Source organism: Aythya ferina, assembly GCF_964211825.1.
Source record: "Aythya ferina genome assembly, chromosome: 26".
Lineage (NCBI taxonomy): Eukaryota > Metazoa > Chordata > Aves > Anseriformes > Anatidae > Aythya > Aythya ferina.
The window spans coordinates 2,265,233-2,325,646 of NC_140324.1; the positions used below are offsets into that span (position 1 = coordinate 2,265,233).

At 42.9% G+C, this 60,414-nt stretch overlaps 1 protein-coding gene and 1 long non-coding RNA gene across 9 annotated transcripts; both read left to right on the top strand.

The window, feature by feature from the left end:
- Positions 1-481: 481 nt before the first annotated feature.
- ELAVL1 (ELAV like RNA binding protein 1) lies at positions 482-41,179 on the top strand. Of its 8 annotated transcripts, none has more exons than XM_084498646.1 (8): positions 495-586; positions 11,531-11,714; positions 27,468-27,571; positions 28,418-28,571; positions 31,997-32,222; positions 37,609-37,674; positions 38,190-38,303; positions 39,604-41,179. In XM_084498646.1, exons 2-8 carry the CDS (start codon positions 11,543-11,545, stop codon positions 39,926-39,928), a joined length of 1,161 nt encoding a protein of 386 aa, XP_084354772.1. In that variant the 5' UTR covers positions 495-586; positions 11,531-11,542; the 3' UTR covers positions 39,929-41,179. The 8 variants fall into 8 exon arrangements, with proteins under 8 accessions (XP_084354776.1, XP_084354772.1, XP_084354775.1 ...); XM_084498648.1 differs by lacking the exon at positions 495-586 and adding an exon at positions 1,058-1,111; XM_084498647.1 differs by lacking the exon at positions 495-586 and adding an exon at positions 1,412-10,833.
- LOC311423985 lies at positions 32,229-37,521 on the top strand. Its single transcript, XR_014685958.1, has 2 exons — positions 32,229-34,757; positions 35,087-37,521. It is a non-coding gene; the product is annotated as an uncharacterized lncRNA (long non-coding RNA).
- Positions 41,180-60,414: the final 19,235 nt, after the last annotated feature.

A 60,414-nucleotide genomic window follows, 5' to 3' on the forward strand; every position in this document is an offset into this window, starting at 1 on the left:
GCCCATTTCAGCTCCTAGGCCCATTTTCTGCCCCTGGCTCCCTGCTCTGCCTCCGAAGGCCCCAGCCCAGCAGGCCGCGGCCCAGCTCCGCTCCCGGCCCTTTCCGGAGCCATCCCCGCGGGGCCCCGCCGCCTTCCCGCGGCCCCACCGCCCGGCCGCTCCCCTCAGGCTCCAATCGGAGCGGGCCGAGCCCCCTGCCCACCGCCCAAGGAGGCTTCCTGGAACCCCGCAACCCCGGAACCGGTTCGAAGGGGAGCCCCCGGGTGCCCACCGGCCCGCACCCCCCGCCACAGCCGGCCGGGCCCCAGGCCCCGCTCCCCGCCGCAGGCCGCGGCCGCCTCACGCGTAGCGCCCCCCCCCCCCCCGCCATAGCCCGCCGCGAGCGGCCGCCCCCGGCCGAGCTCTTGACGGACGTCCCAACGAGCCAATGAGAGGCGGGGCACGTGCGCCAGGCAGCCAACGGGGCTCGGCGGGCGGGACTTGGCGGCTCGCAGGGGGGCGTGGCCGGCGGCGCTGCGAGCGGCTCTCGTTGTGCGCGCTGCGGAGCCGTTACCCCGCCGCTGCACGGCCCTGCCGAGCCCCGCAGGTGAGGCCGGGCTCGGCCGCGGGGCAGCGGCCGCGGGGTTCCCGGGGGGGGGTTCGGCGGAGAGAGCGGAGCGGGCCGGGCCCGGTCGGGAGAGGGCGCGGGGCGGCGGGGAGGAGAAGGCCGCGGCGGCGAGGCCTGGGCCTGCAGGGGGAGAGCTGAGGCCTGCGGGAGGCAGGGAGGGGCCCGGCCGCGGGGGGGCGCGGGGCTGCGGCCGGCGGGGGAGGAGCGGGAGGGCCGCGGGGCCGCCGCGGGGGGAGCCGGCCCCGGGGCTGCGGCTGGGCTGGGCTGAGCCCCCCCCCCCCCCAACCTCCCCTCAGGGGGTTCCGTCTCCCACCTCGGCCGCGAGCGGCGCGGCCCCGCCGAGCGGGGGGGAGAGGGGGGGGTTCCCGGGGGGCGGCTCTCGGCGCCGCGCCGCTGGGGGAGGCCGCGGGGAGCTCTCGGGGCCGGAAGAAGTCGGGGCCGGAGCAGCGGCCCGCTATTGTTAGCGCCGGGGGAGGCTGCCCCGCGCTGCGGCGCTGGGAAGAGGCAGGAGCGCGGCGGGGGAGGAACGGGCGGAGGGGAGGCCTCGGAGAAAGGGGGAAGGGGCGGCCCCGGGGGAGCGGTTCGTGGGGCAGGGGGTGCTGGGGGATGCGGTACGAAGCGCTGGGGAGCGGGGGGGCACTGCCGGGAGCCAGGCAGGGGCCTTGGGCCGAGGCGTGCTGAGGAAGGAAGCGGAGCTGGTGGCACAGAGCGCGGTTGCTTGGCTCCTGTGGCCCGCGCGATGGGGCAGCTGTGGAACAACAAAGGTGGGAAGAAGTGGGGAAGGTGGAGATTGGTCGCGATTACGAATTCTGGTTGGTTTTCTTGGCATAACTGGTTACTTCTCAGGGTCTCTGCGGTTCTGTTCCTTTTTCCTGGTATGCCATGAAAGTGGATATTGACTGCTCGTATTGCTCTGCTCTTACCTTTTCGAGTTCAAGGACCGTTCCTGCGTACTCATGTTTTTAAGCACTTGCCTTTCCAGGTCTTTGTGAACAGTTCACAGGCTCATGTATTTCTCTGTAAAACTGGGGCCCTGCATCTGTTCCAAAGACTTTATCAAGCTCATGTGATCGATGTGCTTCCTTAGATTCCCAGTATCTCCGGGGTACATCTGTTTTGCGTGATAAAGTCTGGGTTCCTGAGCTTGAGTCTGCAGCATGATCCATTGCTCTGTGACCGGCCTAGTTTCTGTTCTGAAGCAGTATAACTGTATTTATTTGTACGATAATGTGGATGAGTCTGTGGTTTGATGATCCGTAGTGTTCGATGCTCCTGACGTACAGAACTCTGACCTGCCCCAGCAGCAGGCTCAGCACTTGGTTCGGTTGGAATAAGAGCAGGAAGTCTTAAGCTGATACTGGGGTTAAATATATTGCGTAGTGAGTTTACGGCCTTAACTTATTCAGCCCTGGCGTGAGTGGTTCTGCAGCACCAGATAAAGGTGGTTATATGTGGCTTTCCTATGTGAGCTGTCTTAGGCAGTGCCAGGTTTGTGGGAGCAGTGCTAGTACTGAGCAGGCTAAAGGGAAGTGCAAATGTTGTGTGGGGCATCTTTCTGAGCTTTAATCACTTCTGTTGACTGCAGCCAGTGTTCGGTGCTGACATTAGCTTACCATGAAATGGGATCGGAGCCCTTAATTCAAGTACTTTTTCTCTTTGCTGGTTTGTGCATGTTCTGACACTTTTTCCCCCTGGAAAAACTCCTTGTCTTGACCCATCGGGGCGTATCATTATGTTTTCCGAATCCATTTTTTTTTAAGCTGTTACGCCTGCCTGTTTTCTTTCCTGAAGCACTGGTCTCTGCCACGCTTCTTATTTGTTACGAGCACTCTGTGAACAGTAAAATGTTAAATTGTAAAACAACAACGACAAAAAAAAAAAACAACAACAAAAGCTAACAGTAAAACATTATTAGATGTTGCACGGAGTATGTGTCTTGTGGATCAGCCACCTGTAAGGATGGCAGATTCAGTTGCAGAAAACTCAAGCATGCTGTATTTGCAGACTTGAGAAAGAGATGCTCAGAGGAGCTGCTCTTTTTGCGCTTCCAAGTACTTTCTCTAAAGCACGGAAGGCAGCTGTGGGAGATTCCCATCGATGTAAACGTTTAGGAAGAGTGATGTAGTCCCAGCATAGGAGAGGTGTTAAATTCTGCCTTCTGCTTAGAATGGGTAAGGGCACTTCTACTTCTTGATGTGCGGCTCTGTGATCTAGGCACCTGCAAGCTTCAAACTGCTGGCCTAAATGATCCATGTGATTATACAACATTGTTTTATGTAGGTGATGTGTGCAAAAATAGACTGTAAGCTTCTTTTGGTTGTTTTTTTGGGGCGTAGGGTGGAAATAAACTATGCTTAGAAGGCAGACATTCTTTGTGTATGTGATTTTTGCTTTTTTTGTTTGTTTTTCCGTGTTAGTAGCAGTGGCATAGTAAGTATAAATTACAATGTTCCTCTCGCCCACTGCTTCCATTGCTGCCTTGTAGGAGTGCAGCAGCGAGTTCTGGTGTCTCATCAAGCCTTCAGAGATGGATTTCCAGCTGCTTGTGTTGTGCTGGTGAGCCAGCAGGATGCCATCTCCTCCTCTTGGTACTTCATTTGCCATCCTATCCCATCAAAGTGAAAGTACCAGCTGCTAATCCAAGGATGGATCAGTGTGGGGGACAGCTGTTCTCAAAATGTGTCTGGAATCTGTAGTTTTTATGTCCTCCCCTCACCTACTGCAAATGTCCTGTGCATAGGGAAGGAGTTGTTCATGAATGTTTTCTCTCCAGCACAGTTCTTGTCTCTAGATGGTTTTTGGACAGTCAAACAACCTGGCAGCATCTGTAACAAGGAAGATGGCAGCATATTTTTATTTTTTCCTATGTTTGTAGTAAACAGGTAAGATCATCTCAGCAAGAAAAAGTTGTCCAGCTGAGTCTTCCCTGCTGAAGAATTCCGTTATGTTGACTGTCAGCATCTCTGTCCCAGTGACACAACAGCCGCGGAAGGTGTTGACATGAAGCCCTGAGCAGAGCTCTGAGCCTGCTCTCTCTGGCAAGGCGTACTGTTAACCTTGAAAGACGGGGAACTCTCAGATCGAGCTGCAGTTGTTTCATATCTGAGCTGCACAATTTCCAACTGGCCCTTGTTTGTACATATCAAGCAGAGATGATGTCGGGAGGCCCCAGTCCTCCCTTTCATGTTAAAGCAGCAGAGAGTGGTAATTATGGCCAGTCCTTATCTGATTTCTGACAGCATCCTAACTATGATTAATTTTACTCCTGTGAATTGAGTTAGTTCATCAGATTGGTGGCAAAATGAGGTCACTCCTCAGAAGAATGCAGCTTATTTTTTGTCCTCAAATGCGTATGTCTCTGGATGTCACTCAAAACACTGCCAAAAACATTTAACAGTCAGTGTATGGACATGAATAAAAAAACTTAAAAGTTTTTTTTTAGGCAAATCTGATTGTCAAAGAATATGCAGAACTATTTTTTTAATATTTAAATTACGATAGTTGGAATTTGTTACCTAGTAATACACTTGTAATAATATAAGTGTATGTCCAAACTTGCAAAAAAGAGCTTAAAATATGTTGTACTAGAAACCATTGATAGAGCAAATGGAAATGAAATCTGTTGAAATGCAGTAATAGATTTTGGTAATAGCCACTTCAGCTTGTGTAGAGAGAATATTTTGTCAGAACTGAGAAAAATGTTGGAATTTTAAAAACAGTCAAGCTAAGAGGGGGGAGGAAGTGTCTTCATTCCAAGATCGTGAAGGGGGTGAGAAATCAGTAAAAGAGATCTATTAACAGTGAGAAGTCTGCAGGACTGGCAAGCCGACGCAGTTCAATTGCCAGATTAACAAAAAGAGCTTACATGTTAGTGTGAAAGGAACAAAAGGAAGATACCCCGACAAGTTCAATTTATGTGGCTTAACACTCAGAGTTTCGGTGTAAAAGAACCTTCTTGGATAGGTTAAAAGGCAAACTTTCTTTTTTTTTTAAAAAAAAAAAAGTGAGCTGTGCTAGCATATCTCAGTAGGCTGTGTGGGTTTTCTTCTGGGGAGAAGAGAAATGAAGTACAAATGCCGAGTAATTCAAACTGAAAACAAAATTTAAATTTGTCCTGTTTGCCAGTTTGAAGCATTAGCCATGGGGGAGAGGAATTCAGAGACAGCTACGCAGTGGGGAGCACCGTGGACAAGAAAGAGAAATAGGGTACCAGTACGGTTTGTGGGAAGGACGGACACCTCGCTTTCTGCTTTTGAGTTCTCATGTGCTCTCAAACGCTGTGCCTTGAGGTTCAGGAAAATGGCAGTTCCAAGGAAGTGCAGGACTTGTGCTCAGGAAATGCGGTAGCTGCCAGTCGGCCGGAGCACTGCAGGCAAGATGTGAGGTCCACGTTCCTCCTTCCTGGCCGTGGGCTTGTTTGGGTAACGGCATTGGGCATCTCTCAAATGTGGGTGCTCTACTCCATATCTAAATGAATTTATTTGTAAGAAAATTCATCACCTGTCTTTGCAAGTATATTAAAATAATCTGATAAAAGACTTAAGAGAGATTTTGGAGCGTGACCTGTATTGTACACGCACGTACTGGGGTAATCTTTTGTGTTTAGTTACCAGGTTAAATTGAAGCTTTTTCCCCACGTTTTCTTCTTGAATTGAAGAGAGAAGCTTGGGCCTTGGCTTTTGGTGTTGAGTCAAGGCTGAAGTCCTCAGCTGTTTGGAGTAATAGTGTGTGAACACCAGGCAGGTGGAACGGCGCTGGCCTGGTGCTGTGCTGCCGCTGATGCGCTCAGGTGTCTGTGTGGGGTGCAGTGTGGAGAGCTGTTGGGGATAGGAGAGGAATTTGTGTAGAGAGTAGAAAAGGGTTTCTTGGAGATTGCGGGTAAAGAATCTTTGGTATTCATAAAACCAAAGGATCTAGATCAAGAAATGGGGAGAGGTATTCTGGCTGTGGAGCATTGAAAACTTTTTTTTTTTTTTTTTTCTGGAGGCATGTAGGCCTGGTGGAGTTTTTCTATTGGATTTGTTTGGCACTTTCACTGACATAGTAGTGTCCTTTTTGTTCTATTTCGGGTGCGATCTCCAAGGAAGACAGTTCAGTGGCTTCAAAATTGAGTGGTAGAGCAGTGTCTAGCCAGATAGCTGAGTTTGTTATCTGCATCTGAGTCACCCATGGCTTACAGGGGGGAGGTAAGGCAACGAATACCATCCATGAGCTGAAGAAACATGGGGAAGTCTCTTTGTATAGCCCTAAAGTTCTCCTTGAAGCACTCGTTCAAGATCCTTGAAGTCAATCAGTATATTTAAGAATAAACCCTTGAGACTGAAGTCTGAGCTCTCAAGACAGCCGACCATCAGACCTCTGCCAGCACCGTTCGTCTCGGTGCAGGTACCAGTGTTAACCCCAGCAAGGGGCTTGACTTCTCTGCTGCACTGTACCTGCTGGGCTGAGGTGTTGGGTCAGGGACCTGTGTCAGCACCCTTGGATCTGAGTGTCTTTCAGATGTGTTTTGGGAACTGCTGTGCCTAATGGGATCCGTTCCCAGTTACCTAGGGAAGGTGCCATGAACCCTGTGCCCCGGTACTGTACTGCGTTTGCCTGGCTCCCTTTAGCAGATCCTGGTGTAGCCTTCGTGCTTCTGATATCAGAGACGAGTATGTTCAAAGAGCTCTGACCTTGGGTTCAGCACCGCTGCTGTTAGCTCTCACCTGTGCACCTGCAGTGCTGCACAGCCTTCGCTTTCTGGAGAGCTACGTTGTGGGAGTGAGAATTGCTCGGTTGCTGGAGTGATAAGGCTTGCTGCCTGGATTTAATGAAAGTGCCAGCTGCTGGCGTGAAGGAGCACAGAACTCGTTGCTCAGGGGAGAATTTTAGGTCTTCCTATGTTCTGCAGTACCTAATAACATTCACGTTATCATCTGTAATCTGTAGAGGTGTCTGCATTCAGGTTTGTGAGCCCAGTGATCGTTGAACACCTTTGCAGACCCGTAGACAAGGGGAAGGTACAGCGAGCCTCTCAACTGTGCATCTTCAGGATCAGGCATCTTGAGAATATTCCTACGTAGGCCTTCCTTGTAGGACTGCCTTCTTAGCAAACATCTTGCAGTGAAAGACTTAATAGCTCTGAATCACAGGATTTTCGATGCAGACACCGAGTTCCATTTGGAAAAAGCTGCTCTTGGTCTGTTGCCAGAGCTATTTGTGTCACTTTTCTTTTAAACCTTCTGGGATCTTCTGCACCTTTGAGAAGGTGATCGTCAGGGTCATTGCAATGTTTCCAGGAAAAAAAAAAAAAAAAAAGAATATGCTGGAGAGCTTTTCAGTCTGGTCATGAGAAGGCAGACCTGGCTGTGGATGAATGAGCAGTCTTTGAAGCAGATAATAAAGTGCTGGGCTATGTGAATTTGAGCACATCCAAAATTAAAGGAAGATTAAGACATGGTGCATATGGCTCCTGTTGCAACCTTGACCTCCTAAATTTGAGGGAAAACAAGCATTTATAAGGCTGCGTTATTTTACACAGATTTTAATTAAATAAATAAATTTAGGAACTCCATTATGGTGGAACTTAGTCTTACAGTTTCCTTTTGGGGGGGGGCATGGAACTGAAGGTGTTTTTAGGGAAGGCTGCTGGGTGCCTTGGCAGTCTCATCACAGGTAGCCTTCCCAAGGGGAACTGGTAAGCCTGAAGATCCTTCCTGAGGTAAGCCTTCTTTCCTCCCTCGTCCCACAGCTGAGTGTGTAAGCGCGTTCACGCTTCTGGCTTGTGTCAACAAGGACTGACAACCATCAGGTAATGGTTACAGGCTGAGGTTGGGCTCTGGGCCTGGTTCTAATCTTACATCTCTGTTGACATTACTTGATTGTTCTTGCTTTGAATAAGGAACGTTGGGAGGTTGCCTGTGTTTCTTTTCTCAATGTGAGAAGAAACAAAGAAAAATTTCTTCTTCAGTGGGAGCGGAATTAAAAACTTGATTTCTGACGTAGCATTTCTCACTTCCTCCACACCGACCATTTTATATGGCTTTTTGGGAATTCTTTTCAGTATGCAAAGGTAAATAATTCTTCAGGGGCTGTTTGTATTCACACTGACATGAGATCTGTTCACCGCCAGCGCAGGGAGCAATTTCCAGCTGGCTTCCAGGATGGCCAGGAGGTATTTGGTGAGAGGTTAGGAAGGAAGGAGCATCTCATCAGCCCTCTGCTCCTTCTCCTCCTCTCTACTATGCCGTTATCACTTCTGCATGTTTTGTTCCTGGTATCCCACGAAAACATTTGCCAGGCCTTTATGCAAGGGCTTCCCGGAAGTTTTTTTTTCTGATGTCTGAGGAGCAGCAGATGGAAGGCTTCCTTCCCAGGCATTACTGTTTCTGAATCGACAATGCTCTGGGTACGCCGTGTTTATCACAGGGCACGTAGCTGCTAAGGATTGCAGGCAGTGAGGTTAGAGGCAGTGGTAAAATGATTTAAAGTTGATAGCCAGTTGCCAAACTCCTGTGAGTTTTGCTTAGTGCCAGAGCCTGGTAGCTTGCCACCGTGGTGTGCTGGGGAGTTCCCTCTGCTCGGTATCTGACTGGGGTGCCTCCTGCTGTAGGCAGCAGGTACCTGGGAGGAAAAGGAAGGTAGATTTAAGTTGCTGTGTATTTTAATGATTTCCAAATGCAGCAACTTCGTAAACTTGTTGGGAGGAGAATCTTGGCAGCAGGAAGGATTTGTTGTATCTCGGGCAGATTTGGTGGGGTGTGAAGGAAACCTGAACCTTCATACTCAAAGCTAGAAAAATCTCATCTCTGCTTCTTTACTTATTAAATACTCTTACCTGTAGTGTTTCGCTTTCATATTCAACCTGTTGGTGTGTTGTGTGCCTAGGGCTTGAATTTCGGGCAGGACGAAGGCGAACAAAGTTGCCTCCCATTACAACAATTTTGAAAGCACTGAAGTCATATGGTTTTATAGCTCCTGTGTTGGGCGAAGAAGGTTCAGGTGTTGGAGTGTCATTTAGCAGAATAGGAAACTGGTTTTGGGGCTTGTGCTCAGGCAGTTCTGGCAGAGCAGGAAGGGAACCTGTATGTAATGATATAATTTCACAGTACAGCTGAGACAACCGGACGGCTAGAAATCATCGGAAGGGGGGAGGCTCTTCCCCTGCCTTTAGCTTTACAGCTCTCCTCCTGCTCTCCTATCCTCTGGCATTAGCTCTGCTGTTTATCTTGTGAGGAAAGCAGATTAAAATTGCTGACACAGCAGAAATGCTTCCCTCCTGGTGCAGTTTTCCACAGCTTTAGTGATAGGACTGGGTTGTGCTGTGGGCAGAGGGGCTGCCCTTGCTCACACAGCCCTGGGGGCAGAAGGCTGATCAGCGGGGTGGGCGGCGAGTTTCCGAGCTGCCGGCTGTCAGGTTGCTTCAAACTGTACTGCGAAAAAGCAGGGACTCAATTTCAGTGTGAACTGTGCTAAATCTCAAATTAACATAACTTTAATAGCGGTTTATTCTAAAAACGGTGCACTCTGTTTTTTTCCCCCATTAAATAGCCTGACTTTGATAAGAAGAAAGCATGAAATAAATGCCAGACGTGACTTAACAGCTATTGGAGAAGGGACTGGGAATCCCTACCTAAAAGCAGTATTCCCGATCTGAATTTGGGATTTTTTTACCTCTTTCTGATTCTCCATGATTCTCCATCGATCTGACATCAGCAGTGTGGGTGCTGAACGTGGTTGAACTTCAGCAGGCCACGATGCGTGAAACAAAACAGCGCGTCGTGGCTGCTCAGGCCCTTAGTGAGCAGGGGCTGGAGCTTCACTGCAATCTGCGAGCCACTAATAAATCCATGGCTGTGTGGCAGCGTTAAGTCACCTTACCTGAGAAGCGTGTGCGTTCGTATGAGCGCTTCTAGCCCAGCTTAATACCTAACTAAGTTGGCAAACACGGCCGGCACTGGCACGTGGTGCTGCGAGGCTTGCTGACTCACTGCACCAGGACGGGCCAGGAGCTTTTGCATCCGCTGAGCCGGTGCTTCATGTCGTAAAATGTCCCTTTCAGGTGGGGTTGGCTGTTCCTTGGGTAATGTGAGCGCTATGGAGGGGATACTTGCCTCAGACGACCTTGTCAGCTGGGTTCTCAAGGAAGCAGTTGCTTTTGTACAGCATCTTGTGTGGTTCTTTTGGCCAACTGAGCACATTGCGGCTCTGTTAAGTCAATACAAAGCTCATCTTTGAGCCTGTGGTGATGAATTTCTCTGCAGTAGCGCTGTGAGTTTTGGTGAGCGGCAGATTTTGTGTTGAACTTGGAAGATTTGCGCTAATTCTTCAGGAGGGAGCTACAGTCGTGAGGCTGCTGCTGAGTTCCTGGTGCTTAGATTTGTCATCGGGCTGGCTGCTCACTGTTTCTTTTGGACATTAACGAACTGCTATGCTTAACGCTTGGATCTCTTGGTGTAGCATTCATTTACTTACATTCTGGAAACACTGTGGTATAAATCTGAATTTACAGAGGTGGAAAACAGAGTATAGCAAGCAGAGGCTATTAGCCAAGCAAGTGCTGCTAATTTGGCGTTGGTATTTTGCTAATGGTGCTCCTGTAGCGAGCACTTGGACTAAATGCCTTTATTGTAAAATCCATATCGCCCTTATTAGCGGAGTCTGGACTGGAAGCATGTTCATACTTCAGCATTATGGCAACTGTGTGGTGTGTGTTGACATCTGTATGCTGCTGCTGGGTCTGGGTGTTTGGATTCTGTGGCAGAATGCACAAATGGGGCTGCCCTGAAAGAGGAGCGCTGAGCCGAGCATCAGGAAGCCCTGAATTCACCACGGGTTTCGAGCAGTTTTAGAATTCCATGTGCTGTCTGTTCTGAAGAGCTGTTAACCAAAACTACATTGTTTTGAAGCAAGAATTGTGCAGCGCTCTCAGGCAGAGGGGATGAAAAAATGGCTGAGAACCCGAGTCTAGAACCGTCGGGCGACCAAGCTTCCTGGTGCCAGTGGCTTCCAGCATGAACGTGCCTGTCCGGGCTTCCCGAATCTGCCAGGCATCACCTTTTTTCTGCTCCAGGAATAGGGCTTAAGTATCCTGATTTTGAATTTTTCAAAGCAGCTGCAAAAGCACTTTTAAATGTCTAGTATTTTGGCAGGCCATGAAGAACGAGCAGCTGGGCTCTGTTGGGAGTTGGAGCTGTAGATGTTCTGTGGATCCGAAACTTCAGCCTCCAGCCCCTGCTGATGGCTGAGTAAGGCAGGGGCTGTCTTCATGGGATGGAACGTCAGGGTGTTTTTCAAGGCTTTCCTTAAAAAGGTGCAAAAATAGAAACTATGAAATACACAGCATGCACTGGAGTTAATGTTCCGGTACAGATGACTCTGTTTCATGTGTGCAATTAAGTGCTCACCAAAAGACAGCCATTTAATAATAAGTGTCTTAAAATGTGTGTAAAGGAGAAAACATCTAGAAGACAAACGGCCGCTGGCTGAAATGCTGAACTGCATCTAGTGGGTCTGGCTGCTGCTCGTTTCTGTGTAAGAGTTTTGGGCAGAAAGCTGGAATTAAGGTTGGCAGTTTTAATTCTGTCAAGTCAAGTGCTCTGAAATGGGGAACCTGATTATTAACTGTTGTGAGTGCTTTGCTGTTTGCAGGAATGTGTACAAAATCTGTCACAGTGCTTTCTGTCTACATTAAAAAAAAAAAAAAGACTTGAGCTCTTTAATGGTACGTGGTTTTCTAAAATGCCTTGCTTGCTAACTTGAAAGAATGAATTGTTCTGGGGTTTTCAACAGAAAATGTTTTGTTTTACAAGTGAAAAAAATATGTACAGTTGAAACAGTTGCTTGTTGTCAGTTTTCTAAAACATTCAAGCTTATTTCAGGTGGAGAAAGTTTGGCTTATTCAAACAAAGTTCTGGAACTTATTTGTGATTTTTCTCTTTGCAGATATATTATAAAATGTCTAATGGTTATGAAGATCACATGGCTGAAGATTGCAGGGATGATATTGGTAGAACAAATTTAATTGTGAACTACCTCCCTCAGAACATGACGCAAGATGAGTTGCGGAGTCTATTTAGCAGTATTGGCGAAGTCGAATCTGCAAAACTTATTCGGGACAAAGTTGCAGGTATAATATAAAAATAATGTGTTTTTTTACTTTGTGGCTCAACCAAATGCCTGAAAGCAATTTAATGTAGAGTATCTAATTTTTGCAAGTGTGTGTAACTACTGATGTGAAGACATACAACTAGAGTGATGTTATGCATAACACTCACTATCTAGTCTTATTTAGGATACTTCAGGCTAAATCCATAGGTTTTTGTAAAAGGTTAAAGGTTACAATAAAATTCCTACGTTTCAGCATCAGTATGCATATCTGCAGGCTGAACTTGGTCCCTAACTTACTCACTTTTCCTACAGTCTGAGCTTTTTTGGCACTAATTTACTTCCTTGCATATCAGAAAAAAATATGGAAGTAAATTGATTCTATTTTAATCAGTAAAAAGATGTGTGGTATGCGCCTGAAATTGTTGTAGGCCTTATCATTCTTCAGGAGTTTAACTCTTAAGTTCTTTAAATAGGATTGTTAGTAGTAGCTTTAGAAAAAAACGAGGAATGAAATATTTAGTTTGTGAAATATGTTTACTTAGAAACAGACAAGTGCTGGCAGAGCAGCTGGTTTCATAAGCTGGATCTGTTTACTTGCAGGAGTTTTTTATCTGCTCTGTCAGGATGTTTTAATCCTTGTCCTGTTAAAATCTTTGTTTACAAATTCTGGTTATTTTGCTCAGAATTCACGGAATCTTTGATTTAGTGGGAGATAACAATCATTATTGCTGTAAATAAAAGTATTTGTGCTGCTCACTAGTTGTGCATGCTTGTTTGTTCTTGGCACGCAGATGACTGCCTTATGGAATTTTCTGCTGCATGTGCTCAATCTTGGATTTCAGATTCTAGCAGTACTGATTTAAATCGTTATTTAACTCATGCCAAACAAGCCTGAAACTACTTCACCGTAAAAACTGCAAGAAAGCTGATAAAATGCGTGAAAATTTGTTGTGTTATTCTAACTGACATTATTTTATATGTTTCATAGTAGAAATGAGAACTGAATAACGAAAACCTTAGAATGTACTTTCAGCATGGCTTCTCCAATGTCTGTCTTCTCACCTGAAAGAAATCTCGAGACCTAGCTTCATGTGATAGTGCTCTACCAAAATCTGTACTTACGGACTGTATGAGTAAATTTGTCGTGAAATAGTTCCACAAAATAGTGTTTTCTTTGAATACTGAGCTATCCAAGTACTTAGCCTAGATGTTGTCATACAGTTTGCAATGCTTAGACGTAGAGGTTTGCTTTGGAGGCTACTTTTGCAAGGAAATAAGACCATTAGTTTTACTGATAGCAAGTCATTCACTAAATGACACAGGTAATCCACACCACACCGCAGGCTTTTAAATAAATGCAAAATCTTCTGTATGGGTTGTGAGGATATTTTAAATGGGAAGCAAAGCGTGTTAGCTGAAGTCTCAGAGTTTATTTAAGACTGTTCCCTTACTCTGGTAAAGTCTTGTTAACTTTAAATTACCAATCTCTGTCAAGTTCCAAGTTAAAGACCAAAATAGGTGCTCCTGTGCTTCAGGTTTTTCTTAACAACCCTCAAAGAATCAGAAGTAAGTCTTAGTTTGCATGCAGTCCTTGAGTGCTTGCATACAAAACCTTCACTCTTTAAAGTGATTGAAAGTGTTTAAGTCTGCATGGCTTATGTTAGTTAGGCCACTTCTTTTGTTGCCTCCCTAATTTTTCATTCACGTGCAACGCTGTTAGCCACAATTCCAAGTCATCTTCATGCTTGTTGATTGTTTTAGAATACCAGTGAATAAGAATCAGCTTCTTCAGGAACCTTCTAAAGATACCACTTCACTTTTTTTTTTTTTTTTTCCCCTTCATGTTTTCCTTACAATTTGTATATATCTGTGTTGTAAAACTCTACCAATCAGCCCCTGAAAAGAGCAGTCTTGCAGCAGAGTTCTGCTTTCCTCATGCCAGCAATTGCATTTGTATGGACCCCACTGAGACTCATGGTAGACAAGCAGGAAATCAGAACTGCAGCAAAATTTGTTTAGCTCCATGGCTCTGTTTTCTCTGAGGGCAGATAAATTGTAATATTGGCACATAAGAGGCAGTGGAGCTGTGTGGGCAGGACAGGAGGGAGGTAACCTCTCTTTTCATGGCAAAGTTTTAAATCGGTTTAGTTGCTTTATTGACTGTATTTGTAGAATTAAAATCAATGTTAGATAACACTTCTCTTTTCATGCATGAGGTTGTCTTTATAAAATTAAGAGTAACTCTTTGAAATTGCTACAATTTTTATCCTTTACTTTGCTGTTGATAAACACCAAAGGAATTGAAAGTAGCAGTAAATTTACTAAAATAGTAAATGTAGTAAATTTACTACAGTAAATTGTAGTGTCAATTTACATCCCTTACTATGAATTTCCTGCACTGTGTACACGTGGCTTATAGGAGTTGGCAAAAGTATGACTATATGCTTGCTTTGTTGTTCAAGCCATAACTTCTTATTTTATTTCTGCAGTGGCAGTAAAGAGATGTTTGTGCACAGTAGATGAACGTTAGACAGGGTGCAAGGCTCCCATTGCAGTTTCAGCTCCTCCTGATCATGCTGGTGAGATAAGGTGCTGGTGTCTACGTCCTCCAGTTTGTGTGCTGAATTCCTCAGCATTTGCAGACATGGCTTTGCTTAAGTTATGAAGAGCCAGTCAGTAATCAGCATCTCTACTCTCAGGTGCAACAAGCAAATCTTGGACTGTAGCTCTCTTGCTCACTGTACTTGTATTTATTGTGATCGTCCAGGATTTTCATACAAAGATGTCTGTAGAACTCATGTTGGATATTGTTCTTTGTCAGGTTTCAAGACTAGCACCAGCTGGGAGCCCCAGGGAAACATTAGAAGGTCACTTCTCAATATGGTATTGCACAGTGTCAAGTCTGAGATTTTACTTTTCATCTTTGTTGTGTCTCCTGGCCTTTTTTATTTATTGCTGAGGCTTGTGAGTAGCTATTGGCTCCATTCAGCTGAAGACCACCCTGTGTGTGGTTCTGGCTCATGAGGCCGCGAGCAAGGAAAAAAGTGCTGGGGTTTGTCTGATCTTTCTGCACTGACGAGACTGGAGCCCTCTAGCACTGACTTCAGACATCCTGGTCCCAAACTTGTGCTCATACTGATCTCCTGCCCAGCAATGTGCAGATCCCTGTGGGATCTGTTTAGTGCTTGTAGCACTTGTGACCCTCCTCTGAGTATCTGGTAACAATTTTGCTGTGTACACCTCTGTCTGGTTAGGAGAGGGAGGCATCCAGGTTCTTGAGGTTTCTTATTCCATCCCTCACATCTCTTAAACTGCTTGAGGAGGAAATAAGATTCCTACTGGAGGAAATACACGACGTAATCCTTAAGAGTGTGCCAGAAACTCCATACCAATCAGCTACCAAAATGCAGCCACCTCTGTGCAGACACTGGAAGGAAACAGTGGGCTTCCTCGTGGCAATCCATTTGCTTCTGCAAGTTTGAGGTCTGACGGAGCTCACTGATGTTGACCTCGATCAGCAGCAATAAAGGATGAAGGTAGCACTCCATCACTGCTGAAAAATGTGGAGTAGATGGGACATTTTGTGATGACTTGTCACGATTGCGTACAGAAATCAAGTCCCTCTCAAAGAATACTGTCATCTTAGCTCACTTGGACTGCAAGTGTACGTGACCTGTTGCTTACAGGATCAAAACAATCACTTGATAGCTGGAATTATAGGAACTGATGTGCATGCATCTTTTCACTGCCTTTTCCCTTGCATAAGATCTTATCTGGAAGACCCTTTCATAGAAAATACGCAACCTAAACCAGAAATAAATGGTGCCCCTAAGCTTTTAAAGCATAAAGGGGAGGAGGGCTTAATTCAACAGCCTTCAGATGCTGAAAGGCGGTAAGTAGCTCCAGCTCACGTGGTGGGGAGATTGCTCACTTTGCTAGTGCAGTGGCTTCCAGTCTACTAACAGAACTCTTAATTATTCTTGTCTTGTGGAAAGTGTTCAAGTATTCTCTTTGGCTGAAATTGTTCTCTTTTGCATGGAAAACAACTACGGTATTGTGCAGTTTTTGCTGTTAACTGTGGAATTGAAATGCATCATTATCCTGGATTTTTTTTCTAGCTTTTTAATCACATTTACTGGTATGCAATTTCTTTAAGTGCACATTCCAGAACACCTAGCAACAGCGGTTAACTTAATGAGAAGTGCAAACAGTTTGCAGATAAATAGGCCAAATACTTAAGAAGTTAACACCCTTCTAGTTTTGTCGGCTTCACTTGGTTTCCTTTATCATCAGGTTGGCCATGTAAACTACCTCGGAGGTAATAACTGAGTTCTAGCAAGGGTATGGGGATATCCCTAATACAAACACTGCCTGACTTCAAGTGTGTTCAGAGCACAGCAGAAGCAGCAGCGGGTGCAGCAGTTTCTGGGCTCTGCTTCTGAATGTTTGGGGAACTTTGTGGGTTGTCAAAGGACTGGTGGGAACCCTTTGAGGAACTTGAATGTGTGAAGCTGCCAGGGAAGGACAGCTGGAGGAGACCTTGGCTTCCAGCAGCTCTGAGCTCTGTCAGCTGTCCTCGATAAGAGGTGTAGGGTTGGAGCTTTTGTTCCAGACGACCCCTGGTTGGGTCCAGCCTGGAGCACAGCTCCCAGAGCACTGCAGACAGATAAAGCAGCACGGATCAGGGTAGGGACTGTATTGGGACCAACCTGTGTGCTCGGCAGTGGGGTGATGTGCTGTGTGTTCTCCAGCAGTCCCTGGAGCAGCCATCCCTGCAGGTTACAGAGGCCTGGACTGTAAAAGAGCTACAGTGAGGGTACAGCTCAGCAGGTCTTGGGCTGCAGGGGGTGCCTGGCGCCTCTTACGTAGGCTGGCTGGGAGAGATGGTCTTAGAGCTGCTGGAGGACTGGTGTCACCGTGTAAAGGACCTGTGGGTGGATTGAAATCCAGTCTCTGAGGTTGGTGATCTTCAGCACAAGTCCAGGTGAAGGCCAGTCACTAATGAAGTACTGAGATGTTCAGTGATGGGAGCAATCCTGTTAAAAATTTGATAGAGCCCACCCACAGCGGGTCTGCAGGTTGTACAACGCTGGGAGGAGCAGCTGATACCGCACGTGGTTGTGCTGCCATTCGGAGGGACCTTGGTGATGTTTTCTGTAAGCATTACATCTGGGCTGGCATAATGGAGGGTGACTTCTGCTGCCTTCACGTTACTGGTATCCTTGCTCTCTGGAGAAATTGAGGGGTGTAAGTATATTCATGCTCAGTATCCCTCCTTACCTTATGTAGGCACGTAGGGTCACCAAGGCCAACACAAGTTAGCTGTGCTCCCCGTTGTATGAAATATTCTGCTTCACAAGAGCAGACATCTTCAATTCGTTTGCTTTTCTTCTTTTCCCCCACCAAACCACAAAAAATAAGCCGTATTGCAAAATCTTTAATTGTACTCTAATGTTTCTTAATATGTTTTTATGTGGAGTTACTGTTCTGCATCACATTACAGCACTTGAATTCTCTTCCAGTGGAGAAGCAGAATAAGGATTTAGTTCATCTTAACCTACGATCGTATTGACTCTGAACACTTGGCGGGGTTTTGCACTATAATGTTTACAGGAACAAAATGTCATTAGAAAAGTTTATTCTTAAATGGAGAAGGGGGACTTTTTTCAGGCCATGGCTTATCGAGTAGTCAGGCTTTCATTCTAACCACTGATGAAAAAAATCTGTCCTAAAGTTTTAAAGAAATCAGATTTTACGGTAAGTGGGCAAGGCATTTTTTTTCCCCTAAGACTTCCTCAGGAAATCAGGCCCAGAATTGTGCATGAACACCACAGGCTGGTATTTTCTGTGTTCACTTTACAAATCCTTTTCACTTCACAGCATCTTGGATGTGACTGCAGTTCATCTGGAAGAAGAGCCCTGGAGCAACTTAAATTAAATCTCAATAGAAAAATGTCATGGAAATGAGAGAAAGGAGAAAATATAAAAAGAATACATAGAAGAGATGGATGTGTGGAAGGGCTTCATTAAATTAAAGCAACATCTAATACTAAATCTTCTGTTTTCAGGATTTAAAGCTGGCACTATTACTGCAAATGGTCAAAATTTTAAATATTGTGGTGTTAGCGATATCCCTGGAAGCTGTCTCTTTGTTCATTTGATCCAGGTTAAGACCAGACTTAGGTCAAGTTTGCGTTGTAGTTTTTGACTTCTTTGTTTGAAGCGTCTGTTTGTATTGCTTGGAGTAATCTTTGTTTCAAGGCAAATTCCATTTATTTTGCAAATGGAGGAGAGGCCACGTTGCTGTAATTCCAGACGTTATCCTGAGCTGTTTGAAGGTCAGGCTTTCGGAACCTGCTAAACACTGGTTTGCCCCTAGACTCCCATAAATGTGACTGTTTGTCTTAAGTTTTAAGTCTTAAGTAGAAGCAGGAATTGGCTCAGATAGAAACTATAATGAAGCTGAGATTGGTCACTGTGGAAGAAAAGTACTGAGCTGTTGTGTTGACACTGACCATAGGAGCTTATAAAGGGTAAAAATCTTGGAAATAGTTGTGTAGAACCTGAGCTTTTGCCTTTGTGCCCTAAGGGGTATGCTTACAGGTAGCATCGATCCAACCACTTCAGTCTTACAACAGGGCAGAAGTTAAGCACAGCACCAGGCTGTCCAGCTGGCTGGAGCTTTGCCCTCGGCCTGACAACAACCTGATTCTGTGGGATTTCTGCAGTGCTCTGGGTGTCTGTATGACCAACGATAGTTTTGGACAGCATTTATGATTAAACTGGAGATGAAGCAGAAGAGTTAAAATTCGGAATGATTAATTGTAGCTTGAAGAAGTTACTCTGGTTAATAAAATACTTATTTCCTTTATCAAAATTCTGAGTACAATACTAGAATATTTTGTTGGGCAATGTGAACGTGCCCTTCAGGAATAAGGTGCTATTCTAGTACCTGTGCTAAAGCTGCTATACCTCTTAGTTCTGACATGCTTCATGTTTTCCAGTTTTCTGGGACTTAATGTGGTCACTGTAGTATAAATGGGCCAGAACGGGTGCATTTCAAGCAACTTAGGAGAATCACTGATGAAGCCAGTTGTAAGGACCTTGCTGAAGAAAGGAAGATGAGACCTGGGGGGACTGGATCAGGCTGTGGGCTTTGTGCTTCAGATGGATTTTGGAGAGGCTGAGATGCATCATCTGTATCTTTGCTGAAGGTCTGGGGTGTTCGCTGTGTTCTCACGAGTATGCTGTGAGCATGGTGCTGTGAGGAGGCTTGGTCAGCATGGATTTGCAGTGGAGAATGATGCCCTTCTGTTGTTACATCTGAAAGCTGGTGATTGAATACTTTAAAATGGTTGCTTGCTTCCAAAAAACGGGTTTTGAGAGAAGTCCTTCAAGAAGCTGCTCCCCCCTCCTCCAGTCTTTGTAAGGATGCTTCATGGTGTGGAAACAAAACCTTTGTGGTATGGAAAACAAAAACTCCAAAGCCAAGTCAGGCAGTGCCTGCAGGGCTGGCACGTTCCTTACTGAGGCTGGTATCTTGAATATTAAAATGAGAAAGGAGTTAAAAGCTGGTGCAGAGGTAACTAGGGCTGAAGGACATCAGGAGGAGTTGGAAAGTAGCATAATCCCCTGAGGCTAGGGGACAAAAAAAATGTCAAAAAAAAAAAAATGGAAACCTTTGGAAATTCACTCAATTGAAAACAGAACAGGAGTGGGTGCTTCCAGAAATGTGTGACAGAATAACTAGTCTGCTGCAAATTGGCAGGATTGGAGTTCCTAGCCGTGGAGTGGTCTTGGTAAGTCCAGGCCTTGGTTTCAGGACTGAAATAAACTCAGAATTTGGAAGTGATTCTGTGAATGGGAGATGGTCTTGTGAGGGAGAATAAAGGTGGGATTCCTTACCTTCTGTAGACCTTTCATAAATCCTTAGGTGTGTTACGTCCCTACTGAGGTGAAGTATGCATATAGACTGTTGGCACAAAAAGGCCTTTGGTGGAACTGGAAAGGCCCCAAGGCCACGTTAACCCCAGGGTTCCTCGTTCTGTCCTTGGGACCATAGCTGGGTGGCCACCTACATCCAGCATCCTGCTCGGAGCAGAGTGAGCTGTAAGGTCAGGCCGGGTTACTCTAGGTCTGGCTTTGAAAACATCCAAGCTTGGAAATCCATCCCTGTGAGCGTCATGGTGGTCCTTAGCTGAGCCCGCCTCAGGTCATTGATGTCTTTCCTGTATTTGGGCGCAGGAATTATTGTGAGCAGTATTTCAGATGTCGTCTAGTGAGTGTTGAGTGAGGGGGGATGATCCTTTCCCTTTCCTTCATGCTTCCTTCTGCTTAGCATGATGCAGGGTGCCCTTAACCTTCTGTGTCCTAGTGCACTGCTGGCTCATGCTCGCCATGCTCTGTACCATGACTCCATCGAGCACAGTTTGGAAAGCTTGCTGAAGATGAAGAGAATGGCAGGTACTGCTCTTCCCTTGTCCACAAATCCAGTCCTCCTGTCCAAAGGCAGTCAGGTTGGGCAGGCATGGTTTGTCCCTGGGATGTTCGTGCTGACCCAACCATGCTTCTCAGAAACGTGTCCCTGGAGGACTCGCTCCGTGATTTTCCTGGAACCATAGTGAGGCCAACCAGCCTGTGGTGACCTGGGCTGTTCTTTGGGCTCTCTTGAAGGTGGACTTAGCTCTTATCCATCTGCAGTTGCTGGGGACCTTGTCTAGTTCCCATGACCTTTCAAAGTTACTCTTCCCTCCGATTTTCTTTTTTTTCCTTTTTTTTTTTTTTTGGCTTTCCTTGCAAGTCTCAACTTCAGTTCAGTTTTGGCTTCCCTGAAACCAAGTGGACTGTTTCTAAATTTCTTTCCTTGCAGGCTGTCTCTTCGTCTCCTGCATGCTGCTTGTTTGCCTTGGAGCTCTGCCACGAATTCCCTGCTTAGCCAGGCTCTGCTGACACGTCTACTTGTTTTCCTGAGTTCTAGGTTGGTCTATTCTGGTAGGTTTGAACCCAACAGCATTCCCAGTCCTTAGCATCCAATACCACCTTCCAGACCTAGTGAGATTAATGAGATTTTGGTATATCTTCAAACACTGGTTTCTGATTAAGCCATCTCTCGTGCTTGGGCTTTGACACCTTCTGTGGCAGCCAGGCTGCATTTCTGCTGGGTGTTTGCCAGCCACGTGGGAGAAATAGTGTTGGGTGATCAAAGGGGTGTGGATGGATTGATGAGGGCAAGTCCTGCAGCCTGAGCTATTTGTGTCTCCCCTGTTTGCTTCAAGACATTATTTGCACCTCAGCATCATGTCCAAGCTGAGGAGTTGAAGAAATGTCTCTGTTGGGTTCCTCAAAGGAGTTCTTAGAAGGGCTGTGGAGCTACCAAATAATGCTCACCGGTAAGTGGGTGGCATCAAATTTGAGTAATGGGGGAAGACGTAGTGGTGAAAAAGATGCAGTAGTTTGTCTGTGCTCGTATATGGGTGTCTGTGCTCGTATATGGGTGACCTAGCTCTGAAGTAATTGTCAGCATATCCACTGCCTATGGGCAGCTTTGCATTTCTGGTTTGTGTTGAAGCTGCCGAGGGGTCAGGGATTCCTCCAACAAAAACCAGTAACCCTTATTAGCAGCATCCCTGGCTAGTGAACACTGAAGTTGGAAGACAATGTTTTGCCCTCAGGGATAAGCATTTCTAAAGCAAAAACACTGGTTTTAGTCACTGGCAGGTTATTTCAGGTCTTTTTGGCAGTCCTGTGCTTTGTTCGCTCTATAGATGACAGCTTTTAGAATGAGTTGGATCAGGATGAAGCTGTGTAGTGTGTGTTGTGCTGAGGCATGCTCCCACGGAGTCGGCAAATGGTGGCTGGTCAACTCGCACTGCTTGCTTGGGTTTGAATTCCTCTTTTAATTACGAGCTTTTTAATTCTTTAATTAACCAATTTAGTAAGCAGTTACCACAAACACTTGAGGAAATAAAGAAACTCGGTAATTACAGCAGTAATTCCTCCATGTAAAAATCTATGTGTGATTGGGAAGGAGGCTGGAAATGAGGATGAGCAAGGGAGCTTTGCTGTAATGTGAACTTCATGTGCCTTTGTTGCATGCTCTGATGTGGTTTCTCTTCCACTCAAACCATTTCATCAGTGGTGTTGCCAGAACTGCTGTTCAATTAAGCCCCTGATTTGCTAGGCTGGAGAGTAACACAAAAGCCATGGCTATTGTTACTCACCGGGGTCAATTGGTATGGACGCTGCAGGAGTTCAAATAAAACTTCGTTGCGTGTGGTCAGGTCTGGAGGCTGATGCTTTAACCCTGCCTCAATCTGACATCCAGTTGCTGTTGAAATGACAGTAGCTTTTGACAGAAGGTTATTGAGAGACTGGAAGCTGGTCTGTATCCTTCCCATTAAATCAGTAGCTCGTTCCATTGGCACCTAAAATGTTGCTTTGCTTTTATTAAGATTTTTTTTCTAGGTATGCTGTAACAGGCTGCGTTTGAAATACTGTACGCATCTTTTAGACAGAAGTTCAAAACCACAGTTACTTCAAATTATCAGTGCTATGCTCTGGGTTGGTTCAGTCTTCCTTCCTCTATTTCAACACCTGACAGGATACTCTCATCTCTATTAATAGCAAGGATAAGAGACAGTAGTCCACCAAAATTTTAATTATCTTTATTTTGCTGTGGATCAGCTTATTAGCACCTTCCATTCTTGAGCTTTGTTCTTGGCGAGCTTTGTTCTTGGCTTTCCAATTGAAGTGTTGTGTTTTTTTTTCCCATAATGAAAGGGTTGGAAATTCCCGAAGCCTGTTTTATTTTCTTGTTAGCACAGGTGTACATAAAAGTGTCAAAACTGACAGCAGTCTGTTATAACTTAACAGAATCTGTTATAACAACACCGTTCAGAAACAGTGGCCTGACTCCAGGTTTAAGGCTTCAGGCAGTTCCTTGTCTCCGGGGCCTTTCCAGGTAGGAGGAGGTAAGGTGCTCGGGTGCAAAGCCTGCAAACTGTGGCAATACCCTGTAAAGTACAGACGTGTACCTCTTAGCATCTGTCTTTTAAGTGAATCTTAACGGCAGAAGTCAGCCAAGTAAAAACAAGCGCTGCCACGTGAGGTTGTAGCATTTAAGAGCGGCTTCAGAGCTCGTTGTGTTGTGCCGGTGTCCAGCGGGTACCTTTTGTGTGCAAAGGACATAAAACTGGGGGAAGAAGCAGATGGAAGATGTATCATACCTGATCCCTTTTATATTGAAACCCCTTCTAGTTTCTGCAGTGTTCAGAGAGAATCTGTTAGCTTTGTTTTGAAATGGCTTATTTTTAATTTTTAGGAACTGAATTTCTAGAACTGAATGCCTTTTTAGGTTGACCTAACAAAGCAGAGGAATGCACTGCTGCAGAGGGAAGCCCAGCTGCTATTTTCTGTCACCACATTTAGAGTTGCTAGCACATTGCTCTTTCACAGCAGGAGCTGGCACGTGTACCTAGTGCAGGGCAGTGCAATGTGCACAGCACCGCTTGTCCTGGGGGTGAGGATAACCTTGTGGTCACCCGCTCTGCAATCCTACCTTGCTCTACCTCTACGTTAGCAGGACTTCTTTCCTGAAGCTTGATGCAGGTGTGCTCATGTTTTTCTGTAGTTGATGTGTGTGTAAGTGTACTGAAGCAAGCTCGTGCAGTGCACTTTTAGCTGTTCACATCCTCTGAAGCTGCGGAGCCACTGCTGAGAGTTGTGCATTTCAGCCCACTGATGTCTGCATTCAGACAAGGCAGTGCTCGATGCGTTCGTGCATATTTCAGCTTACCACTCACAGCATGTTTTGCAGCAGCAAACAAAAAACCTGACTGTTCCCAAGACACCCTGTGCTCCTCAGTGACGTCTTGGGAGCATCTCTTCCATCCTCCTGCGTTGTTTACTGGGCTTTTTATTTATTTATGTAATCTCACAAGACTTCATGGGTTAGCAAGAATTTCTCAGTTCAGAAAACAAATTCAGAACTGAAATGCCTTGGTGCCGAAGGCGTAGTGGGGCCAGGTTTACGTCTCGGCTTCCTTGAGGAGGGCAGGATGGGGGGAATCCGGGGCTGCTGCTTTGAGGGGCAGCCGCTGTGCAGTGGGGAGGAAGACAAGCACCAGCTCTGTTCTTGTACTGGGCTCCAGTGAAACCGGAGTTGTCAGCCCATAGCAGGAGGGGAATGAGAAATGACCTAGGGACTGAAGGCGTGTGTCTGAGGCAGCAGGGAGAGGAAGCAAGGACATGGACAGAAACCCAAGTGACGCACAGAAAGAAAATGAGTGCCCTCTTTCATGAAAGGGCTTCTTATCATGGGAACAAAACTAGATTCTTTATCCTGAAGGAGTATGGCAGTTTGTTTAAAATGAGATTTCTTGATCACTTTGTTAATTTATTCATCCAGATAAGGGCCTACTTGTTTGCTTTTTTTTGGTCTCTTGAGTAGATTTACATTTTATGTATAAGGAAAAATGTTTTTTTTTGTATTACTATCCACTAAAAATAGATTGAGAAATGTTATGGAATAGCTTTCTTTTGCACAATAGGTTTCTAGGAGGCTGTTAATGTTCTGGTAAAGCAAATAACGTCGCCTTGCCTGAGACAAACACTTGACATAAATCATTACATTGTGTAAATGCCAGTCCCTTATTTTTTCTGGCATACCCTGAAGGAAGCTAGTTCATGCTCTTAGGAGGTGGGAATGCATTGCACAATTACGAAGCAGACGGTGTTCCTGAGGAGCGATGTGTTGAGGTACGCAACGTGCCCCTCGAGATCTGGAATGTGCCTCTTGGTGTCGTGGGTGAGATCCAGCCTGGTTAGAGATCAAAAACAAGACCCGAATGGCAGGAGATGGCTGAGGCTGATAAGTTGGTAGCTGGAGTCAGTTTTGTGTAGGCTAGCTTTTCTAACACTTCAGGACTGTAAAATCACATTCCACTGATGTCATTTAAAGGTGGTAAGTATAGAGGAAGAGGGGAGGGTCAGTATCCTAGCCCTTGTAGGGGATGATGATAGGTAATAGGTGCTTTCTTATCTGGTGACTAAGAAGTTAGTGAGACTGTAACCACTGGGGATATGAGAAACTTACTGCTGTAATCCTGCCATCTGCTAGATGCCTTCTCAGCCCCTGCTGTTTTATCTATGTTTGTTTGTTAACCCCATTCCATCCCTGCCCTCTTTTCCCAGGGCATTCAAACTCTGATAGAAATAGCCACCTGTATAAAATGGGAAGTGGAAAAGAACAATTTTGGCTCAGGTGAAACCAAGACAGAAGGTTGAGGGGGTTATGGTCCCTGAGTGCGTATTTTGGGAACCAGACAGTTGAAAGTGTGAGCATGTGTAAGTGAAAGGATGGTACTTGCACAAGAACAAGTGGGTATAAGTGAGGTGGGGATAAACTCAGGCCAACTTTTAGAAAAGGAGAGCATTAGAGGAGGGATTTCCAGATCGTGCTTTCAATCAGAGTCCTCGGGACAAAAACCTAACTGCTCATGTGAAGCTCCCTTTTTAGGGAAGGGGAATATGGACAGCCTGTGATTGCAAGGGCTTGACCCAGATCCTGTGGTCCTCTTTCAGTTCTGCGTATCTATGAACACGTATATACGGGATAAAAACAAAACTAAGTAGCTTAATCTTCCGTGTCACTGATCTCAAACGGTGCATAAACGTACAGGCTGTCTGAGGCTCTGCACGAGAGGGTCTGCCTGCTCTGTTCTCTGGGGACTTACCCAGGAAAATGGGGAAGGACGTTCACTTCTGCTGGCCAGAGCACCGAGCCCCTGGGCTTTGTGACCCAGAGCACTAAGGACAGCTTAACAAATCCACGCTGCACGGGCTCCTGCCTTCACCCTGCCAGGAGAGGGTGGCTAGGTCTGCTATTTCCCTGATCTTTAAGGGCCTGTCTCCAAAATCTTTACTAGGACCTCACTAGCCAGGCTAACCACACTTTATCTAAATGATTGACCATCTCTGTGGTTTTACAGCCGTATCTCTCTTTTACCTACGTGCTTTTTTGTTATTTTCTTAATAATGTGCATTTTCTGTTCTATTAGCCACTGTCATCTGTAGCTCTTTGAAAGGTAAAGGTACAGAAGATGTTGTCAAAGGTCTTTCATTCTATTTGTTTCCTATGTAGAATTAAATTGTACTTGGCTATCAAAGATTAATTTGCTCTTGCAATTGTACAGAAGTGCCTGGTATTACAAAAGCTTGGTCTGTGCTAGTGGCGATGTTTTAATGCCTTGTCAAAGAACAGGATGTCGTTCCTCTAGGAGGCATGAACGTGAAGTGGATCTGGCTTCTTTTAAGAGCTTTAGCAGGCTGTAAAAATTAACTGGGACTGTTTATACAACAAGTGTATTAAGAAACAGGCTGCGACATTATTTGGGTTTCGATGAGTTATTGGTATATTACATTTCACAACAAAGCAGGTGAACAGGGGACGTGCCAGGCAGTTGTGCTGTTCCAGCTGCACTCCGTCTGCCCCATGTGCTGTTGGTAACAACGTGCAGAAGGTTATTTGGAGCCTCCTTCCGTCCTGTGCTGCTTATAGGCTGGTAGGTCTCAATACCCACAGGGTATTATAAGCTACCAGGATATTGATTGAAGTCTTCATAGGGGGGTTAATCTTCAGTTACTCTGAGATTTCGTGCCAGGATGTTACCACGACTCATCTTTGTAGATGTGGTGTTCTGAAATGTCTGGAAGGCGTAAGGAAACTGCCTTGGCAGCTGGGACTGTTGTGGAGCCGTGCCATGTAATCAAAAAGGGCTGTATTTCAGAAGAGAATGCTTTACTCTAATGTTTAGCCACATTTTCTACTGTTCTCAAGCCTATCAGTGGAGCTGTAAATAAGATAGCAGTAGTATAGTATTACAGTAAAATAGCACGTTCTCCTCTGCACACTTAAAAGTTTTCTCTCACGCATTCTGTAGGTCGGACTAGGAGGAGTCTGAAAAAGGAACATCTCTTGGATGGGAGGTGCCAAGACAGTCTGAAAGGATTTTAGTTATTTTTAGGCCTGCAGTGATAAGATAGCCTCTAACAGTTGGGAAACTGCAACCTGGAGTGACTTTATGTACTGTTATAACTGATAGGAGCATTTGTGGAGGTTGAATATACGGAAGCAGAACAAACAAATATCCAATTAAGTGTCCTTTGCCTTAAATGTTTTAAAGTTATGCTATTACTATTTATTTTTTTTTTAGTAAGACTTAAGGTAAACTTAAAGTACATGAAGTATCTGCATTGAAGATAATTTTTTCACTTTTCAGCTTTATCCTGTGCTTGGGATGCTTACTGCTTATTAGCTATATGAATGTATGAAGAAATAAAAACCCTTCCTGTGGTCTCCAGGAGTTGAAATAGCTACACAGAAACGTGTAGTATGATGACTTCATACCCAGGGGTTCATCAATTCACATTTTTTGCTTTCTGTTCTTTGTATACAAGAGCTTGTATTTGTGAACTTGGCTTAAATTCATGTCTTTGTTATATCCACGTTAAGTTCATGAGACAAGAGTTCAGATCTGATTTTTCTACTGCTGATGGATGGTCTGCAGCCATCTGAGATAAACTGTTCTTGAGGATGTTTGAAGGAGCCTTGAGTTGTTTCTCGAGGTTGGCGTGCATCATCTGAAAGTTCTGTGGCATATTAAGTATTTACTGGATGGATTATGTTCATTTTTTCTTGCTTTCACTTCCTTCAGTTTTGGTAGTGATAACCTTCTTGTGTAAGGATTAATTTAAAAACTGTTCTTCTGTGTAGGACACAGCTTAGGCTATGGCTTTGTGAACTACGTTACTGCAAAAGATGCTGAACGAGCAATAAACACGCTGAATGGCCTCAGACTTCAGTCAAAAACTATCAAGGTAGGATGTAGAGATTTTTCAGCTTTCTGTGAAAATGACACTATAATAAACTTACAATCTGTTTAGAGTGCTTGTTCGTTCTGGTGGTGAGTTCTGTGTGCTGTCCCGCTGCAAGACAGACTGACTGTGGGAGCAGAGTAGTGAAATGAGCTGTTAAGTCACTTGGGTTTTGTAACAGCTTGGTATTTAAAGATTGCTTTTGTTGTTGTTGTTTGTTTTTGTTTTCGTTTTTTGTTCCCACCATTATAGTACAAGTAGCCAAGATCAAAAGCCTAACAATGACTTGGAATGAATTCTTATGTCTCAAAGTCAATCTGTTTTAAATTGTTAATACACATGCACTCCTTCTTGGATATAATGGTACTTTATGCCCAGGAAACCATGCCTGCTTAAATCATTTTTGTAACTTTCTCTATTAGCAGAAATTAAGGTAGAAAGCTGCACTGCAGCTGATAAATTTTCTGACTCAAAAAATAGACTGACTGCACAAGTTCTTGGTGTGAGCTGTGGTAACTGATAGGTCCACTATTGAATTCCGAACTTTGGACAGGGATTCTTCAACATAACGGGTATGTTGGAAACACTGGTCTATTGCTGGCTTTTTATAGCAGTGCTGTTTTTTTGTTTATCTGTCGGATGAACCTAAGAGCAGTGGAGTTGTATAGCAGCATGACTTTTCTTTCCCTTCTGGTAATTTTCCTCTACCCATTTACCTCTTCTGAACTACAATAAAAAATGCCTGCGTTGTTTAGTGAGGAATAAATACAAGCGACTTATGACAAAATAAGCTACTCTTTCAATTTAAACCCTGAATGTATCCTTATTTAATTATTAACCTTTTTTAAGGTTTCCTATGCTCGTCCAAGTTCTGAAGTTATCAAGGATGCTAATTTATATATTAGTGGACTACCGAGGTCAATGACGCAAAAAGATGTAGAAGATATGTTTTCACGTTTTGGACGCATCATCAACTCACGTGTGCTTGTGGATCAAACCACAGGTGAGTTCTGTTGCACTAGCTAGACAAAACTGTACTGTATGGCATGTTTTGTCTCTCTTCAGGGACTAGCAGCTCTTAAACTAATTTAACTGTCACAAACTAACCATGGCATCCGGTATTAACCACTGAAATAATTTTAATGAGCTGTCCTTTTCTAATGTGGGGTTGGTTTGTTTGTTTTTTTCACACAGAATGACTTACATTGCTTCCTTTGCTAGGTTACAGTCTAAACCTCATAATGTATTCCATGCTTTTATTATCTGTTCTATCAAGCAAAAATGTTGATTTGCCAAATTTCCTCTTGCTCTGACACTTTGTGTGAGTATAGTGCAGTGTGTGCCTGGGCAATCTGCTTGTAATTTGCAGGTATTAAGTTTACTTTACACAAGTGCAGCTGCTACTCACAGGTGAATTCCAGGCTATAGTCAAATATTTAAAAAGAAAAATACCAGTGTGTTTTGTCTTTCACATCAACTTGGAATTCACTCATACAGTTTCTTGATATTTTAAAAATGTTTGAGGTGTCTTATCCTCTGGCTACTGCTAACCAGAAGAATAAGCTTCATATATGAATTACTACCTTCTTGAATTTTCTGAATGCATTGTGCTTTAAAAAAAAACAAACTCTGAAGTAAAAAGAAGTTGCTTAGTTAAGCACTCACCTCAGGAGAAAACCAATGTGTTTTTTTTTCTTTGTTTTACTTTTTCACAAAGGATTTCCTTTATAATGTTAATTCTGACTTGGTGCTACAATGTGTTTTGACAGTTTTAATTTCTTATGTAATTATTTGAAACAGCTATGCTGTGGAGTATGACTTATCCTGCAACCTCAGGTCTTCTGAGTTGTTTTTTTCCAGCAGCTCATTTGTCATGTATGAATTTTGAATTATGAATTATGCATGTGCTATATTAGTGCAATGATAAATGTGGAATTACTAGAATTAGATTAACGTTTATACACAGCAGTATGTACTTCCATGTACATTAGTTGAGCAGCAGCTTTCAAGCTGTGTGAGGAGCAGCAGCTTTGATACTCTGAAGAATCCACTGTAATTTAGAGTAGGTCATCAGCAACTTTTGGTGAGATTCGTCTGACTAAATGTCAAAGTCTACAACATAAATATCTCCATTGGAATTGGTTTCCTGTGTAGGCACCTACTTCTTAGTGTTTTGATTTGATAAGGTGGATTGCACTGTAAATGTGGTTGCATGTAAAAGTCTGAGGTGACTAAAGGGGGTATGGGTACCAACACTGCAGGCACTTCAAGACTGGATGAGGGAATCTGATCCTTCCTATTCTAGAGAAGAACTCATTTTGGCATCCATATGGCTCTGTCTCTCTGAGCTAGTTACCTGGATTAGAACTATAGGTAGAAGCAAGAAAAAGGCTTTAGGAGCTTACTAAACTTACTCATAAAAGTCTCCAAAAGAGTCACCGTTCTGTGGTTGCCAGTGGAGTGGAGATAGCTAGCGTCTCTGACAGGGCTATAAAATGAGATGACAGAAGTCATACAATCAGAATATTTCCAGGAATAAATACAGCTTTTATCGAGTGTGCTGGGGCATGATGCTGTCCAATTCCCTCAGCTCACAGGATATACATCTTGCTTGCAGAACCTTAATTATGTATTGTTTGAAGAACGTATTCTGTTTACACTGTGAAGCTCAGTTATGCATGCAGAGCCTAGGTTTCCTTTCCCTTCAAGAACGAAGCCATGCCTTGGCTTTAAAAATTTGCATTTCATATCTGGAATTGGGCCCAACTGGGACAAAGTTTCCTTTGTGCTTTCAGACATTCCTTCAGCAGAGATTGTCCTCCAGCTTTTGAGACTTAATACTGTATTTTAAATGAAAACTGATAAATCAAGTGAGAAGTGCTAAGATGAACAGCATGGAAGTGGAGAAGCAACCATATGCCAGGTTTTGGGGTAGCCCTTGCTGACTGGGGGTGCTGCTGCCATCCTGTACCTCTGCAGCACAGGGCACAGAAAGACTTGTACTGCAGCTCATCATCTGACCAGCTCTGATTTGAACTGGTCTGGTCCAGTCTCCTGTTTTAAAAGTAATCACCAAGAACTCCAGGTAGACTGCTTTCCAGGTGACGTTAGGAATACCACTTGCACAGGTGGTGCTAGCCACAGGGTGGCTTCTGCAAATGCATCTTCCACCATTGTTCTGCAGATGTTCTCTTCAGAAAGTGCAGTGACTTAGGAAGCAGGCTTTTTCTGTGTGACTGCATACCTGACATCGTTGAGTAAATGAGACGAGTTGTTGTTTCTGGAAGTTCTCCCAGTGCCCCAAAAGAAAACATGCCCCTAGAAGGGTCTATAGGAAGGGCATTGTAGAGGATGGGTTCCCTTCAGCATGCTTGCCATATGACCAGGGTTTTGTCCTGCTGTATTTCCTTCTCTAAAATTGCAGGAAGTAATGTCCAATTGCCTTGGAAACAACTTCGTAATTTATAAGTTGAAGTAACTTTTGAAGCTTTCTTTGAAGATAGCTCTGTGTGAGCCTCTAGTAGAGGCAATATGAAAATATTTGATACAGCCCTTTCTGAAGTACAGCTGGCAAAGTCCTGGAATTATTCTATCCGTAATATCATCTGCTTTGGAATGAAATTTAAACAGAATGTACCCTTTTCACGTCCCTGTGGTAAGCAGTATTTCCAGATTAGTCACAGATGAGAAGGGGAAGTAAGGGGGAAGATCTGATAAGGCGTAACTTCTACCTTGATCAAAAAGATAACAAAATCTAATGGCCAGTGGTGGGAAATAGAAACAAGATGCACGTGTAATTGCTTCAATATAATTACGGAGGGAATAGGTAATTCTTACTCAGTACTTAATGAATTAAAAATAAGGTATGTACTAGCTAGAAGTAATGAGTATAACGTAGACAAAATTGTGATCTTTTTGTTACAGTAGGTTAAACTACTTTATTAGTTATACCTTCATGCCATAGTCTGTGAACTGGAGTGCATGTTAGTCTTGGAAAGCTGAAAATGTTTTGAAAATTTTGTTTGCAAATGCTTTTTAGTGATACAGTAATCAAAGCTAAGGGGTTTTGTGATTCATTTTCTTTCAGTGGGATTCTTCTTGAGGGTGTATTAATTTAAAATGTTTTTTGGGGTTAATGGAAATGGCATTTGATGTTGGTTTTCTTGGAATATTACCGTATTGGATTTTTATTTTAGTACATTATAAGTGTTAGTCACTCTAGTAATTATAGTTGAAATGAATGTGTTCATTTGTCTTTTGTTTCTTAATTTTGTGCTTTATTCTCTAGCTGCTGAAGAACCGTTAGTAAACGCAGAGAACTTGAAAGCTGTGACCGTAGAAACTTTTAACCATTTTGTTTTTACATTCAAAATTATTTTGAGTTTATCCTGAACTTCACTTTTTTTTTTTTATTGGTTTGGTTAAAAGGTTTGTCCAGAGGGGTCGCATTTATCCGGTTTGACAAAAGGTCAGAAGCAGAAGAGGCAATTACAAATTTCAATGGTCACAAACCCCCAGGTTCCTCCGAACCCATTACAGTGAAGTTTGCAGCCAATCCTAACCAGAACAAAAATGTGGCACTGTTATCGCAGCTGTGTCATTCACCAGCTAGACGGTTTGGAGGGCCAGTTCATCACCAGGCGCAAAGATTCAGGTAGGTTAGGAAGAATAATGCATTTAAGGCTGTACTGCTATTCCCGTGTCCATCTGGGAAACTGTACTCTTGCAGCTGTGCAGTAATCTCTTCGTTGCAGCATGTGTGATTGAATACATAGTGCACTACGTGTCCGGCAGTGTTATGTAAATAAATCGTTGAATTAAAAGATGTTTAAAGTAAAATCTTACTTGTAAAACTTGCATTAAAGCTAATTACATGAAGGTACATACACTAAGGTGTGCATTTCTACAATTTGGTGTGTAGTGAGATAATAAAGTAGCACGTTCCAGATGGGTGTTCACAGATGCCTGTCTCAACAGATCCCCATTCTGTAGTCCATCTATCTGAATGTAGATACAATTTGGCAACTTAATTAAAGCTCTGAACCATTGGTTCCAGCAGGGGGGTGTCATACTAAGTTAAGAAAACTTTCTGATTAAGATTCTGTGGGTTTTCTACCTCCATCTTGAGCTGTGTGGTGTTGTTTCCTTAAGGCCTTGTAAGTTCAGGAAGATTATTGGGTAATTGCAGCATCCTGTCTGCTTCCAGAGCTGTGAAAGATATTGTGCGTTTTGCCTTAGAGATTTGCCTTAGTTGCTTTGAATTTGACTTGCCTTAGTTGCCTAAAGGAGGATGTTGATAGCCGGACTGTGCTCTGGAATATGCATTATATTTACTATCTTGCAAACAAGTAATTGGCTTCCTTTAATGATATGTGTTCATGGAGATTTTCTGAGAGTAGTCTTGCCCTGTTGAGAATTCACACTTTTTTTTTTTCTCCTCAGAGAGACCTGGTTAGCTCAGCAAAATCTGGACTAAAATGCTCAAGAAATCCTCTGCAGTACTTCTGTTCCAGTATTGCTGTGATCACAGCAGAGCTGTGCATTCTAAGAACAGCTAGGCATAATGTGGCTCCAGTGAGAATAAGTACTTCACAGGCAGCTGTTGTCTTACAGGAAAAATAAGAAAAAAAAAAAACTATTACTGTAGGGGGTGATTGAACCCTGGAATAGGTTGCCTGGAGAGCATCCTTGGAGATGCTCAAAACCCGTCCAGCACAACCTGCTGTGGGTGCCCCTTGCCTCGAGTTTACCAGGGGACCTCCAGAGGTCCGGGCCCTCTTCAAGCATTCTGAGATTCTCTTCTACTGTAGCACAAGCAAGTTGAATGCAGGCAGCTCCTCAAATAAGAGTGTTTTACTGAAGCACTCACCTAGATCTCTGCACTCAAACCTGCCAAGCCACACCAATTAATGAAATTAAGTATTACTGGCAGTTAGGCGAACTGTTCCAAAATTTGCACATCTATCTGCTGTGTTGGCTAGAGGCTTCATGGTCCTAGGAAAATCTTGAGGTTTGTCTCACGTTTTCAATCCTTACTATAATTGGGATGTATTCATCATCATCCTTCCCCTTAAGTTTTACAGCAGAATTAAGGTGCATCAGGATAAGCAGCGCAGATGGTATCTTTATTTTGAATGTGAATGCTAATAACTTTAATTCTGTCGTGTAATGGACACTTAGTAAAAATGGCTATTGTTTGTTTATAGTTCAGGTGAAACTAAATTGTAATGACCGAGTTGTTCATCGGTCTTTGTGCCATTAAGAACAGTATTAATATTATTAGTGTGCTTTTGCTAAGTTTTCACAGGCAAGGGTTTTCACAAGTGTTTTTTCCCAAGAGTAAAGAAAACATGGTGTTCCTGTTCCATCGCCTCTTTGGTAGCTCAGACTGTTCCCAGGGCTCATCCGTCAACATGTTCTGGTCACCTTCTGCTCCCAGCTGTAAGCTTGCTGGTGGAGATTTTTCAGTACCGCAGGTTGGCAGAGGTAATAGTAGAGCAATTCTGGGTTAAGGAATACATTATGTAGGAGTTATGTAGGAATACATTATGGAGACAAGGTTAAGCTTCAGTAGTTGACTTCAAGACGAGAACTGTCCGTTTCTCTTAATGTCTTGTCACAGACTTGCAAGAACTGAAATGCTTCCTCCCCTCAGTCACACGTGCATGCGCAGACACATGCCCAACACAGCCACCATTCCACAGCCCTATTTTTTTTCTTCTCACCTTTGGTGCTAACTGCAAGTCTTTTCTAGTGAGCCTTCCTTAAAGGACACTGAACTTACTGAGTTGTAACTATTCGTACTGTGGTAAAACTTAGGAACTTTGCCTTGGGCCAGGGCTCGTTTGTTTTCTGGAGTGAACAAAGTACGGTGAAAGGGTAAGCTGCTTCCAGAGAAGCAGTCTGTATAAATTGCACTTGTGTTCACTGCCACATAGAGGCTAAATACTTTAAACTGGCATTTTGATTACACTCCATCTTGTTCCATCATACCTCTGTAAATCCAGGATTAAGCCTTTTGTATCTCTAATTTGTAATTATTAATTTCCTACAGATATCACTCAGACCCTCTGCTTAATGGTCTCTTAATCCTTTCTAGTTCCTGTGGTATTTATGGCTTATGGCTCACATCAGGAACTGGTCTTAGTGTCCTGTCCTGCTGACATGCTGAGTTGGCCTCCTAATTCTGGTACATGGTCCAAAAGCCTCTCTGTTTCCATCCAGAACAGATGATGCTGCAACATGGAACTGTGCTTGGAGGGCAGATGAAAACATCTGGGCCAAGGGTTTGAGTCTAAGCTTTCCTTAATTAAGCAGAGCAGAGGATCCCTAGGTGTTGAACACTGCTGACGTTAACGACTGAATTTTGAAAATCTTGACCAAGGCCCCTAGTTGTCCGATGTTTTCACAGTTCACTGGGGTTTTATGCTAGAAGAAGGGAAAGAAAACAAACTGAACAACAAAAAAAATCTTGAAAATATTCCCAGTTTAGCTTTTTTTTTTTTTTTTTACTTTCAGACTTGTTCAGAGTTGGAGCCAGTTCTCTCTTCTGGAATAGGAATACTTCTGTTGATATCAAAGCCTGTGAATTAACTCCAGGATGCCTGAAGGGGAATTGCTATTCCTTGATAATCCTTTAATCAATAGGAAATATAATGAGTCTACATTGTTTAGCCCCATATTGTTAGACAATATAGAGGATTTTGTAGGTGTAAGGACCTTAAACCAGAGAGGTAGAACAGTTAGGAGTTCTGGTTCTGATGGCTAGGTAGCATTTACATCCAGTTCACAAACTCCTTGAAAACTATTAAGTTGGCATCAGTGCTTGGACGGCTCCCAAGCATCTATTTTGTTTCACTTCAGTGAAGTTATCTTCACATTTTCAATGGTAATCCAATTTGTATCTTGGATGCATCTTACATGGACTGGGGACCGCACAGAAGAGGACTTTGTCCAGAGTAGTGTTTTATCAAAGCTCTAGAAGAATGTGATGCTGAAAGCCCTTATTTCAATTGGTGTTGCTCTTTGAAATTTGGCTGTTGGGTTAAATACATGGTTACTTCAGGCTTCAAGTTCGTATCAATTAATTTTCAACAAGACCTGTTTTGTACACAGTAGATCTTCCTATCTGTATTGGGATATTAAAAAAAACGTTGAGGGAAAACAGTGGAAGTGACCGGTATTAGTTTGGTTTAACTCCTGTTGTTTGTGGAATGATTCAGCAGGAAAAAAAAATGCCAAGCTTATGTTAAAGGGCAACTTAGCAGTAATGAAATTTTTAATATTAGCCTAACTACCGTTATATAAGCAGTGGGATTTCTCCCACCTGTGATGCTGTATATAGTTGTTCTCAGACTGCAGTGAGAAGAATTCAGCAAAAAGAATTTATAGGACTTCCGTAGAACTAAAAATAAATTTTTAGTTTAAGAACGTCACTTCTGAGATAATGTACTCTAGCATGTTTAAAATGATTCCTAAAATGTATTAAATGAGTTAGTGTCTTTCATAAGAGTAGAGCAAAGGGGCATTCATATCAATGAGAAGCTTACAAAGTAAAAGCTTGCAAATAAAAAATATTAACGCTGCGTTGATGCTTAATGTCTCAAGTTGGTAGAAGTTCGACTTAAAAGAACCGGCCATAGATAACGTCTTTTACAGATGCTCTGGGAAGGTTGGAAAAACAATACGAGGGAGATGATACAAAAATATAACAAAAATGAGGATACCAGCAAAAATTGAAAGGCTGAGGTTATCCAAATAACAATATTAATGAAGTATTTTTAATTTTCTTTGAAGTGTCTTGCATCTGTGTGAGCTTAAGTATTATCTATTTAAGTCAGGCTTAGTCTTTTCAACATCCTTAATAAGATGACCCTTGGAAAGGTATACTTAAAATTGCTGTGTCAAAAAACCTTCTTCCTGTAGGGCAACGAGGTACTGTGTGTCCACTGCTATTTGCCAGGCTGGGTCCGGGCTGTTATCCCAGGCTGCTGCAAGATCTCCTGGCTCCCGTATTGTCAGGCTGTTAGTCCAGGGTAAGCAGAGACGTAGCAGGTCAGCTGAATCACAGCAGGAGCTCTACTCCTTGTGTGAGCGTTGGCACCAGTGGCAGAGGTCTGTGACACTATGCGATTCTGCTGGCTGGATGCAAGTCTAGATTTAGAATTCTTTATAGGTCTAGTCCTGTAGCACGCTTACTGACACTTCTGCAAGTTCTTTTGATGGTTGCTTTTTAACCAACCAGAAACTCCTGTGAAAGGTGTTTTTATTTATTTATTTATTTATTTTTAAAGTATATTTGCAAAGTATAGTTTTGTTTTAGAGAGTCACGTTAGATCTGGTTAAGAGAGATTGTGTTGTGGTATTTCCTATGGTGGTGTTTGGTGCCTTTTTTTTTTTTTTTTTTCAAGTGCCTTTTCAAGTCTTTTAGGGGTGTCTCTACCTTGTTTTTTTTAATAAACCTGAAACAATTTTGCAAGTCAAAAGCTGAAAGAGGAGAATGTTTGAAAATTAATGGAAAATTAGTGTCTTCAAAGAACAGAGGAACTTGCTAGTTTAAATCATTTTGCATGTAGTAGGTATTTTAGATTTGTCTGCCTGCTTTCTACCCCAAAACACTTCTGCTACAGTTGTCTTCAGTTCTTGATGACCTGTTGATCTGGGCTTGTGGGCAGAGCGCAAGGCTTCATAGTGGGCAGGTTCAGCCCTACACTGTCTGCTGGAACCAACACCACGCAGTTCTGAGCTTAGTGATTTTTCTGCTCCTTGTACATGTGAACAAGAACCCAAGATTGGTGATCTGTTGAGATGAACGTTTTGCAGATATGAATTAACATAAATAGATCGTTACTCAAACAGAAAGACGTTACAGAGCTGAAGGTGTCTGGGGAAAAAAACACCAAGTGTGTAAAGCATGCAAACACAGGAACATCTTCACATAAAAGCAAAACGAACACTCGGTAGATAAGATGTCACAATCATCAAATCACATGGGTTAGCACATTTCATTCACATTCTGATACTCTTAACTGCTTTTTCAGTTTTACTATAGTACAAGGATTCCCAAACTTGGATTTGCTCGGGGCTGGCCAACAGTGGCAGCAGCAGTGAGTATGTGCAGCATGAGCTCAGGTGTGTCCGCACTGTGCTCTAGAAACACCAGCACCAGGCAGGGAGCTGAGCTGCAGCCTGGCTGAGCCGTGGCAGCTCTCCTGGCCCCAGGCAGCCAGCAGAAGCTACAGTGCAAAGGAGGGGAAGGTGTCTGTACCAGCAGGCTCCCTCTGGGTACAGGAGGGTCTGCTCGCTCAGGTGTCCAAAGAAGTGAGCTCTCCTGGAGCACCGGGGAGCCTGGGCTGGGGGAGATGATGACCTAGTGGTTCTCTTGTATGGGTGCACCCACCTAAGCACCACACTGACCGTGAGCTGACTTCCCTGCCTCTATGTGTGTGCTGCTGCAGCTCTGCTCCCCTTCCTTCTCATTCACGTTGCCTTGAGCCCTCTCCTCTCTGTAAAGGCAAGAGCAGCTCCTGTCTTTATGCAGGGCAAGAAGAAGTCAGTGGGGAAGTGCTTGGCACTGAAAGTGGTGTTCACTGCCCAGATATCCATTCCCTGTTTTCTCCAGGTCAGCAGAGAATCAGGATCTGCCACCGCCATGTTCTTGGCAGAGAGCAGCACGTGTACCGCATTTAAGTGGTTTGCATATCACGAGTGGTACACCACAGTTTGGGAACCCCTGGTATAGTATAATTATATTTCTACAATCATGTGACCTCACATTTTTAAATAATACACGAGCAAAAGGGATCCAGCTGAGGTTTTCTACTTTAAATTCCACATGATTTTTGTGACCCTTGAGTGCTTAGCTGTGCAACCATAATATTGCATTGAAATGTTCTAAAGCTTTGAATTTCTAGGATGGAGTCCAGGAATAGAAGATGAAAGGAGAATTAGATACGTGGGTTATAGGAGAAAAGAAAAGAACACAAAGCAAGACATAAAAAGGAAAATTACTTGCTTTTTGTTAATCAGAATTACTGCTGGGCTACTAAGCTGGGGGCTAGATTTAGGAAGAGCGGGTAGGTGATTTTAAAAAGTCCAATTCAGTAAAGTCAGATGAGTTTTCAGAGTACGAAGTTGGTGTCAACTGAATAAGAAGAAAACCAGAAATACTTGAATTTTAAAACTGTACACTTTAAAGTGGTTCACTCTTTTTATATTTGAAAGCTACCACAGTTAGATCATCTGCATAACTGGTGTTAAGGAATAATAAACCAAAATTTAGATTCTGTAGCTAGAAATGTGGGGCATCCCAGCTACCGAGAATTGACTGAGGAAGTGCTAATGTTTCCTTGGCTACCTAATAGCTGAGAGTGTGCATGCCTATGGCTTCCTCGGTAACCTGCTGGTATTGGGAGTGTTTGCCTGCACCTGCTGCCTTATGGTGGAGAAGGGAGTAGGTTTTCTTCTGTTCCGCAGAAAGAAATTGAAATTAATACACACACAAACTCTATTCCTAAGCGAAACCCAAAGAAAACCCTTAACTTAGGAGTTCCCAATGTGCTATTGTAGAGGCAAGAAAAGGAGGCTTATTGGATGCAACCCCCTTGAGCAAAAGAAATGGGAGAGGGTGGCTTGAAGCAAGCTGGGGCCTCTGGGGAGGTGTTGCCTGTTACTTCACATTTAAGCAATTCTGCATTGATGCCACGGAACGCTCTTAACAGCCTAGCTGAGCTTCAGAGATCAATCTAGGTCCCCTGTGAAGGTGATTACATAAACTTGCCTTGCAACTGTTCTGTGGCCTGCCTATTTCTAATTATAGTTCCCTATTGATAAAGAAAAGTACTTGGAATACTTAACTTTTTTTTTTTCCTGGCAGCTGTCAATTTGGTTTATTGTTAATTTGAATGGGTAAACATTTTTCTGGCAGTTTTGATGTCCATGTAGAAAATATTCATTCTCAGTTGCTTCCCATTCAAGTTAATTTGCTTAATTGAATTGAACTTTTTACATGAAATATTGTGCTTTTTATTTGCTAGGTTCTCTCCTATGGGTGTAGATCACATGAGTGGGCTTTCTGGTGTAAATGTTCCAGGAAACGCATCTTCTGGCTGGTGTATCTTCATCTACAACCTTGGTCAAGATGCTGATGAGGGAATCCTCTGGCAGATGTTTGGCCCCTTTGGTGCGGTTACCAATGTGAAAGTTATTCGAGATTTCAACACCAACAAGTGCAAAGGTTTTGGTTTTGTGACCATGACAAACTATGAAGAAGCTGCAATGGCCATAGCAAGTCTTAATGGCTACCGCCTGGGGGACAAAATCTTACAGGTTTCCTTCAAAACCAACAAGTCCCACAAATAACTTGCTCGTGCTTTTTGTATGGAATAGATAATTGAGTGACAGAAGTTGAAACATTTTTGTTAGTGTAAAACTCATTTTGCGCCAATTTTCACAAGTGTTTGTCTTAGTCTAAATGAGAAGTGAAAAAGGTTTTATATTCTGGGATGCAACTGACATGTTCAAATGTTTGAAATCCCACAATGTTAGACCAATTTTAAGTTACTTTAAGTTATTTCATTTAAAACATGTTAAAAAAAAATCCCCTGAAATCTTAAGTAGATTGCATTTAACTAGACCCTCTGGATGGTGGTAAAATTGAAGCATGCTTTCACTTATGAGACTAACATTTGTTCCATTGAATGTTGTCTGCAAAAACTGGAATCTTTTTAAAGCTATCAGGCTGAATTAATTAATTTTTCTTGTTTTCATGTTGTTGTTTTTCCTACCCGTTCCCCTGACCTTCTTTATCCCAGACTCACTAGTATGGAAGAAAAGTTGAGAAATACTAATGTTTTAGTTGACAGTAAATTTGCTTTATCAATTAATATTCATTGCTACATATAGTTGAGGATTAGGCTTTATAAAGTCAAGGTCTTGTAAGTAGTAGCATGCCAGCATAACTTTTAACACCATTGATGAGGTAAGTTGCACACTGAGCAGTGGCCAAGTTGTCAAATTCAAAGGTTTTAGAAACATTACTTTTAAAGCCCACTTTCTAATAGGAATGGACCAAAGAGTTTCAAAGAAACTCCGGGAAGATTTCAGAGTCAAAATGAAACTCCAAAAAAGTGTGAATATATGTTGCTACTTTATCAAACTGAATCTCTTCTGTCCAAATATTTAATGCATGGTGCACTACTTACTGGTACATTATAATGCAGCAAGATACTCATTTTCAAAGATCATTATAGTCTGAATTCCTTTGGTAGTTCTGTTTTGTAAAGAAAAAACATTTATAAACATTTGAGCATTGTATTTCTCGCATCCCTTCTAATGAGTGCTAGATTTTTCTATTTTAATAGGATTTTGTTTTGACAACTAGCTTTACTTATTGAACACTCAGCAGAAAAGTACTTACGACTTGCAAGTTAGATATTAACAAAAAAACCCTTTGATTTGTAGATTTAAAGATTAATCCCCCAAGTTTTCTGCAGACTGCCTTGAAACTTTGAGTTGTTCTGTTTCTGTTAATTTTCTTTTGCTTTTTTGTGTTTTTTGTTTGTTTTTACTTTTGCATTTAAGAACATTAAATTTGATTTTGTTTTGCTCAAATTTTGTTTTGTTTTTTATTTTCTGTTATTTTTTTGCTAAGTATTGCACAAAGTGTCCAGCTTTCAAAGGGTGTTGTTTTAAAGAACTGTAGTCCTTCTTTAAAGAGTCTTAAGTTACTCCTTTGACAGATGAGTAGAAGAAAAAGGTTTGTGAAATGAGAGCACTACAATAACCCTGTCACATAGAAACTACGTGCCACAGGCTGATGTAACCCTACAGGTGTTCTTTGGTAGGAAGCCCGAGGAGGATTACTCTATCAGGTAAAGGCTGTGTAAGGATACTGTGCATGACTAGAGAATTAGCTTGGGCAGCTCTCAGGGCTGTGAGTTATGTTCAGTTGCCAAAAAATAGGGCAAATGTGAAAATTGGGTCAGTTCTATTGCAGTGTCTCTTTTTTGTGTGAACCTCTGCCAGTCCCAGAGCTTGTTTTTGCATTCCTGCGGCTGATCCATGCTGTCTGCTTGTATCATTTCCATCCCTAGCTGACCTTGCCTTGCAATGGCAATTGCTTCTCTTCTTCCTGCAACAGGACCGGCGGGCTTGTGCAGCCCAAAGAAGTCTGCATCAGCATCTCTGCACACCCCAGCTGGAGAGCAGCTGATTTAGCTGCCCAGCTCTGTTAATTACCTTTAGCACTGTCTAGGAACCACTGCTGCTATGCTTCTGGAACTGTCTGTGGCACGCCTGAAGGAATATGGATAGGCTTTAGCATAGTGCTCAGCCTCCCACTGTTTTTGAGCTTGTATGCAATGAATTTAAGTGTTGTTCTACTATTAACATACTCTGCCTTGCCACTCCTGCCAGTCCTGTTAGCTCTCTCGTCTTCTGAGACACCTGGGCAGCCTGAGACACCTGGGCAGCCTGAGATTTGGGACAGTATGGTGGTGGTCTGTAAAACTGCGACCGAATGACTCCTCACCCCAAGCATGCTGTCTGCCAGCTACTTCTGGGCTGTCTATTCCAGATGTTTCCACTGATTTATCATTATTTATCACTTCAGTGGATCCTTTTCTGGTGTACAAGAAGAGATTCAGAAGCATTGTTGGGATTTCTCCCAAGTTCCAACTGGATAATATAGAGCAGTCTTACTGTGTCCCATCACCTCTTAACCTCAATACTCCGCTGTTCCACTGGAGTGAGTCTGAAATGGTTTCCAATTTCCTGTAATTCTCTCTTGCCTTATTTCATGTAAGCTCATTTTTCTAACTAAATGGGAGCTGCTGCTTTATTAGAGGATTTAGATTGAGATCAGACTTGCAACAAATGACACCCTGAATATGACTTTGCATCTACAGTTATTACAGGCATGTATCAGCAGTACGCTACTGTGAGCTCACCAAATGTCACATTCACTTATTTTAACTTTTCTTGGAGGCTTCTAGTGTCATCTGACTGCTTCCCTATCTTTCCATCTCCTATTCCTTTGCTAAATAAGATAGAAATGTGGGATACTGTTAGTAGCAGTATGGCAATTTCTCTTTTAGGAAACATCTGATCCCAGACGCCGTTGATAGTTGATCTGAAAGCAGCTGCTAGGCCATTTACCTGAGCAGAGTGCAGCCTCTTGAGTCAGTAAAAAGGGAAAGAAATATCCTACTTAAATATCAAGAGCTGATGGTGGAAGAAGTGCATGGTCTGTTCATTGCACCATTCTCACAGTCGATAAATATTTGGCATAAGTAGTAGAAATCAAGAAAAAAAGTGAATGTATTTATGATGCTTTTGGACCTAAACAATAACTTATACATTGGATTAGTAAAGAGCAAAAGGAAACTTCAGGAAGTGGAAACTAAACTCCAGTACCAAGTAATCTGTCAACGATTTTGGTAAGAAGAAAGGTAAGAACAATTGGGTTTTCTTATCACATCATCTGGCATACCGTTCTTTCAAGCTAATGCCTGATTTTACCCATTTCCAAAGTGATTTTGTCTCCATAATCCTCAGGGAGTTAAGGGTTTAAAGGATGAAAAGTTCAAGTTTATTTGAGATACAGAAGTTCCTTTCAGTTGATACTTCTATCTCTGGCCTTACAAGATCTTTGTCGTACAAAGGGTCAGTCTCAAGCCTTTCTCATGAGATGCAGTAGGCTCAACAAGGTAGAGAATACTCAAAAGTCTTGATGACCAGATTAGTACATAATGATCAGATTCTAAAGAACTGGATTTGATGATCCATGCTGGAGATGTGCTACAGGGCACAGCTGCTATGGGAGTGCTCTGTGGGCTTTGAGGAGCATCGCAGGGTGCCCACAGTTACTTCAGCAGGTGCAGGTATCGTTCCTGGTGACAACACATAGTTGTCCATGCTTCTATTGCAGTGTTTTGTGTGTAGATGTTGAAGAGGATTATGGTGTCTTCAAGGCTGGTGATGTGTTCTTGGTGCCAGGATTTCTGAAGGGCTTAATCTGGATTTCATGCACCTGCATTTTGGATGACACCACTTCCCTGATACGCTTTGATCAGGCTGGCGAACATGACAACAAAGTGAAGTTTATCTGCATCTCTTAAGTATAAAGAAAAAAAAAAAGGAGGGAGGCTTGGGGGCTGGATGTCTTCCTCAAGCTGAGGGTACCCCGACTATGACATTGATGATCTGCCAGCTGGGGATAGGAAGGGGAAGCTCAGTGATGTATTGCCATGCTTCAGCTGGGCTTTATCTTCAAATGGACTTGTTTGCTTCGCACGCAAAACTCATTTGCTCTTGTAAAAAGAACTTTTTCTGCATGTGGATGCTTAGCACTTCAGCAAAAAACAGCCTATGCTGCTGCAGCTTTTTCCATTTGTCCAGGCGATGAGTTCTGCTGGGGTTTCACTTCGCTGGGCAGCAGCCATCTCATTTGCACTGCGAATCTTCACCTTTGAGCCTTGGCTTGGCCTCTGCAGCAATGAAAAGGCTTACTGAGCGAGGGCAGGATTGTACATCGGGACTTGACCAGGCCTCAGAGCTTTGTTAAGACAAGCATCTTCAGAACCTCTGGAAATTTTACCAGCTAAATGGCTGGAACTGTTGCTTGGCACCTTTAGCTTTAGAATCTCTTACTTCCCTTTTGAAAGGGAAGCTCTACTTCCCTTCTCTTTCTTTGCATCTATCCATTTCTCCACTTTTTTTTTTTTTTTTTTCCAAATACTTGTATCTGGCAGTGCAGGAACCAGGCCAGAACATGGCTGCTGAACTTCTGCTGGGGCTGCCTCCAGAGCCGCACAGGAGCGGTCTGGTCTGCATTCCTCTCAGGACTGTGGAGTTTCACTCTAAAATGAGACAATGTGTAGTTCAGAGCAGAACTGACCTGATGGTGGTTTAGACCACTTCAAAACTCTGAAGATATTCGGGGCTTTAGTTGTGTTATGCAGAATGAAAACTAAAAAAAAAGTAAAAAAAAAAAAATGTAGAAATATTAAAAAAAAAAAAAAAAAAAAGTTGTATCAAAATTAAAATTATTTGAAGGCTTTATTCAGACTAGTCTATTCCAGCCTATTGATTTATTGATAAATTCTTATTCCTGCTCAGTAACTTACACTTGCTTCCCAGATTTCCACTATGAATGGAATTCAGCCCTGTGTAGAAAGCTAGCCACAAGCCTAATCACTGTTTAAACATTGTTAACGATTTGCACATAGGGAAATTTCACAGTAAATACAGAAAAGGAAACTCTGATGTTGCTGTGCAGCTTATGTAAGCTGGAAGAGGCGAATACAATTCCTTAAAAAGAGGGGATGGCAACACCAGAAAAGCTATTAAACATGAGCAGAATCAAAGCAGCATAGAGTTTCTAGTTTTTGTGATTCCATTCTAGACGGTGTCTGTACACTAAAGTGTTGAGCTTTTGTTCTTCGAGCCACGCCATCATAAATTTGGTTTACCTGAGTATCTGTGCTCCACTCTCCTGCATAGAGGGAGGGGACCCGAGCCCCCACAGCTGCTGCCTGCTGTGCCCATCCCTTCGCTTCTGCTCTAGGTCTGGGACTGAGAAGGCCTTAAGGATCCGTCCTTTTGGGTGGGAGGAGAAGTCAGGAAACATCACTGTCCAGAGCAGCATCCCCCTAGCAGTGTGTCTGCACAGCCCTTTCCTTCCCGTTGGTTGGTTATGTTTTTTTTTCAGTACATCTGTGTCATAATATGAAAAACACTGAATATTTGGGGGTACACAAGTCGCTAAAATAGGACAAACTTTTCACTGCAGTCAGTTGGCCAGCTTATGGTCGCTTGTGGTGGTCCAAAGGACTGATGGGTATCAGCATGGAGAGGACACCAATTTTTGCAGAGGTGTTAAATTCTGTAGTAATACCGTTGATACAAAGCGATTTGGAATCTTGCAATAAACTGGCATACCTACATCTACAGCAAGGATGTTCAGCAGTTACAACTAAGATCAAATATTTTGAATGTTAAGTTTTGGAAATGATTAGTCCTTAGAGTCCTTAAACAGCCATTAAAATTCTACTTTGCTTTAATGTTCTGGGTTAGGTCAATAAAATAGAGATTCTTCAAATACTTCAGGAGAGATTTATTTTTCAGTATATTCTAAACCAGAATAACTAAAGCAACTTCTTGGATAGTTTGTAGTTGCATTTGTGCTTTTAGAAAAACACATTGAGAATATCCCCACATCAACTTTTCTAACAAAGTAAACATGGTAAAAATAAAAGAAATGGCTTCTTGAAACAACGTTGTCTGGAAAAACAAAATCTACCTGAAAAAATGGAAGGACGTGGGAGGTTTTTAACATACGGCTTTTTGCGAACTACTGACGGTGTTCCCCTGGTTCAGTCACAAAGCTCAAATACGGATCTGTTTGTCCTAGTGCTACCTCTCTCAGAAGGTAACCTACCATATTTTGACTTGCAAACGGAGGAGGTTTGTCCTCTGTAACACTGTCAGCAAAGCACCTTGTGATGACGTTTCACCTCTTAGGCTCCTAAGAATAGCTTTAGAGTGAAGGGACCAAATCCACATTTAGCATAAGAAAACACTGCTCCGTTTGGCTCTCTTAGTGGAGTTATGTTCATTTTTTATTTATTTATTTTTTATTTTTCCCAAAACCCGATATTGTCACCCTAGGTGCTATAATCTTTGTATTTGGAGGCAAAAATTTGTCTTCTGTCCCTTAGGCAAATTCCTCTAATTCCTCTGCACATCTGAGTGCTGAATACTCGCATGATAAAATGATAAATATGAAAATCAAAAGGCTAGCATTGACTTTATATGTTTATTATACCTTTTTAGGTTTCTGTTTAAAAAAAAACTGCTGGTCATGAAAGGGGACAGTCTTACTTGGTAAGAGGTGGTACCCCTGTCATGTGCAACTTCTCCATGACACAGCCAGCAGAAATGAAAATTATAATTAATTCCTGAAAATACATGCTCCCAGGTTAAGCAGTTACAGCACTGGTTTTGTGATTGCTTTTTTTGTGATAGTCTTAAGTAGCAAAACTAAACAAAACCATAGGTGTTGGTTTTTTCTTCTGCATGATTTAAAATACAGCTGAAGCCTTTATGATCTCTAAACAAGACACCATACCCAGTGAGTAGATTTCACTTCAAATCCATTATTGTTTTCTTCAGTCTTGCTGCAGTTATTTATTATATATTACACTTGGTAAAAGATTTCCAAGGTTTTAACTAGAAATATTTTTCTGTTGAGTGGAATTTTCAGCACTAAATTATTTTGTTGATGATGATGGAAAATCAGTAATAGTAGCACTGCCACATGAAACCTCAAAAAATTGGTAGCATTCACATTTTAGAACCTTTATTCTCATATTGTTCCTTATTTTTAAACATTTTTGAGCAACTTTTCAGTGGTACAGCTGAACTTTTTCACTTGGTCATTGAGAAGAAAATGACGTGAGACATTTGAAACATAAGTTGGTATAAACCTTTATTTGACCAGTAACTTTGAATAATACTGTACTTCTAGTCTTTTTATTGATTTCATTTCCCTTAACTTATGTAATCTTTTGTTTATAAATTAATCTGTTTGTGGGACAGAAGGTTTTATCAATTGTTTTCCATACTGTACAGTATATGGTTAAACATTTTGTATATTTAGTGTGTTTTTAAGTTATTGATTTGTTTTATATCAAATAATTTATTTTTCAGGTACCATTTTCATTTAAACTTTGTTTTTACATGGGTTTATTTTAAATAAAGTATGACACTGCTTTCCAAATGTCTAAAATGAAGTTGAATCCCATTGTGTTATTTTGAGAGTATTTATGTAAATTAACTTATTTTAGAATTAATTGCAAAAATGTACCAACTTCATACTTTGGTTGTGCTTTAATTCAAGTGCTTGGAAATTCTCTGCAATGATTTTTAAGTAATTTGAAAAATTGGAATTTTCATATTGAAACGGTTCAAAGATTTGATGAATGAAGCAGCAGTTTTGTAGAATCCTGTGGATGGAATTACAAGTATTGTTTTCTTATAAGGTATTTTCAAAATTAAACAAAACAAAGCCTAGATATTTTACGCTAGTTTTAATATTTAAATGAAATTTTCTGTCAATAGTGCAAAGGATTTTTGTTATTTTTTTGCTACATGTTCATTATTGTTTTTGTTAAGTGCTTATTTAGAACATGTTCATGATATTTCTAAATGATCTATGGTGACAGTTGATGTATTTCAAAATAGTATTAGGCTTTTACTTAATCGTTCGTATTTTGGTTTTTTGTTTTTGTTTTCTGCAGGAATTGGATTATTGTGCAATTTGGAATTTGACATTTTTTCAGAAGAATATGAACTGTGTTCATGACTTAGGCTAATCAAGCTTGCTTCACTAAAGATTTTGTTACTTGTAACCTTATTAGAAAGATGGAATTAAAAGAAGGCACATGATTTACTTTTTATTTTTCAGGAAACAAGTTGTTCTCTCCATCTTAGGATGTTTATCCTTACTGATTTAAAAATAATAATAATAAAATAAAAAAGCAACAACAACAAAAACCAGAACCCAGCTATACTATTACTCAGAAATTTGTTTTGCAACTTTTGAAGAGAGCCCTTGAGAACAAGGAATCCTGCAGGCTTGAGGTCAGGCAGCATATTCTGGTTCCTCTTGTCCAATTTCGGCTCTGATGCTTCGCGGCCTGCTAGGCCTTGTTCAGAAATGCCCATGGAACCGTGTCACTGAAGTATAGTATACTGCCATTGTCTTTAAACAGGCTCTCTTTGATAGTACCTTACCATAATACTCCCTTGTTTGCCAACACAGAATCTTGTAAAGTTTTCATAAATTTAAATTGGCCCCTACTGAGTTAAAGCAGGTGGTGCCTTGCTTTGTTCTTCAGTTGTGGAAATTATCCTTCTGTTTGGAGGAGCTGTGGTAGTTACCATACCTTTGAGACATTGACTCTGATTGTTAACTGAACTTTGACTTCCTCCAAAAAGGGATGTAAAATAAGAGGGGGGACAGGGGGAAGTGTCCAGTGCATGGTAAGGGTGAGGCCCTGGCTGAGGCTGCCCCGAGGAGCTGTGGGTGCCCCATTCCTGGCAGCGCCCAAGGCCAGGCTGGATGGGGCTGGGGGCAGCCTGGGCTGCTGGGGGGGTCGTGCCCATGGCAGGGGTGGGACAGAGTGGGCTTCAAGGTCCCTTCCAACCCAAACCATTCTGTGACTCTGTGGTAACACGGAATGGATAGCACTGCCAAGTCAGCACAGGCATCTTGATACTGTGGAAAACTGCGTTTCTGGTTGTTCTTGCTATGGGAATTCCTCAGTCCAGCGATCTTGCCAAGTTGAAATTATTCTTTGTTCTGAATTGGTAAAGAGCAGAAATCAGCATATTTTTATAGTGAGTATACAGTATAACAGTATGCTACCATTAGTATGTGCAACATCCATCTCGAACAGGAATGCTTAATCAGCAGCACAAAACTGTAGACCTTTCCTGCCACCTTCTTTGGGTGAAGCTAGGGCAACTCCCGTGTAATTCTTCCCGATGCATGTTAGTCCTATGTGATTCACTTCACACAGGTTCATACTGATGACCATTTTATTTTCCAGTTTTAGAGTTTTTTTCAATGAAAAATGAGGGAAAACGTACAGAATGCTTAGTAAGAAAGCATACCCAAGTGCAGTGTGTGTCTTCTGTGAGAAATGGCTGTTCTTGTAAAGGCAGAAGGAAAAAAAAAGATTAGACCCCTTAACCCTCGAGGGAGATTCCCTTTTTGCAGAATTCCTTGTGGCCTCCCTGGCTTTGGACTGTCTACCACTTGCTCTGTGGTGGTGGCTCTTGGGGTCCCTTACTGTTGAACTTCACCTCCGTTTCCACAATAAATAATCCCCCCAAAAAATAGGTATTAGACAATGATGATTTCCATCTCACTGGTACTTCAGGAAACAAGCTGGAACAAAGTTCATTCTGCCTTTATATTTGTTTCTGTATCTCCCATCGTTTACCAAAAAAAAGAAAAAAAAAAAAAAGCATAGAGAATATTAGAACAAGGATATTCCTCCTGTGTCATGTTAATGGTGCATCTAGCTCAGGATTCTGACTCCAACAGTTGTGGTAGGAAAAGCTGTTTAAGGAAAGCACTCAAGTCTGGTCCCTGTCCCTTTGTCATTCCCCTCATGCTTCCCCAGCATGCACAGAAGTTGGATGTCAGAGGGGCCCTGCCTATTCCCTTATTTCCTCTTATTTTGCTTCTTGATTTTGAAGCTTTTTTTTTTTTTTTTTTAAGCTGCCGTATGCTTTCATCACTTTCTGAAAGTAGGAGATTGAAAGGAAGTGTGGGATGTTTGGGGTAGTATTTTTACATGTGTGTGTTACCAATGCAGTTGAATGAAGGTGAATAGCAGGTGCTTCTCTTTGTTTTGTGAAATAAGTTGTTTTTTGTTTTTCTTTTTTTGTTTTGTTTTTTAAGTATTTACGTATAAAGGCAGGGAACGTAGCAAAATGGGAATCTGAATCTAGTTTGTCAGAACATACTTCTACTAACATTACATTGTTGAATACCTTCCTTTGCAACAAAATTAATTCAAACTAAATTTGTCACAGTTCAAATACATTTTTTTTTCATTTGAGTAGTAATATATAGTATAGTATATAACACCATAAATGTTAAATTTTTCAGAATTGATTGATTTTTCTCTGCAGAGCTGCAGCTGGAGCACTTACTAAAGACCATATTCTCAACTTAATCTAGAATTTATGGAGAACTTCACTGAGTTTAATAAAAATAGCTTTGGGACTTCCTGAATTCTTTGAGTAATCAGTGGACTTCTGAAACTTACTTTAACTGAAATTCTGTTTGAATGTGTTGGAACAGATTCTGACCCCAAGTCCAGCCCGTGCATGCTACAAAGAAAGATCAAAATGGAGAGCAAAGCAGAAATTGTTTGGCTTAGGAGCAGTGTTGAGTCAGTGTAAACAATGCTGAGCTGCTTCCTTTGCATAGACTTCAATAGTCTCCAGCTCAGGTATCATGGAAGGAGCGTGCACACGCGCTTTCAGGATTTCGAGGCTGTATTGCAGTTTGCATATGGCTATGGTAAGTAAGCCTGTGTGCTTCTCTATAGAGTCATGGCACAAATGGTTTTGGTCTTAGTCAAAGCAGATTTGTAATTCGAGTGATCTGTTTTTGTGATCCTACCTTACCTCTTTGTCCCAGATTGTTTCTTCTGCTTTGCATCTTTCAAGAGATGCATATTTATATGTGTGTATGCACACACATGCACATAATACATCTGTATGTGTGTATGTATATTTATATATAAAGCATCTATCACCATATTGGTAAATGCCCTTTGGAACCACTCTGATGGTAGGGGGTAAGAACAGGAGTGGGCCTGTTAGTACCTTGGCACTTCTGTTTCAAACTAATTAAAAAAAAAAAAAAAAAAAAAAAAGGAAAAAAAAAAAAAAGCCACAAGACTTTCCTGCCAGCCTGGCTGGCTGGCTGGTGTTTAATACTGCAACGTATTTTGAAATGTTTGTAGACTGTATTTATATATAGTTTGTTTATGATGTGTTTTAATCTCTGTTAATTGTATGTATTAACATGTTGTGTATCTGCTTTATATGCACATGTATTCTGTTCCATATACCTACACAGTATAGAAGTAACACAAAGATATATGTCCTTAAAAATCTAAGCTTTTATAAAACTTCATAGTTTTATAAAAAACTTTATAAATTTAAGGTTTATTTTAACAATAGTACAGTAATGGGATGAGCGAGGTAACGGGGTTTAAGAAAATTCATCTCCAGTTGGATAAGAATTTAACATCCAAATTTCTCTAAAACTTCTCTTGAAATAACTTTAGGAAATAGTTGCATCTATGTATTGTGTCCTAGTATTTTTCTGCAGTGGTCCTGTAATGGACCCCTTTATCACCCCTTTTCAGGGAGCACCTCCCATTCACTTCTCCATGGGATCAAAATGTTGTCACATCTTTGAGTGACTTATTGAGGAAATTATTCTCATTTCTTTTTTGGACCAGCTTTTCTATTTTCCCCTTCTGTTTGTACAATATTTCATGGGCCTTAATGTTTTAATCCTTTCTTACTGCAGGAATGGAGAAAGGAAGACAACTCAGCTTCAGGAACGACTGAATTTATTGAAATGGCAGTGAATGACCTCGTTTGCCATGTCACACAACACGATTGCACCATCCGACCCTACTACCCCCACCCCTGTCACTGGATTCCAGGATAGAAATCCAGGCTTCTTGTGCTAGCGTAGATAAAGCATACTGAGCATTGCCCACATGTCTTAAGTGCTTCTTTTCTGAACAAGGCAAAGTTAAGGTTTGTAGCCAGGTGTTGAGGTATGACGTTCTCTGGTGTCTTTGTGCCTTGTCCTATCACACAGAGGGCTTACAAGGACTTGAACCAGTCCCTTTACTCCTGGACAGGGGTGTCTCCAGTGCTCATACAGTTACTAAGGAGTGTTCTGGCTGTCCTGATTCGCATCTTACATTATTAAACAGTAATTCTCAAAGGCGGCACAAGTGATGCCATAGCTTGGTTGAATCTTTGAAGCTCTGTGCCTTCCTTCCCGTTTCCTCGGAGTGCAGCTCTCTCGGTGGGGCAGGATAGAGCCTGGCATGCTGTTGGACTGCTGGTGGCCTTGAGGAAAGAATGTCTGGCCTGAAATTGGCCTCTCCACATTCACATTGCCAATACTGACCTTGGCAGCAGAATACTGACCTTAGCTAGTATCTCCTTCATGGAATCTGATTTCCCAGTCTGTCAATGTGCATCCTGGTTTTGGGCGAAGGAATAATGCAAGCTGATTCTTTTAAGACCACATCCAAGAAAGAATAAGAAGGGGAAAAGACAGGCTTTGCTGAATTGGTGACATTAAGGCAGCCTGACATAATTTGCCTTCTGCAAAGAATAATTGGGTGACAGTCTCGTAGCTGCTGGGTGTTGGGTGCAGCAAAAGGAAGGTGCTTTTACCTAGGAGCCCTGGCAGCAACACTCTTAGCAGCTGTGGGGTAGGAAGCTGGCTGAATGGGAGGTCTATAATCCATATTGCCCCTTTGCTTGGTGATGAAGGTGTTACCTAATCCTGAGCATCTTACAGGATCCAAAGGAGGAAGACACAGGTGATGTCCTGTGAATAGGGATGAAATGTTTTTGCTCAGAAATGTTTCAGTGTAGGTGATAGAAGTAGGATCGTCTCACCTGCTGGTGGCCACTGCTGCTGTGGCAGCTCAAGCTGGCAGCCCAGGCCTGTCCATCGCCTGCTCCTTATGGAGCTAGCTGAATGAGAAGTTCCCTGCAGCAGCTGCAGTTACCCACTGTTGGCACTAATAGCTGTGGGAAAGCTTAATAAGTTATTAAAATGGCATGTTGTCATATTGCCTTTCTTTTTTTTTTTTTTTTTTAAGAAGTAGAAATTTTAGAAGCTAAGGCTCTAAGGGTGTGCTTTGTGTATGGTCCTGGTGTACCAGCCTTCCACCCTCATCTTATTTGTGCTGATACAAGTTGATAGGGCTTGTTTAAATGAAAAATAAGCCCGGCTATTAGGGTTACTTTACACCTGAAGCAGTTGCTGGATCTGTTTCCAGTGTTGTCCCACAGGGATGCACATACACATGCTACTGAAGGGGCAGTTCAAGGGTGGGACCAAGCAGCTGAGCTTGGGGCTGCTTATGGTGGCGTTGGCATCAAAAAAGGTACTCAAACATACTTCAAGTGCATAGTGTCAGCTGGGTGGCTTGATTCAGCTATACAGAAACTATTCAGAGAAACTGCAAGACTAGAAGGTGAACTGTACAGATGTGAAAGACAGTTGGAGTTGCTTCTTCTTTCAAATTCCCAACTCTGTCATCAGTCTCTATTCTTGGCAAAAGCAAAGCAAAATAATGCGCTGGAAAAAAAAAGTCACACCAAAACATTAAAGGAGAATAAGAGTAAGTGGAAAGCTAGCATGTGATTGGAGGTGGGGGATGACTGGTGAGCTGCAAAAGATACATATGAAAAATTAGGAAAGGAAGGGGGTTTATGGTGCTGTGAGTGGAATAGAGACTTAATTTTAAGCTACTGGGAGAACGTGGCATGTTCAGCAAAAAGAAATATGGGTGATGAGAATAAGGGCAATTACATGGAGGTGACCGCGGTAGCAGGTACAAAGCAGAGAAGACGAACGTGCTCTTCGGTGTAACTGCATAATTAGAATTGGAGTTCTGGTAGGAAGTACCCTAACTCATCAGTATGAGTGGAAAATAGCAGTAATAGGCATACGTATATTAGGGGAATGTGAGACGTACAACTCTAACCCTGTAGATCTCGTTTCCACTACACAAGGTGTTTTGATAGGCAGGACGTTTACCCCTGCAGAATGCTGAGGTCGGGAGACTTCAGGCAGCATCAGATCCCATGCAGAAGGCTGAGGCAGCATCTTCCAAGGGGCTGGGCAGTGTGAAGAGCCGTGATGGGCTTTCTGATTGACCCCCATGAGACATAGAACAGAAAGAACTGTTCTTCAGATGTTGAATAGCAAATGTAACGAACGATATGGAGGTCAATAGAAATGGCTTAAACACATTTTATAACAGATTGTCACAGATTTATCACAGGGTTTATCATGGGTAGTATCATCAATTTGGTGGGTTTCTTTGATAAGAACAAATGCTTTATAAATAAAATATATGAATGCATGAAAGGCAATAACTCCCATTCACCTGTGCTTTTCTAAAGCATTTGATGTGGTGTTGCATAACACTAATAAACTAGGGTATTTCTTATAAATACAAGAAATTGAAGGTACAACGTACTTTAAAGAAGGAGAGCAACAGGGAAAGCTGAGCAGGAGATTCTCAACTGTGAGGACACTACAGTTACAGTTTTCTTAGCTTTGTGGGCAGAAGCTTTTGAGAAGATAATAGGAGGGGGTCCATTCACACTTAACTACACCTGCTGTCAGTCTGAATCCCTTGGCCAGGAGATGTATAAGGCTGGGAACTGGGAACTTACTTATATGAAGGATGTGATCTAGCAATCTGCATCCTGCCTTGTCTCATGTCCCTTTATGAGAATGTAGGGGAAGGCTGTTGATAGGAACTTGGAAATCTAGATGGATCTGAGTGATTTCATCCTCAGGGCTTTGTTGCACAGGCAGCAAGAAGGGTCACTCAGTGATTTCTGTCTTCCTAACAGGCTGGAGTGAGCACTTGCAGAGAAGCACTTTGGATGTCCTGTTCCCAAGTGAAGTCTGTGACGGTGCCATGGAGCTCTTCTTCTTCTCCCTCAAGAGGGACTGTATGGAAAGCACCGTGCTCTTGATTTTGACTGTCGGTGTCATTCTGACAGTGAACCAGTTGTGTAATTTGGTTCCTTTTGTAGCTGGAGAAGGAACAGAAGTGGAAGTGAGGGCATGGTGAGGCTGAGGATGTAGTGACGTGAATGAGTCATGCACACACACAGATGTTTTACAGAAAGGTCCAGGCTCAGACATCTGCCAGGTGAAGTTAGGTGATCCCGTTGCAGTAATAACAGGCATGGTTGCCTCCTGTCCAAAGCTAGGAGCTGTGATGCTCATCACTGAATTTAGCTTCTTTTTGGAATAATTTTGGTCTCACAGGAAGAGCTGCTTGAACCCAGTATTACCATTTTCTTTGTTTGGGAAGCAGGGTGCTGGCATCTCTTATCCTTGCTCCAACCCTGTGTGGAGCAGCTGGAATTGTGTGGCCATTTGTGCATGCAGCAGTGTGCACACCTGATGTGTTCGCAGGAGGCTGCTCCTCTTGCAGACTTGCTGCTGGTGGTTATCACTTAATCTCTTTGTAGAAGGATGGTGAGTGTAGTTGTAAATGCAGCTGTCAGGTCCAGTATGTGTGCTCCACGTTAAATAAAAATGTTTTCTACAGAAGTGTAAATGCTGTGCCATTGAACTTCTGCATTGAGCTGCTCGTTGCACTAGAAAAGGAGCATAGAACCTTACAGAAAAACTAGAACTTCAAACAGAGCCAAGGCTTGTTTTTTGGATTGCAGCATTTATTAAAGACTTTGCCACACATATATCTGTATTTGTGAAGTAAGACTGCCTCCATATATTTTGCTTCCATTTTCATTAGGCCCTTGGTCAGCTTCCAGAAGCTGATGCTGTAGTTTTGAAAGCCAGAATTGTTGAGCACAAGATTTTGGGATTTTCAGCTATTTTATTAAAACAAGAATACACACAAATTAAGAAATACAAAAGTTATGAAGCTACTGCACATATTTTAAGAAATGGTAGAATTCACTAGTTGTAAAACTCAACGGCCAAGCACTTACACTGTGTGTTTTGAATAATTCCACATTGTATAGAATCACAGAACCATGGAGTGGTTTGGGTTGGAAGGGATCTCGAAGCCCACCCCGTCCCACCCCTGCCATGGGCATTACCCCACCAGCCCAGGCTGCCCCCAGCCCCATCCAGCCTGGCCTTGGGCACTGCCAGGGATGGGGCACCCACAGCTCCTCGGGGCAGCCTCAGCCAGGGCCTCACCACCCTCAGAGGGAAGAATTTCTTCCTAACAGCTCATCTGAACCTACCATCTTTAATTTAAGTCCATTACCTCTTGTCCTGTTACTACACCTCCTGCCAAGAGTCCCTCCCCAGCTTTCCTGCAGCCCTCTTAGGTACTGGCAGGCCCCTGTTAAGTTCTCCCCAGAGCCTTCTCTTCTCCAGGCTGAACACCCCCAGGTCTCCCAGCCTGTCCTCATAGCAGAGCTGCTCCAGCCCCTGAGCATCCCCGTGGCCTCCTCTGGACTCACCCTAATAGGCCCCTGACCTTGTGCTGGGGCTCCAGAGCTGCATGCTGGGCTCCAGGTGGGGTCCTACAAGGACAGAGCAGAAGGGGACAACCCCCTCCCTCACCCTGCTGGCCACGCTTCTGATGCAGCCCAAGATGTGCAGTTGGCTTTCTTAGATGTGTTCACAGACTGGCATTCATAGGCTGTTCTGTAACAACTGCATTGCTTTAATTCCATTCTCAAGGAACATTAGTGAGGAGGTTATAGGCTTAGGTCTTGGTGACATCTAAGGGCTGTATGCCAGGTGTTGATGAAAGCATGTACCTTTTTTTTTTTTTTTTTTTTTTCCTCAGGGCCTTTAGAGTACAGAAAAGTAATGCTTTTTTTTACACTGAGTTTGAGTAGTAATGATCCTAGGCTTGCATCACCTTAGTCTTGCAACCATGGTCTCCCTATGCAGTATAGAAGTTACTTGACTCTTCCGATTTTTCACTTCTTGCCCATGAGTTATTGTTGTCTAATTTTTCCTCTCTTCTAGAGTTGATGTGCAGCTTGTTATAGTCTCTTTTTTGAACTTCTTATTTGAGTTCCAAGTTATCAGCAGTCTGTTAAGCTTCCACGTGCTGCCCAAGAACCTAGCCTGTGTGCCTCCAGTCCTTAGCCTAGGTGTGCCTTAAGCAAATGTATTTTCAGTGTCTGCAATAGCTCGTTATTTTCACCAGCTGTCTCTTGAGATGGAGAGCAGCGCACAGAGCTCAGCTCTGTTCTCACTTGGTATTCCAGGTGGGGATCTGCTGAGAGGCAGCAGTGCAGAGCTTCTGCTGGGAGAGACCAAAGAGAAGGTCCTTGGAGAGCGCCTCTTCCAGTGGGACCTCTGGAGCTTCATTTGGATGCAACCTGCTTTGAGGAAGGGATGCGGAAAGGAGGAGGGGGCCTTGCTGCTTTGCATCTTCTGTTTGTGAGCTTCTTGGACCTTTCTCCATAGCATCCTGTCCAGGCACGATGTGGCAGGCTGGAAGTGCCCGAGTGCAGCTACTCGAGGAGCTGCTGAACCCCGAGCAGCGTGACTCAGCCACTTACTGCTATCAGCTGGTGCCTGGCCGTGTCAGTGCTGTGAGAATTAACTCAGCGTGGCTCACCGAGCTGCTGCTTTTGCTAGATCATGAGGTGAAAGGGAAGAGGGAGGTTTTCTGATTGCAGATACTGCAGATGTGGTTGCAGAAAAGGGGAGATGGCTCAGATCTGTAGGTGGACAAACAATCTTAACCAGTTCCCTGTATGTATTTTTTGTATCTGGCTGGAAAGGAAAGGTGTAGGTGAATGCATAGAGTCCTGCTTTTGTAACTAGTTATGGGGAAGTGAATAATTGCTACTTGTAAAGCATACGTATGAATGTTTTATTTCCTACTTACTACTCCTTGTATAGGAAATGCAAATTGGTGCCTGTGTTCTTGAAGAACAACTCTTAGCTCTGAATAATAGATGACTGGATGCACGTATCATCTCAGAAGAGGAGGAATCACCAACATACGGGCAGGAGAAACTAACAATTGAAGGTCGGGATTGGCATTTTGTTTGGGAGCAGAATCGAGAGGAATTTTGCCTGGCTAGAACAGAGAAATCAGCACCAGATGTCTTAACAGGATGCAAGCACAAGAAGCATTTGTTCTGTCTGTATCCAGTGATTGCAGGCTGTCAAAGCAAATAACTGTAATTAGGACATGGCATTAGGGAGACAGACGTAAAGGCAGCAAAATAGAGTTAAGATATCTAAAGACAGGACAGCCTCCTGAGGATGGGGGAGCGTGATGTTGCTCTTCATATTTTAGCCCCAGAACACAGTTTCAGGTAATGCTCTGCAGGTTCTGAAATCTGAAGATTTCAGGAATATTTAAAGGGAATCAAGGAGGAGAATGGCCAAATATCCACTTTGTTGTGGTTCTGCACAAGGAAGGACAGTGGGTAGAAGATTTTTGAGGTGAGATGGCCAGGTAAGTAAGGCAGCAATTTGGGCTGGGTGTACTGTTCAACCCTGTTGTTCTTTCCTGTCTGCACTGATATGCGGTTTGGGTAGTCTGTCTCTTAAAATCCAAACCAAAATCTGTTCTTGGAAATGAGAGTCTGAAGGCTCAGCATTCTAAAAATAAATCTCACCGCTCAGATGTGTACTGCAGAATGGGATTCATTCTACTGATTCAAATAATTAAAAATAATCAGCACCCAGTCCAAGGCTATCAGAAGACAATTAATCTGATCATAAAATGAGAGTAACAGCTTATAAAAGTGCCAGTCTCCCACTGTTGGCTACAGGGGACTTCATTTGTGTGTTTAAATGACACATGTAACTAGAGACCGAAGGTAAGTGTTGGTTGCATGCCTGAGTGCCAGGATGCTTGTGCAGGGACGAGACGAGCTGGCTCCCCGACGGGGATTTTGGAGCCTCTTGCCCAGGGATGTTGCTGCTTCCTCTCCACTTTGAAGACTGGTGAGTTGGGAAGCGGGGGATGTCAAACACAGTGAGATGGAAGAAGATGCAGAATTGCCCGAAGTTGTCGAGACCCAGACTGCTGAGTCCATAAAGCATCTCTGCACCACATGCTGGGGCTTGTGCCTATGTGAGCAGCCACAAAGCCTGTGCTTAGCTGGGGGCTGATGCACTCTGCTGGGTGGCTGCTTTGCTCTTTAGGATGGTGATGTGTCTGAACATAATTTATTAGCAGATTTAGCATAACTAATTAGCAGATTTATATCCCTTATGAAGGGTTCAAATGCAAAGTGTACCTAAACTTCTGTTGTGCAACCCCAGCCATTTGCAGATGTCATTGTTAACACAGACACCTCCATGCCACGTCTTTTTTTTTCTCTCATACCACTCCATCATCAGGAGGATCTGCTGAATGAGGTGGGGTGTAGCTGACAGTTGTGCGGTGAGGAGCAGCTGCCTAAGCGCCCTGGTGGAGGTTGCTTGAGAGTGAGGACACAGGAGGTGCACCCTGACCTTCCCGAGGAGCAGAAGCCATTCACAGGCTGCTGCTGGGGAATGGTGCTTTGCACAGCTCCCACTGTTTGCATGCTGCATGGGCATGAGGTTTTGAGGACAGGGGCACTTCATTAATTTCCCATGCCGTGGCTAAGGTCCTGGGCATTTGCTGGGAGGAGTTTGAATACTTGTATGGTTCGAGGGGAGCTGGAGGATGCATGGCTTGTACAGGTATTTAATGTATATTGCATCAGAGTGAGGAAAACGAAGAACAAAGGGAGAAAAAGTCATCTAAGTTCGTGTTTATACAAACTTCCATCACAAGATTTTCTTAGATAGTTAATTCCTTAAATATCTTGTATGCAGAAAAGGACAGAAGGGACGCAACTTTAGAGCTCCATCAGCTCAGGAGCAGATGATCGAGTATGGCCATGTTCTGCCATAGGTAGTAGGGACTAAAATGACATATTCATAGTTTCTAGAAAGTCTGTCAGCACGTGAGACAAAATGAAAAATTCCACGAGGAAATAAGTACCTACAGTGACAGGTGTGAGGCAAATGACAGGTAAAAGTCTCTTAAGACATAGCAAGAGGCAAAGACAGACAAGTCTGACCACACGTTCATGAGGAAGACATTTACTCCTAAAAGGAGTAGTTTGGGTAGGCTACGTGCTGCTAATTTATAGTTTAAATTAACCCACATGTGTCACTTAGAACTGCTTGGAAATCTTTTACAGAGAGAGCTGTTGTTTTAATAGACTTAAATAAAGACTTTTGAAACTTCTGGTGGAATGGAATTTTCAAAAGGTCATCCTAGTAAACTTCCATGGGGTAATTTTGAAACTGATACTATTTAATATTTATTTTTTTTGTCTGCTTTTCACGTCTTTTATTTTAACTTTATTTTGCCATGTGCTACAATGTTGAGTTATTTTGTTCTTTAGTTTCAGTAAAAGGCAAACCAAAGTACATTCTGATCTGGAAGAAGGAAAAAACAGGTGGCAGCGCTCTCTACTGACTCTGTGTACTGTCTCGATTGTTATTTGCTATGCCACTATTATGTTACCTC

Excerpts from the sequence above, each read along its gene's own strand:
- ELAVL1 (XM_084498646.1), top strand. The coding sequence starts at position 11,543 with ATGTCTAATGGTTATGAAGATCACATGGCTGAAGATTGCAGGGATGAT. Across the intron at positions 11,715-27,467 it reads TATTCGGGACAAAGTTGCAG|GACACAGCTTAGGCTATGGC; the intron begins GTATAATATAAA and ends TCTTCTGTGTAG. Across the intron at positions 32,223-37,608 it reads CACCAGGCGCAAAGATTCAG|TTTTACTATAGTACAAGGAT; the intron begins GTAGGTTAGGAA and ends CTGCTTTTTCAG.